This window comes from Aulonocara stuartgranti (genome assembly GCF_965226115.1).
Source record: "Aulonocara stuartgranti genome assembly, chromosome: 5".
NCBI lineage: Eukaryota > Metazoa > Chordata > Actinopteri > Cichliformes > Cichlidae > Aulonocara > Aulonocara stuartgranti.
The window spans coordinates 2,071,314-2,142,754 of record NC_138943.1 but is presented as its reverse complement, the minus strand read 5'-3'; the positions used below and the strand labels follow the sequence as shown (position 1 = coordinate 2,142,754).

The 71,441-nt window shown below is 43.1% G+C and overlaps 3 protein-coding genes and 2 long non-coding RNA genes across 7 annotated transcripts in view; 2 read left to right on the top strand and 3 right to left on the bottom strand.

Moving 5' to 3' along the window:
- Positions 1-4,579, bottom strand: part of gdf5 (growth differentiation factor 5) — an 8,772-nt gene extending 4,193 nt beyond the window's left edge. Inside the window, exon 1 of the mRNA XM_082533896.1 lies at positions 3,455-4,579. Within this exon, the coding sequence (XP_082390022.1) occupies positions 3,455-3,938 (484 nt within the window). The 5' untranslated portion in view covers positions 3,939-4,579. The remainder of the gene's footprint in view (positions 1-3,454) is intronic.
- On the top strand, positions 4,213-6,860 carry LOC309706904. Its single transcript, XR_014276821.1, has 3 exons — positions 4,213-4,282; positions 4,806-4,864; positions 5,054-6,860. It is a non-coding gene; the product is annotated as an uncharacterized lncRNA (long non-coding RNA).
- A 20,155-nt stretch (positions 6,861-27,015) lies between these two features.
- LOC309707608 (uncharacterized protein) lies at positions 27,016-29,615 on the bottom strand. The gene is made up of 4 exons (XM_082535026.1): positions 29,263-29,615; positions 29,013-29,159; positions 28,330-28,431; positions 27,016-28,156 (listed from the first exon to the last, which is right to left on the bottom strand). The coding sequence occupies exons 1-4, from the start codon at positions 29,605-29,607 to the stop codon at positions 27,851-27,853; spliced, it is 900 nt and encodes a 299-aa protein (XP_082391152.1). The 5' UTR covers positions 29,608-29,615; the 3' UTR covers positions 27,016-27,850.
- Positions 29,616-29,633: 18 nt separating this feature from the next.
- Positions 29,634-31,667, bottom strand: LOC309707607. 2 transcript variants are annotated; one of them, XR_014277022.1, is made up of 3 exons: positions 31,626-31,667; positions 30,829-30,888; positions 29,634-30,307 (listed from the first exon to the last, which is right to left on the bottom strand). It is a non-coding gene; the product is annotated as an uncharacterized lncRNA (long non-coding RNA). The 2 variants fall into 2 exon arrangements; XR_014277023.1 differs by lacking the exon at positions 31,626-31,667 and adding an exon at positions 31,110-31,533.
- A 2,673-nt stretch (positions 31,668-34,340) lies between these two features.
- Positions 34,341-49,195, top strand: sdc4 (syndecan 4). 2 transcript variants are annotated; one of them, XM_082532416.1, is made up of 5 exons: positions 34,341-34,647; positions 45,606-45,798; positions 45,890-45,927; positions 46,020-46,212; positions 46,538-49,195. In XM_082532416.1, the coding sequence occupies exons 1-5, from the start codon at positions 34,591-34,593 to the stop codon at positions 46,687-46,689; spliced, it is 633 nt and encodes a 210-aa protein (XP_082388542.1). In that variant the 5' UTR covers positions 34,341-34,590; the 3' UTR covers positions 46,690-49,195. The 2 variants fall into 2 exon arrangements, with proteins under 2 accessions (XP_082388542.1, XP_082388543.1); XM_082532417.1 differs by having other exon boundaries at positions 34,342-34,647; positions 45,609-45,798.
- The last annotated feature ends 22,246 nt before the right edge of the window (positions 49,196-71,441 follow it).

Below are 71,441 nucleotides of genomic sequence, written 5' to 3'. Positions count from 1 at the left end.
TGACAGAAGGGCAGCGAGCAGCAGCAGAGCTCTCAGGTGAGATGTCTGGCTTTGGCCCTTTGTCATCCAGTGAAAACTTATTTATATTACAGGGCTCACTGTGCCAAAACAAGACTATCCAAAATTTACAAGATCAAACCAACCTCCTGAAACCAAACATCTCTGCTTTGCTTCTGAAAGGAGCTTTTTCAAACTCATTTATTTATAACTCAGTAAAATTATAACTGACCAAAATTAAATAAGATTTACATTTCTTTTTGTCACATGAGCAGATATATCGAGGGCATCAAACACGTGGTCCAGGGGCCAAAACTGGTCCAGGAAAGGGTCAGAGTTGGCCGACTGGATGAGTTTATTAAAGCGTGTAAAGTACAGCGTTGTTATGGGTTACTGTTCATGGAGTAGTTTTACTCAGGAGTTAAAAGTTAATGGACAGTTTTATTAAGTGCTGTTATTAAGGGCTTTTAGCCTTTATCTAAGCAGGTGAGTGGAGAGTGGACAGGAACGCAGGGACAGAGCGCAGGGGAAGAGATGCAGCAAATAACCCGGGTGGATTCGACTACTGCAATAGCCTAAAGTATGTGGGTCACCTGCTCAAACAAAGCTCCAAAACACCAAGATTTAGTCAAGAAAGACTCTAAAATTCAAATGTTTTGTGATCTATAAATTGAAAACTCAACATTTCAGGCTGATCACCACTCCTAAAATTATGAAAGTAATATAACTACAAAAAAACCTACTTTTGTCTGGAAAATGGCGCTCACTTGCACACATGGCTTCAGCTTTTTTAACATGCTGGCCCAGGTGAAGAAGATTTCTCACTCTGGGGGAAAATGACCAAATCACTCCTAATCCCAGGCGGGTCACCAGAGCTGAGACAGAGAGATGGACTATTTAACTATTTGCACCAACTAACCTAACCCCACTAACTACACTTTGGGTGGTGGGAGGAAGCCAGAGTGAACTCACAGAGACACAGTGACAACATGCAAACGTCACACAGAAAGGCCCGATGGTGGAGTCGAAACCAGGTGTTCCTACCGAACTTTTAGTCGACTAATCAGGGTTTTAGCTGCTGTGCTTCACACACAGCATCATTGGAGGCCCCAGAGCAACGCCTTGCTCTAGGGCCCCTCAGGAGGTAGGTTCAGCCTTGCATGTGGCAGGAAGAAAGAAAGAAGGAGCGGCAGCAGTAACGGAGGAATAAAGGCAGAAAAAAGGAAGCGAGTAAGAGTGAATGAAAGGATAGAAGGTAAATAACGAGCGTCGGGGTGATCAGTTCCTCGTCTCAGCATGTGGACGAAGTCAGCAGCGAGTCGCTGAACAAATAAAGGCCACATTAAAAGTACATTAAGTGGTGGAAATGTAAACCTTCAGCAGCAGCAGGAACATGAAACTTCGCTCATTTAAAGACGCTTCTAAAACTGTTTTACATCGTAAAGACAACATGACACGGAGGGCTGTGAGCACTGTTTATTTACCTTCACGAGGCCGTATATATCACTGAGAGCCGACCAGATGTTAGAAACACACGGCAGCACACACACACAGACTCACAACTGCAAAGGAATAAATATACATAAATATGTGCATACATGTGCACAGACATGTTCCAGACGTTAAAACTGCTGAAAGTTTGACAGCAAACACAAATTATTCCTCTGCTACACTACCTGCTGTTACCAGACTAATTAGTTATTGGTCATTAGAAAAATGCTTATTAGAATGCATTTCTAATTTCATACATGTAAACTCACTCCCTTGGTCCCCACTGTTTGGTTTTCTCCCACCAAAGTACCAGATATAGACAAACATAGCTGCCATCACAGCTTGTAACCCCCTCCTGGCTGGTTACAATAAAGCCCATAAGCCCCGCCCACCGTACGCTTGCAGAGGTGACCCGAGCCAAACTGAAGCCAATCTGAGAGAGCCATTCCACTTCCTGTCAATCTCAAACTGGCTGAAATTCAAGTGTGCAGCGGAGGGTGCCCGTGAGAAAGTCCTCAATAAACAGGAGTGAAAGGAGCTAAATAATTATTTCCAGCTGTTTGTAGAAAAAAAAGCCCAAGTTTTATTTTAGTTTTCACAAATCCAGCATCGATGATGTATGCGGCCTAAATTAAATCTACACTGGTGTCCTTTAGGGTTTTTTACACTGCAATTTTACAGCTGAAAATGAAACATATCTATTGGCTCAGCCGGTTCTGTCAGAAAAATCCCAGAAGTGCACCCTCCATGAACCTGGAAGTCCAGAGAGTGGGATCTTTTTTTTAAAAAAGGTGTATGTGTAAAGATTAAAAGCTGTAATCTGGTTTGATGAAAGTAGTTGTGATACACCTGCAGGCCTCTGTTTATAACTGAAAATCAAACACTTTCACATTTCTGTGTTCAAATGCAGTTTAAAACCTTCCAAAATTAAATGAAGGCATCATCTCTGTTTCTGCTAGAGATCAACTTCCTTCAAATTCAAGCCAAGCTGTCTTTTTCTTGTAATACCAGTTTGCACCACAAGGTGGTTTAATGAGTCAGTGTCAGCTTTTACATAAACATACATACATAAAGGAAGACTGAAAGAAAAATAGAATAGTGCTTCTGATTGGCTACGCCTCTCAAAAAACAGATTAAACAGCAGGTGGGTGTGGCTTCTGTGATGGGAGGACCATATAAGGATATCTAATCTTACTGACATCACACAGATCCAAATCTAGAAAAAAAAATATCTAAAACTGAGAGTTCAGAGTAGCCTTAGCTTTTGGATGACTGACCTCAGTATTTAAAACATCACATGACTGCGTACTGCTGGAAGAGGAGAAAAACTAAAAGGAGAAAATTACGTCCACTTGAACTTCTCGGCTAAATCACATCCTCTGTTAGCTCTGGATGGAGCTTTTTCTTTAAGCTAAGCTAATTGGCTGTCAGAAAGGGAATCTGACGCCCAGTTTGTTGAACGCTCCTTCTCATCATACTCCACTCACTGCTGACCTCCTGATTTTAACGCCACAATCCTCAGCCTGTGCCCTCAGCACCACCCTCATCTGGTGCCCCCCACACTGGTCTCCAGTCCCTTAAAGCAGCTCTCATTCTGTGGCACCTGAAGTTCCAGTGACATCCTTTTTATACTCCCCATTTTTTAATTGTTAATGAATTGTGGATGTGAGGTCTGGACTTGTTGTGGATTCTAAAGTGAGACTTTAAAAGCAGCTAACAGCCACTCTGCTCATCCTCTGGCTCCTCAGATCTCCTCTAACCTCCTGCTCCAGCTGCTTTTTTAATCCCCCAGAGTACCAGGGGCACAAACGCATCATGAAGTAGCTGTCCTGCTGCCCCCACAGCGTGGACCCCCACCCACCCATCACAGCTCAGCTGGGTGTGTGTCTGCCACCATCCCTGCACTAACAGCGTGTCACTGTGTTTCGTGGGAGCACGCAGAGAGGCTCGTGGGTGATGCGGTTACCTTGCCCTTTATCCACGAAGCTCGTGATGGTGTTGGCCAGGCCGGCCTCGTGCAGCGCGCTGCCGTTGACGTCACCGCTGGAGAGAGACCAGTACAGCGCGAGCATGTAGTCGTGCGGCGTCACGAGCGGCTGTTTGTGGCTCGCGGCCCCCCGCTGCGCCGCCGGAGCCGGCGCACTATGGGCTCTCTGCGGGGACGCGGTGCGCGCGGCCGCAACTTTTCCCAAACTTCTCCCCGATGAACCTCCACCTCCTCCACCCGCTCGTGCATGTGCGTTAATGGCAACGGGAGCGTGCGCCTTATCGTGCGCATCCCCGCCGAGGAGCCGGGAGCGCACGGGATCCGTGCGCCCTGAGCTGGTCGCCCTGGTCGCCTCTCCTCTGATTACCGGCGGACCTGCGCGGACACGCGCCGTGGGGCCGGGATGCAGGTGAACCAGGGTCCAGCAGCTGAGCAGCAGAGACAGACGCGTCACAGCTTTCATCCTAAAGCGCGTTCGCCTCCCGCCAGGCTGTCATCGTAGCGAAGTGCAGTGAGATCACAAGGAAGCTGAAGTGGCAAAGAGCAGTAAATCCGAGTGGGTCATCCTCACGAGAAATGCACAAAAGCTGCTGCCCCCGCCTGAAACTCGCCAGAGACACGTGCCAGGCGGTGAAAGCAGAGACTGTAACGGACGTCTACAAGCAGAAGAAACAAATCCCGCACAGCTTTATTGTCCCACGCGTCATGTGTGAGGAGCATAGTGCTGGAGAGATGTACCCGGCACAGCAGAACGCAAAGCCCGGGCTGAGAGGCGCATAAACACTCCGCGGAACTGTTGGAAGTCTTGTAAGAAACTTCTTTAAATCCCCCTTTTTTTCTCTCAGAGGGAAGAATGGCGTAATGCCGCAGCCCTCCCTCCCTCTCTCTCCCTCTCTCTCTCCAGAGTTTGAACTCCGTCCAGTGAAAATATTTCACTCACACACCAACCTGCAGGTGCTCGAAGAACTCCTCCAGCGAACCTGAGCGCAGGAATTGGAAACGGAATTCCAGAAAACTGGTTTAATTACCGCGTGATGTCATGCTGCCCAAACTCATTTAACAGCGATATTTCTCCTCAAATCTTCCTCCCTCTTTTCCACCAATGACTCACTGAAGCTGCAACACGGAAAGGACCCCCCCCCCCCCCCACGCACACACATACACGCGCACACACACACACAGGAGGGTAATGAAAAAGTTCACATCACTGAAAAGAGCCAGAAAGCGCAGAAATAAAAATCTCCACTCATCGGTTTGATCTGTGTTGTGTTTCTCAGCAGTACAGATTATGACACTTTTCTGTTTTGTGTCTCTTTGTTCTCATTAACAGATATTTTTATCGCTCAGCAGCATCTCTGGATGATTCTTTGCTTCACAGTTTTTATAAAGGTAAAAAAAAATCCAACCTTCTAAACTGAAATCTGTGACATCATTGTTGGTACATCCACCTTTCACGTTTTCAGTCGTCAGCACTGTGAGCTGCCATCCTGTCCCACTGCATACTCAGGTATCGATGCAAAACACGAAACACTTGCTTCTCTTAAACCTGCTTTAAAAAGCCTTTATTCTGTCTTCCAGCAGCCACAGTCACTACTTTCACCTGTCATCTGTCAGCATCTCACACTTGTTTAGAAGACATGAAAGAAGAGTGAGACACGGGATGAAGAACAATGACATCAAATTTATTTAAACTAACATGAACAAAAACCACCACCAGTGAGGCTGTGCGCTGGTGGAGTCATGTGGAAGAAGAGCTTCAGAAGTCTGGTGACTCCACGGTCTGCTCCATCCACCATCACCCACTGCACTGTGGCAATAGACCACACAGACAAGACTATACAGACTATACAAGCAAGCAAACCATCACAAAAGCTTGTGTTGGTGTTACCTATCCCAGCATGCCCTGCACCACCACAGCAACCAGCGGAAGGAGTTTCCAGGTAGAGAAAAGAGACCACATGTTTGTCACCATGTCATCAGCCAGCCTTCATGACTGTACCGGTAATTGTTTTACTGTCATTATCCTCTCCGTGTTTTATCAGAGCTTTCCCCACCAGGAGGCAGCGTTTTCACAGCGTGCTGGAATATCTTCAGACTTCTTCTAACTCAACTTCAGCTGATATCTTCTCACAACATGACATAAACGTTATTTATTCTCCTTCTTTTCATAGCAGACGGTGACTTTGGGAGGTTTAAAGCTATTATAAGTACAGAAATTTAAAACGAGTTCCTTCAACATAACAGATGTCCAGGCTGTGTGGACCACCACTGATGGGACAGTGGAGGGGATTAACCTGTGCCGAGGACATTGCTGAGACACCACTTTGTGCACTATGTCCACTTCCGCTGTGCCGAGCTTTGTGGCTGTCATGTTTACCAGAATGGGCCTTTAGGTCACTGCAGGACTTCCTGGGAATTTTGGCATACTGACTAGTGTGATCCTGGAATAATTAATAGCATACTGGTATCTGAAGTCCCTGCTAATGTCACAAATGCCTTTCTGTTGTGTCCCCTGGTGTGCAGTGCTTTAGCTTATACGTTAAGTATTTTGCATAATTATAACTGTACCTAAATCTTAAGAATTGGCCTCAGGCAAATGCTTTGCCTGAATATTAGTAAATATGTCGTTTTGGGCCACAGTTAGTACCTGTCATGCTTTTAGCTTGACTGGTGTTGTGGGGATTTGTTTTTCTGTTTGCCTCTTGTACACCGTTAAACTCACTTTGTGTATTTTTTCTCCATCTATTTCTGTCAGTAGTCTACACAGCCATCAACGACTGTACTGCATTACAGTTTTAATGTATTACATCTATTTAATTTTACTATATTATCCTGTTTAAATTACAGTTGACACACTTGTGGGTCTCATATTTGACTGTTTACATTATTAAACATTAAAAGATTATAAAACCTGGAGTTTTCACACATCCATGTTGACAGTGTTTTGGTCTGCTTCTCTTCTCGGGGGACGAGGCGGTCGGTTCTGATTCTAACACTGTTTGCCAGTTTAATTTATGATGCCACGAGCAGCTCCAGCTCGGTGCCATAAATTTAGTTTCGACCAAGCTCAGGGAATAATTAGCAGCCAGGGTTCAGACCCGGAGCTCCCGGCAGTGGAGCTGGTCTCTGGTGGTTTGTAACTGGAGCTGGTTCTGGTTCTGGTGCCGTGTTTGTCTTTCCCTCTCTTTATTCTCTCTGACCTCAGCTGCTTTTCTGCCCCCCTCAGTCTCTGTGTGCGCTGATCATTGACCATGACAGATGGACAGGAGTGATCAGATGATGCTGTCGAGGATCGCACATAAACTCAAAGTTGTTGGGATCGGCTCGACTGGATGTGACCGGTAACAGACTGCGCTGTTGCACATTCAGACCTGACTCCAGGTGACAGCGCCTTAAAAACACATCACAACTGAACGTCATTAATTGCTGACCAGTGTGTTTTTACGGCATACGGTGAAGCACATGAGGCGACTGATTTGGTGCTAAGAGAATAAAATTGAACTGAACTGAATGAATGTTACAACAGTGTGTGAAGGAGCTGCAGTAATGGTTTTCTGTGTGACTTTATGGGTCGTTCATGTCGTTGTGGTAATATTTCGACCCACACTTCTTCACAGTTCATTGAGGTTTGTGTGGATTCATTTGTGCACATCTCGCAGCATTTCTGTCTGGTTGAGGTCTGGGCTTTGACTCGACCGTTGCAGCAGCTTAATTCTTTTAATTTCCAGCCTTTCTGTTGGAGATTTGCTTCTGCGCTCAGGATCATCGTCCTGTTGTTGACCCAGTTTGGTCTGAGCTTTAGCTGCCAGACAGACGACTTCACATTTGACTCTAGAATACTTTGGTTTACAGAGGAGTTCACGGTCAACTCGATAACTGCAAGCTGCCCACGTCCTGTGGCTGCAAAATGAGCCCGCATCATCAGCCCTCCGCTGCTGAGCTGACAGTTGGTCTGAGGTATTTGTGCTGACATGCTGCGTTTTGGTTTGTCCAACTGTGCTGCTGTCCACGATGGGCAAAAACCTCCACTTTGTTCTCTCCTGTCCGCAAGACATCGTTCCAGACGTCTTGCGGTTCGTTCGGATGCAGCCAAACTTGTTCTTTACAGACAGAAGAGGCCACGAGGCTTCCAAATAAGCCACACTTACTCAGTCTTTATCTAATTGTGCTCTCAAAAAGTTTAACATGCTAACTGAGGCCTGTAGAGCATTTTTGGTTGTTTGTAGTTTCTTTGAGCGTTGCACAGTCTGGCCGAGACGTGCTGCAGACCAGAAAACTGCCAAAACCTCGGCTTTGATGGAGGTGCTGACACTCAGTGATGATCAGTTAATCAAGTGCATTTGATCAGCAGCGCCTGGCTGTTACTTGAATCCCAGTGGAAGCAGTAAAAGTGGACCTCACTCATGCGTCTGCATTTCTGATATGTAAACCTTAGAAATGAACGGGGTGTACTTTCTTTCTCCAGGACTGTATGTGTGCACGTCTGCAGCTCTCTCACTCTCTGAGAGGAATTCCTGCACCGTGTTTACTCCGGTGCTACATACGCTTTCAGGAAGGCGTTCTGCTGTGATTGAATGTGGTACAGAAATAATCCCGATGGACACCGCGGGGGTGTGAACACTTTTTATAGCCTGTGTATATTTGAGGGCACTTCCTGTATCGGAGGAATCGTGGGTGTGCGTTTGAGCATGAAATGTAAACAGATCCCCCGGACCTCGGATCCCTGCTCTGGACCCACCGGTCTCGCTTCAGAAAACGTTGAGCGCAGCAGATTGGGACACAGTTTGGAGAAAATGTGGTTTTCCTTTGGCAGGTCTGGCTCGTGTGGCATGCAGGACGCGGGGAACATTTCATTCTGAAAGATAAGTTGTTGACATTTCTGAGTCTGAGACATGCAACGAGGATCCCAGGCCAGAGCCAAAACCAAGGACATCAAGTGCACATGGAGTCTGATTCGAGCCAACTGACAAACAACCGTTTCCAGTACGCGGAGCTGCTCCGAGGCGAAGAGCTGCCTCGCTGCTTTTTATTCTGGCGAATGTCAAAGACACAGCGAGGGATTTATCCTGACGCTCATATCAACAGTCTGTCATAAGTTATGATTTTATAACAAACTGCAAGCGTTTGGAGTCGGTGAGCATCACACCCTGGGACTCCATCAGCTCCAGACCAACAGGCCAAAGGACGGGACTGCTCCAACTGTCAGTAAATATATCAGCGTGTTCCCGAAGTCCTCGCTCAGGTCGCCCTCACATCATATCATAGGTCCTGTAATTATCAGTCTAGTTCTTTCTCTGCAGGATCCTTTAGAACATCTACAAAAGTTTACCCCTTCAAAGTCGGATGAAGCTCCAACAGTGGTAAAGGTTTGAATGGTTCCACCCCTTCACGGCCTTTCTGACTCAGCTCGGTCTTTTCCAGTATTCGGCACCGCAGACATCCATGTGAAATTTTCTGGGCTAAAATTCACAGTTTGGATCTGATTAAAAATACAGCCAAAAGAATTTCACACTGCTCCAAGTGTCACAGTCTGAGGCCAAGATCTGCTTTTGTTCAGCACGACTTTCTCCGTAACCAGCTGCATCGCGGGACACGTTTAATGTGACATGAAGGAGCAGAAACAAGCATCGATACTCCGGATGTTTGATCTTTTTTCTGACCATTCGCTGGAAAACACTTCAAAGAGTGCATTCTGGGTAAACTTTCAAGGTTCACATTACCAAAACACGTTACAGCGCACGAAGAGGCTCCTGTTACGTCATACCCAGCAGTTTTAATTAGCTGCACTGCAGCTGCAGTAATATAGCCGATGTGGACAATGATTATTATATTGTTGTCTGGCAAAAAAAATCCTTTTTCACCTTTGATGGTGCGAAAAAAGCTGCCGTGACGTGAAACATGTAAAAGTGTGACTCAGTGTTTCGTTCAAAAGCTTGTGTGTCAGAAAAGTTTCATCACATGAAGACAAATTCTTTTAGGGCTTCATTATATAAGCAAAAGATCAGCTGTTTCCAAGAAGGTCAGGCGGGAACGGATGTGACTGATTTTACATGAAAGGACGCTCAAGCAACAATCGGGAGCTTCTTAACCAGCCAGGGATGCTGTGGGCTAGAGGTCAAAAGGTCACTAAGGTCACTACATCCTCTGCACTTTCCTATATCCAGCGGACAGGTTTCTCAGCCAGTTGGAGCCCCTGACAAGGCGATATCTGACCATTAAAACATTTTGATTTAAGTATTTTTAAGATTTTTTGGATCATTTTCATTCATGGATGCCTCAAAGAATCTCAGGAAGTCATGAGAAGAGCAGAATGATATTGTTCATTCATTTTTTGTTATTACTGTTAACATCTACAAGCATTAACTAAATCAGATAATCTGCAGATAAGGCTTCTTTACCCCGAGCTGCTGGTTCCTCCTGATGTGCAGCTCTTTAAAATCATCAGTAAAACTGAACTTACAGCAAAAACTTCTAATATCTGCTTCGATTAGAAGGAAGCTCGTTAACCAGCGTTTCTATTGGTGTTCTGGGGACTGTAAAAATGCATATCATGTTTTACTCAAGACCTGAAACCAGCGACTGAACCATAAACTCCCCAGGAAAAGGCTTTAGTGAGGTCCAGTGTTGGGACTAACGTGTTATTTAGTAACGTGTTACAGTAACTAGGTTATTATTGTGGTAACGAGCACGGTAACTAGTTATTATGCCAAAATCAGGAACAGGTTTATCGTTACTGGGATTTAGATAGGCTCGTTATTCGTTACTTCGTGCGTTGCATTCGCTTACCTCGGAAATCGGAACACGGACCTGGGAATGATGTCACACTCGAGTAAACGGCATTCTGGTTAGAGAAGTCGGGAATCCAATATGGCATTGCCCACGAAAACAGTTGTTTTGCTAGCCTACAAAAACAAATTACTTCTAAACACATTTGCAGCTCATCTGCAGTCTGGAGTTACGTACATCTTCCTACTCGGAAGGCAGAATTTCCAAGATCCGAGTACAATCGAAAGCACCACGACTGCAGTTTTCGTGTTGGACATAAAAAGTGCACGTGACGTAGGCTAGCATCATGGCGGCAGTCGACGACGGTCCAGGCGTGGGAGTCCTCTCGTGGAAATGTGCACATTCAGTCAGGGAAGCAACACATTAATAAGAGAATTCTGAGTAAAACCAAAGTTACTTTCCCTAGTAACTAGTTACTTTGAAAGCAACGAGTAATTTGAAGTAACTGAGTTACTTTTGATAGAAGTAACTAGTAATGTAACTAAGTTACTAATTTAAAGTAACTTACCCACCACTGGTGAGCTCAAAGGTCAAGTGAGCAGCAGGGTCCTTTTATCATAGACAACTATTTTGCAACCAGATGTGTCGCCCCCTGCTGGGCATTAGAAAGACTGCACGGTTAAAGTTTCACTGGCTTCTTCAGATTGCTTGACTTTTAAGACCTCAAAGATTTATCAAAGATTAAAAAACAAACATTTCAGCAGACGCGCCAACATATTATTCGCCTCCCCTGTCCTGCTCGTGTTACACACGTGTGGTTTTCCACATTAATATGTAAAGACACATGTCCCATATATCATATTCTGTTCTTAGTACGGCTTCAAATGTCAGAGCAGCGTCACACTGACAGAGAAGATCGCGATGAACGGTTAAAGCGCTGCTGTCTTTGCCACGTGCAGGAACAGGACTAACGCTGTAGGGAGGCGGGTGTGTCGGCTGATATTTGGACAGACAGGGGTGAGTGACACTGCTCCACCACGCAGCCAGACAACGTCTGCCGTGAGGTTAGACCAATAAAACAAAGAGTCAATTTGTCAGCCATCATCGTCCTTCATCACGGCGAGCCGGGCTGGGAGACAGGTCCTGCTGTCACTGACGCTCTGTGGAAACCCGCCGCTCTGTTTATAAAACCATAGGACGAAAAGGTTTGTTTGGATGGAGGGAAATATGGAATATTATGGTTGGACACAGGTGTCGGAGGCCCAACACCCAGCTTTTATTTTATAATTGGAAATATTCGTCACACTGTGCTAATGGGGTTCTGAATGTAAAAATAGATTTAGGTTACACGTGTTCCTCGTCTTTGGGGATGTGCAGACCGATTTTCACTGGAAACTGATTCCCGTTTCAGAGTAAGTTTTGGAATAGTGTCTGCTGGGCAGGCGGGAGGATTTGATTGGAATCTGAACAATTACCATTTCCTGTTATTCAGCAAACTGTCTGCTCTTCCTGTGTTTTAACTCCAGGGCCGGGTCTCGGAGCGGGTGGTACCTGATTCTTCTTCTCCTACTTTCAGCTGTGCCTTTTAGAGGTCTCCACAGTGGATCATCTTCCTCCATCTCCTCCTATCCCAGCATCCTCCTCTGTCACACCAACCCTCTCCTTCACGAACCATGAAGCTCCTCTGAGGTCTTCCTTGTTTCCTCCTGCCTGGCAGCAGGTAAAATACCTGTTGGTGATGTAAAGTGGGCAGGTACTAAATAGGGTCACCTAACCAGCCGGGCGACATTGCTAGATGAAATCAAAAAGACCAAATCATCTGCAAAAGCAGGACAAGATGCTGCCGCAGCTGTGAGTCTGTGACCTCATCTCCTCCCGTGGGAGCAGCAGGTCACAAATAATGCAAAGTGAATGTAAGCAGATTGTGAAAGCAGTTTGGGGAGGACTGAGGGGAAATCTGGGCTGGGGAAAGTTTCTCATCTTGAATCTGGAGATAAAAAACATATTTGCCCTGTTTAGAGCTCCTTTACAGGTTGTTTTGGTGAAATGTCCCTTTAGGGTTCCTGTCCCCGTTTTTCCCTGACTTCAGCCGCACATCATCTGCTCAGCGTTAGCTCTGTGTGTACATCCATGTAAGCCTGTGTTCTCCAGGTGTCACTCTGCTAGACCTCACTTTGATCAGACTGAAACGAGACGGGATTGAACGGTCGGTCTGAGAGGCGCTGCGTGACGGCGACAGGTGGTTAACTTCGGCTCATAAACAGGAAACAGCAGGAAAAGGTTAAACTTATCTGCATGTTATGAATGAAGCAGATCAAAGTACTGCTGAGGCTTCACTTTAAGTCCATTTACTGACAGCGGCTTACATTCGGTGTTGTAAAGATCACTCAAAAGCTGCAGTACCCAAACACATTTTGAGGTACTCTGAGTACTTCCATATGATGCTACTTGATGCTGCGTTTTGCTACATGTGAGGGAGAACGCCTTTGAAATGAAGTCTTTACTTTTTTCTGTTTTCTTCCTGTTCTTCTTTCAGGGTACTTCCTGTTTTATTTTGAAGGTTACGTCCTTGGTTTTCCTTATTTTTACTTCCTGCCTTTGTTGTTTTCCTGCCCTTATTACCATCAGGATGAGTTCACCTGTGCCCTTCAGTCCCAGGTGTGTACTTGGCCTCAGACTTGCTCTGGTTGGCTGCTGAGTCTTTGTAGTTTTTTTCCTCTTATTGTACTGCATGATAGGCTTTGTGTATTTGTTTGTTAAAACTAGGGATTGCAGCACTGGGCAGCAGAAGCACTGCCCAGTACACCCCAGTTAGATGGAGGTAGAGAGGGCCAGAGATGGGCAGTAATCCGATTACTTTTTTCAAGTAACGAGTAAAGTAAGGAATTACTATTGCAAAAACGGTAATTAGATTACCGTTACTTTCCCGTAGGAACTCTGCGTTACTGCGTTACTAAAACCGTGATTTTTTGCGAGAATGTCTCATGACAGTGACGTAAGCGAGTGCGCCGTTCGTGACAACAGCTGTGTGCAGATCAACAATGGATCACATATCAATTGTGGGAGAGAGTGTGAGTGTGCAGCGTTTAAAGCGTGGAAGCACTGACCTTACTTTGAGTTTGATTCCATAAAAAGTGACAAAAACATTAGTGTCCGCTGTGCGTGGGAAGAAAACTTCTTTTTACAGCGAAAAAAACCCCTAAACTTCCAACAAGCACCGAGTAGCTACGACGTAATGGGAAACTCACAGAGAAACTCGCGGATTCTTCCACTGACCGCGGCACACCTGCACCAGGGTAAACCTCCGCCTACCCCACTCCTGCTTTACAGGTGAAAATAGAGCAACAGGACCGCTGAGTCTTTGACTTTATTTATTTTCTGCTGTGTTTTACTTGCATCTATTTGAAAGACTGAGTGTAAACACACAAAATATTTTATTTTATGTGCTGGAATGTGCAGAAAATAGGTTTAAATGTTAAACTAATTTCTTCCAGTCAGAGAATGTTGCAGATAATTAAATTTTTGCTTGATACACAAAGTTAAAAGATTAAAACTAATAAAACAAGTTTTAAAAAGAGACTTTTCCATCTGATTACATTTTGTATGATGGATTATGTAGAAAAAGTAGAATTGGGCTGAAAGATCTATCGCTTTATCACCTCTTCAGGTTGTAAATCGTGTTTTTAAAAAGTAGCTAAGTAATTAATTACTTTTGAAAATAAGTAATCAGTAAAGTAACGGGATTACTTTTTGGGGGAAGTAATCAGTAATTAGTTACTGATTACTTTTTTCAAGTAACTTGACCAACACTGGAGAGGGCAAGGACCTTAAAAGTTCTCAGGACACGCATCAGCCCTCACCTGGTCTCGACGTTCACAGGGACGGCTGAGGAAACGTGGACCTCCTACAGATGTACAGCTGAGAGCGTCTCTCATCCAGTCTGAGCGTAGCCTGAAAGCTGGTGTGTTCAGGAAGCATCCACTGAAAAACTGCATGGTTCACCCCAGCAGCAGCCTTCCTGTCACTACAGGACATTTACACCACCCGGGTCATCGGCAGGGCCCACAGCATCACCATTGGCAGCACACACTGCTAGCTCAGCCTGCTCAAAGGAGGCTAACACATAGCACATCAGACTGAGCAGGACAGCTAGCACTGCCCTCCTCCCCCTCCATCACTCCTGTGCATCAGTACTTCAGCATTAGTATAATGTTCTGCTGCTCTGCCTCATCTGTGCAGGTCTGCTTACAGTATTTGCAAGAGGCAGAAGTACTCCAGCTTTAAGACACTTTTATTTTGTATGTTAGTTTTTTTTACTTTGCATGTGACAATAAACTGCATCTTCATTTCATTTAACAAAATCAACCAAAACGACGACACGGAGAACTCGAGCACTTTAAAAGCCTTCCTGGCTCCCTGACACACGCTCTGCTCCCACTCCAGAGGTTTCTGGGACTTAAACCCGAACAGGCCACTCTGCTTTCATGTGTGCTGCTCACGTCGGCAGCTCTTCCAGTGCCCCCTTCAGGGCTCGTCCAGGTTTCTGCGAGGAGCAAATTGAGAACATCCTCTCTGTGGCGAGCGAGCAAGTAGTTTACAGGTTGCAGGTGGGCCAAACAATGTGATACGGATCACTGCGAGAGTCTGTTTATTCCTTTCTTCATCGCTCACAGGAAAAGGGAGGCGGAGGCCCGGCTGAGTCAGTGAAGTCCTCGGATAAAGAAGAAGAAAGAGAGAGCGGTAACATGGAAAGTGTGACAGGTCTGGATATGGTGGGTGAACGGTAAAGCTTTCGTGGTGACCCTCGCAGAGAGCACTGAGCTTTCCTGTGGGAAACAAAAGTCAGAGGTAAAAACAAAACGTACAATCAGACGACCACATTTACGTCAGCCTGCGTTGTTGTTCGGGGGGAACATCTTAGTTATTGAGCGGACATTATGACTGACTTGTTTCCTGGAAAATGTCTGAGGTGGCTGTTGTGTGTCAAAAGGAGTTTGTTTGGTCGTTGCCATCGTCGAGCCGTTCAGCCGTCACATTCAGAAAGGCGCTCTGCAAATTTTACTCGGTCATTTAAAAAGCTATGACGGGCTGAGAGGTCGACTCACGGCAAAGAGACAACGTAGTCCAAGACATCGTCTACAGCAAAGCCGACCACATCTGAGATCGTTTTATCTGTCAAAAAAAGAAGAAGAAGCTGCAACGCAGACTTTTTACAGCAGCACTGACTTTCAACGTGCTTTAGACTGAAAGGTGAAGAACCTGCACCAACAAGAATGGAAAAACAACTCCAACAATAACACGATTTATGACCTGTGAGCATGATTTGGCGATGGCGGGGTGGAAGAAACCTCCAACCGAATCAAGTGCCGGAGCTTTCGAACGGTAGAAGTCACGTCAGCGGTGGTCAGAACGTGGGCTGGTCACATGATTAAGAGCAAGTGGTCGATTGAAATGTGCGACAGAGAGACAGAAGCCGGTTTCTTCATAGTTGGCTGCCAATAAATGCACTGATCAATATTAGTGTTTATATCATAGTAAAGTATGTGCAGTTAAATCTTTGTGTATGTGTGAGTGAAATATTCAAAGATCATTATTAACAGTGACACTTACCTACTACTTTGTCTTAATTGTGATTTCAGTAATCCCACCATAACTCATACTGAAAGTCATCTTTGTTTTAAGACTTTCGGAGGCCTGAAGGAGACACACAGGTGAGTGTCAGTGATGTCACCTGAATGGCAGATCTCACCTGTGTCCATCTCACCTGTGTTCATCTCACCTGTGTGCATCTCACCTGTGTGCATCTCACCTGTGTCCACTGTGTCCATCTCACCTGTGTCCATCTCACCTGTGTCCACTGTGTCCATCTCACCTGTGTCCATCTCACCTGTGTCCACTGTGTTCATCTCACCTGTGTCCATCTCACCTGTATCCATCTCACCTGTGTGCATCTCACCTGTGTCCACTGTGTCCATCTCACCTGTGTCCATCTCACCTGTGTCCATCTCACCTGTGTCCACTGTGTCCATCTCACCTGTGTCCATCTCACCCGTGTCCATCTCACCTGTGTCCATCTCACCTGTGTCCACTGTGTCCATCTCACCTGTGTCCATCTCACCTGTGTCCATCTCATCTGTGTTCATCTCACCTGTGTCCAGCTCACCTGTGTCCATCTCACCTGTGTTCATCTCATCTGTGTCCATCTCACCTGTGTCCATGTGTTCATCTCACGTTACTGAGCTCTGATTAGGGCCTATCCTTGTGTGTGATGCACAGACACGGGTACCTGCATACATACAGCCTAAGTCTAGCTAGCATTAGATGATAACAGAACCAATGGGTGATGCTTCAGTCACTGCAACCAGTTTCTCTGGGCCGAAACACCTGACCTCACTATAGACACATCAGCTCGTTCATCCAGTCGCTGCCAGATGTTGATGCTCACTCCATCTGTCCCCTAAAGCTAGCCCTCTCCTGTCAGAAGCCACCTCTGTTGATCCTCCAGTTTCACTCCGTGTCTTCCTGTTTGCATCTGAGTCCACTTAAACAGTGGAGCAAAGCAAAAATCGACCCAAAGAACACAAAGAGAAACAAAAGGGACCAGAAAGGCGTCTCTGTGACTCAGTCTAAGAAAGGTCAGAGTGGTATCACAGTAGTGTCCAAAGGTCCACTGTATTGTTAATAATTCTCCTCCCTCATCTGCTGCAGTTTGTTTTCAGAGACCGTCCTGGTATTCGTTAAAAGCAGTAATAAACCTTTAAGATTCTGTGTGGTGAGAGGGTCGATCCTCACAGAAAGAGCTCCTTCTCTGAGGCAGAGGCCTTTTTGCTTTTCCACCTGAACCACAGGTGCTTTTCTACAGCGCCGTCATTCACCTTCACTCAGGAAATGTTTGCTCACACCTCTCCTCTTCCCTGAAACCTGCCTGCTCCGGGAAAAAGAAATCCCACTCTACATCCCGATAAACTGTATGTAAACACGTCTCTGATGACGACGGTGGCAATCGCAGTCCCCTTTTCCTTTAAACGCAGCCACGGTAACATAATGATGCTGCATCACAGCGTGCAGGTGTTTCTGTGTTTCCACAGACGGTGACTGTCTTCTAACACCACGAGGACTAAACATATTTCTTCCAAGAGTCATAATTACAGGAATGAACTGACTGAACAGCAGAACTCAAGACCAATGCACATTTGAATTCTCAGGCTAAGAAACAGGTAAGTCTCGTCTCTGGGAGTCACCAGGAACCTGCCAGAGAGGAGAGAGCAGTAACGTCTTGATGCAGCAGAGAATTATGGCCCAGATTGTTTACAAACTTGACTTGAATTCGTACTTGAGTTATCCTTGTGATTTATGGGCGGGGCAGCACCACGGGGGGGGGGACAGCACAGGTTTCAGCCGGAAACAGAGGAAGCAAAAGCAGCATCCCTGCCCAGAGCGCCATAATCAGGACAAAAATCATTTTAACAGAAACAAATCAAAGACTGTTTATACTTTTTACTTTTCTGCAGAATCCAACACTCAGGCTCAGGTTAGCACAGTTTGGGTTTTAACCCTGTAAAGTCTGAGTCATGATATAACTGACAGATTTTTTTATTGAGTCTTCTGAAAATTTTTAAAAGACGTTAAACATCATTTTGCACATAAAATCTTTCATGTTTTATTGTTTTTGCTACATTTGGCTTTTTTTTTGAGCGATTTATTGTCACAGTTTGTTTCTGACTCGAGCAAAAACAAATAAGCGGGTTTAAAAATCAAACTGATGATGCAGAGGTCAAAAACTGTGTATGTGTCAGATACGATGCACTGTGGGCTGTGTGTAAGTCATCTGTTGTGTTAGTGATAGTTAATGATAATTTCTGTGAATCAGCAGGTAACGTCCATTAAAATAAAACAAAAGAAGAAGAATTTGTTTTAGTGGTGGAGACCCAGAGTCCATCAGAGACACGAGGTTAGATTTCCAGCCCAAACTCCGTGTGTGACCCTCTCTCCTCCTCTGCTGTCTGTAGAAACATAAAACATTTATGGATGGATTTGTGGAACTATTTGATGGCTCAACATGTCAGTGAGTTATTAAATGTTTCATGTTAGTTTTGTAGATGTTATTTTTATTATTTACTTTATTTATTTAGAGAGCACCAAATCACAACAACAGTCACCTCAAGGCACTTTATATTGTAAGGTCGACCCTACAATAATACATACAGAGAAAAACCCAACCAGCATATGACCCCCTATGAGCAGCACTTTGGCGACAGTGGGAAGGAAAAACTCCCTTTTAACAGGAAGAAACCTCCAGCAGAACCAGGCTCAGGGAGGGGCGGGGCCATCTGCTGTGATTGGTTGGAGTGAGAGAAGGAAGACAGGATAAAGACATGCTGTGGAAGAGAGACAGAGATTAATAACAGATATGATTCAGTGCAGAGAGGTCTGTTAACACAGTGCATGAAGAAGAAACACCCAGTGCATCATGGGAATCACCCGGCGGCCTATTGCAGCATAACTAAGGGAGGATTCAGGGTCACCTGGTCCAGCCCTAACTATATGCTTTAGCAAAAAGGAAAGTTTGAAGCCTAATCTTGAAAGTAGAGATAGTGTCTGTCTCCTGAATCCAAACTGGAAGCTGGTTCCACAGAAGAGGGGCCTGAAAACTGAAGGCTCTGCCTCCCATTCTACTTTAAATACTCTAGGAACAACAAGTAGGCCTGCAGAGCGAGAGCGAAGTGCTCTAATAGGGTGAGCACTTATAGTTTCTTCTTCTCTTTTTAATATTGTGATTTGGAGCTTGCCTTTCACACTCATGCTGCGTCTTCACTCTGAAGATTTATGAAACCAAACATGTGCAAACAACACCTGTCCTGAACATCCTGCCTGACAGACCTTGAATACAGTTTATGACACCCATTTGCTCTTCACGTCTCTCTGCTCGCTGGCCAGACGATCGACAGTCCAGCTGTTAGTTTCTCAGATATTTCAGTCTGAGTGGGCTGAGTGATTTCAGGGGAGACACGAGAAAACAGGGCCTTCAGTAGCCTTTCCTTCATCCCTGGCTCTTTTCCACCTTTGATTTGGGGACTTTTCACTTTTATTGGACAGTTTAGCGAAGAAGAGAGAGCGGACCCTCAGTTTAGGATTCCTAGGGAGTGTGGATAATTTTGGTTTCTGTTTTTACTTCATATGATAAATTTCTTTTCTGTAAGCTTCGGTTTCCCTGTGTGCTCTTCCTCATCCTCATCTCATTTCTTTGTTAATTACATCTGTTTATCTTCACATCTGTATTGATATCTTGTTACTTTCCTACTTTGAAGGTTAGTTTTCCTTCATGCCGTATGTTAGGTTGGCTGGACTATTTATACACTGGATGCTGATCAGCCAGTTCTGTCTCCTCTCCTCCATCGTACAGTCGTTCCTCTTTTGAAGTTTTTTTCCCCGCTTTTTAAATGAAGTTTGCTCTTTGGTTTGCTCAGAGTTTTCACTCTGAATATGGATCCAGCTTTAAATGGAGCAATCCACGATTGCTTTGGAGATCAGCGATTAACGTCAGACTGTCATCAATAACTCTATTTCCTCAGAAATATTATAACATGAAGCTGATTTTGAAGTTTCTCTCCATAGCTCCTTTCCTTCGACTCACCTGTGTGACCTCCTCCCCTCGGCCCCTCTCCAGCTGCCCCCTCTGTTTTCGGCACATGGCCCTTGTATTACCTGGCATGTGAATGTGGCCGTTTATTTTCACAGGGATATGTTTTCTGGCGATCTCTGCCAGAGACAATATTATGCTGGAAATATACAGGTATTAACTGTTAAGATTTCAGATGGTCAAATAAACCGGGGGCTCTGCGTGGCTCAACAGAGGCCAGATTGTGTGTGAACAGCCTGCTGCTAATGAAACGCACGGGGGAGGGGGGGCTGCTCAATCACTAATAATTACTGCTCCCTCCCTCCTTGCATCCATCCGTCTATCCATCCTTCCATCGCTCAGTCCAGGTGAATTCCACCCGCCCCTCTCATTCATCTTCCCTGCCTTTGATTTCAATGTGACATTCATTTCACGCTCATTTCCTCGCAGACACTCACTCGGCTTTTCAAGGCCCGCCTTTCATTCGCGGCTCGGAGCCACTAAACACTCTCTCGTGCGCTGACCTTTGGCGGTCGAGGAGCTGTGGAGACAAACAGCGCTCAGCACGACGTAAATGATGATGGATCTGTTCTGGCAAGCTTCGGGCTCGAGTTACGCGGCAGTTACCGGCAGCGGTTTTCCTCTGAGGGCGCAGATCTGTTATTACACACAGACACTTAATGACTCTCAGGGGGTCGAGCACAAGGCGAGATCAATTGTTGAGCCGTTAGTTAGGAGTTAATTACTGCCTCGGGCAAAGAATTATTCAAAAGCAGATATCACACAAGTATTAACGCAAATAACAAATATGGTGGCAGGAAGTGATTCACAACGGGGGGGGGGGGGGTTACTTCGTGTTGACCATGCTTGTGCTGTTGGAACACAATTATCTGACCAATAATATGCTGCTGTGTGCGTCAGGCCGGCCAAGGAGTCTGAGCTCCAATGCTGATGAGCGAAATTCTGAGATTCTAATTGGTTGTTCTGAGCGCTAATAAGCAAGTAGCACTAACACGTTTGGTCACTTCTGGTTCCAAGAAACAACTTGTTGGGCTTCAAAGCAGAGCTTCACTAACCACAGTGAGTGGGGCCACAGCAGCTACACCCATCTTTAATGTACAGTCTATGCTTCAGACACATTTTCAGTGTAACTGCTGGAGTGTCCTTGGGCAAGACTCTTTCTCTGAGTGTGGCTGTTAGTAGCTGTGTAAAGCGCTTTGTGTGCTCAAGCAGTCGTGCAGAGCATTAATGAATCTACAACAATATCTGATGACGCACAGGTCTGCCCCAAATTAGATGAAAAAAACCAGTAAAGTGTTTGAACACGTCTTCAAGTTTCCAGCACAGCATGCTTGCACAGCGCTGTCCGACCTCCCAACAACTGATTCACACTCCGTTGTGCTACAAACAAACATCGCTGCCTGCTCCAGTAAGAGAATTAAGAGCTAAGGTCCAGTGACTTCAATTGTTCTCTATTTAACTAAACAGGTTCTTTTGTAAAACTAAGGAGATGGAAACAAGCTGTGGGAGGCCCCTCTGAGGCTGACTGCAGGAGCGCAGCGCCATCTGCAGGCACAGATCTGCAAAATAAAGAGTCAAAGAAGACTGAACCCTCTGTAAACATTTAACTCATTTTAAGTGAGATCTTGTTTGAATTGGAGAACTTAACTGTAAATACAATAATGTCAGAAATATGAACACAAATGCAAAAATATCAAATATTCTAAATGTTAATAAAATATAATTAGGCCCAAAAAAGAATGAGAAATGCAAATAAAACATTTTTAAAGTTCAAAGACTGAAAGGAAAAACTGCAATAAAGGAAAAAAAACTGATCAAACAACCATGCATGTACACAACAATACAGAGGATCCCAGGCATGAACCCAGCGCCCTGTGAGGGTTAAACCTCTGAAAATAAAGAAGGGTTTTTCTTTTTAGTCTTATCAGTATGCAGAACTTCAGGTTTACCCTTTGTTCAGGTGCTAAGAAGCTGATTTTCTCCAGCTGCTTTCACGTGGCAGGTACGTCGTAGAAGACTCAGGTCTGTGGTGCATGATGAGCTGAAAGCTAAACCGCAGCCACAGCTGAAGCATATCAGGGAGGAGTACATCAGAATTTTGTGTACGACCAGGACTGCTGAGAGACTTGATGATGAAGATGCTGCAGGGCTGCATGACGCTTCAGAAATCATGATGACTGTTCTCTTCTGCATGAAGCTGTCTTCTCCCCTCCACACCTGACACTGAGAGCTGACTGGTGCTTTGAACTTCTTTTTTTAAATCATGTTAATGTGAAACTAAGTTGGTGCCTCATCCTGAGCACATTGCTCCAGGTACACTGAGGACATCAGTGCACTTTCACCGGCTGTGGAAGTTACATCATGCAACAGTTGGCGGCCATCAGAGATTTTATTGGTACTTCGGTTTGGTTTTAACTTCGACAGCATGATGCTGCCTATGACATCACGTAAAGACACAAGCTGTTAGCAGCTAAAAACACCACCTTAACTGTTGATGGTGTTTCTTTTATTCGTTGCTTTTCTTCTTTCTTTCTTTTATTTTTGGTTGTAAATCCAGTGTGCGCTCTTTCTGTGTGGAGTTTGGCTCCAAACACATCCATGTTAGGTTAATTGGTCATTTTAAATGGATCGAGGTGTGAAAGTTGGTCTGCCTCATTGTGTTACCTCTGATCCAACCTGTCGACCTGTCCAGGTTGCACCCCGCTTCTCGTCCTATGACAGCTGGGATAGGCTCGATGGTCGAGCAGATCATGGCTCCATCTCCCCTCCAGCCTCCAGGAACCTGAGAAGGCTCGGATATGTTCCATCTGAGGAACTACCTCAGTCCTGAACGTGAAATGTTTTTTCATGCAACTCATGAACTGTTGTATTCAATTGTGACCAGCAGGTGGCGCCGAAGCCTCAGTAAAACATCCGCCCTGCGGCCTTTAACTTTCTCATTACACAATACTGAAAAATCTCCACTGAAGACTCCAGAGTGCACAGCTGCTGAACAGCTGCTCATCATTTGTGGTTTTCACAAGAAGTGAAAGCGCAGATTCTTGAGTTTTCCAAGTCTGAATATACATTTTATGGCCCATAAATTATGTAAAATGACAGAAGTTCCTTTAAAATCTGAGCCACCGCTCAGACTCTTCCCTTCGCCTTTGTGCGGATTTTATCCGCAGTTGACTTTTATGAGAAGTCTTTATTCAGAGAATTTACCCAACCTGCTTTTTTCACTGATGTTTTAAAGCTGTTGACTTGATGAGTCGTATCATCAGCTTTTAGTGTCTTTTAAACATTTTTCTTCCAGTCTGTCAAGCAGACAGATGTCATTTATACCGTGTATATATATTTCGTTTTAGTAAGTTACTAAAAAGTCTGCTGATTATTCAATATTGATTTCTGCCCAGCGGTGTAAAGTTCTCCATCACCTTCTAAGATCACACCAGTAATGCACAAGTCAGCACCAGAGTGCTCCAAAATATTTTTAAATCACTTATTAAAGAGATAATTGTGTTTCTGGTAATTTTCACTACAAATATTAATCTCAGTGAAAATCAGGCAGTAAACTGGCCTCCAAAGCCAAAACACGTAACTAAACATTCTGATCGAAATTGTAATTATATAAATTATATCATTAACTCACACTATAAACAAAATCCATAAAATAAAATGGAAGCTAAAAATAGACGTAAAAGTTAAAATCCAATAAGCCTTTTTGTGCTAGTGGTTAGCGTTAGCTAAGGCTAATTTTAGACATGTCCTTTAATAAAAATGAAATACTTTTGATATCTGGTTATCTTAGTGACTGGAGATGTTAAATATATAATATCAGTCATTGTTATATAATTATGTATAATTAAAACACTAATGGTGTTACTGGAAGGAACGTTTAAACAGAATTTAAACATATTTCCTGTTTCACATTAGCCTATTAGCATGTTAGCATGCTACGTTTAGCATTTAAAAGGATAATAATGAGAATCTGATGTTTTAATGATCTTAATGTGACAATTTTATAGGTTGAATCAAAGAGAAGTTGTGACTTTATGGGGCTGCAGTGAAATTGTTGTTATTTTTTGTGACTGAAGTTTTTAAAGGTTAACGTTTGATCATTAACCTGATAAAGTCTTTGGTTGTTATTATGAGGAACCCCTTACGATTAACTAAGTCTCACTTCTTTGTCGCACGTTCTCTTCATGGGCATATCAGTCCACCCCCCTGCTGAATTAATGTGTTTCACTTCCTTTTTTTAATACCAGGCCTGTAGAACTTGCTTGTGACTTAGTGGTTTTCGGCATGTGACCTTTGGGGCTTCCCCTTATCATGGGATAATTACAGCTGGCTTTGTCTTTCACTTCTCATCTCTCTGATATCATGGAAGCTTTCTAAATGTCAGATGTGCGGGCGCGTGAGGGCAGGTTCACTCGGACTTGCCTTCAGTCCTTTGAACAGTTTCCTCTTTCACGTGCTGGACTTCACTGAAGAATTCGGTTTTTCCATTTTTGTCATTTGGATTTTCAGTTTTGCAAATCATGTATGAAAAAACAATCCATACCTTGGTTACAACTGGTTAGGTTCAGGTGATAAAGGCAGGGTTTTGTTTTGAGTTTTGAATTCCTCTTTGGAATTCATTATTATTCATATTAGGTTTCCTTGTCCTTGTGAGGTGGTGTTTTATTTCTTGAACTTGAGCTCTCACACTGCAGGCCTACTTGTTGTTCCTAGAGTATTTAAAAGTAGAATGGGAGGCAGAGCCTTCAGTTTTCAGGCCCCTCTTCTGTGGAACCAGCTTCCAGTTTGGATTCAGGAGACAGACACTATCTCTACTTTCAAGATTAGGCTTCAAACTTTCCTTTTTTGCTAAAGCATTAAGTGTAGTTTGCTGGGGGATTCCCATGATGCCCTGGTGTTTCTTCTTCGCTCGCCTTTTTCACTCACTATGTGTTTATGCACGATCTGATATCAGATCGTCCATGTGTTTATACACCCGTCCTCCTCCCTTCACCCCAACTGCTCGGGGTGGATGGCCGCCCCTCCCTGAGCCTGGTTCTGCTGGAGGCTTCTTTCCGTTAAAAGGGAGTTTTACAGTATAAATTGCTCTGAGATGACTGTTGTTGTGATTTGGCACTATATAAATAAAACTGAATTGAAGTCCTGAGTTTTGCTTCCTGTTTGGATTCCTTTATTGTAGTGTCAGTGTCAGGCTGTGCTCCTCTGTCTTGCTTGTGGTTTGTCTGCGACTTCTTGTTAATCCTCGATCTGATAATCTTTTGTTCTAATTTTTTTTACGGTTAGTCTCTTTTGATGTCGAGGTCTTGTTTCCTTTTTCTCGTCCTTTGTGTTTGTTCGTTCAGCCCTTATGTGAATGTGTGTGTGAATGGGTGGATGACTGGATGTATAAAGCGCTTTGGGGTCCTTAGGGACTAGTAAAGCGCTATATAAATACAGGCCATTTACCATTTATTGTTGTATTCTTCTGTGGTTCAGCCGAGTTACCGAACTAGACTATGTTCATTGTGCATCTTCTACATGAGCCAACTAAAGGTCTCGCCTTTTCTTTTACGTTTAGGTCGACAGAACTCGGTTAGCTTTAGTGAATAAGATCTGTGCGGTTTGGTTTAGCCTGTATGAGCCAAAAGCCCGGATTTGTGAAGTCATTTCCTGTTTCAGTTTTTTATCTCTATTTCCACTCAGGCTTCGGTTAATTATAATTCCTACTTTTGTTTCCTTTCCTGCCCTGTTGGTGCCACATCTGTGTTCAGTTAGTGCTCGAAAACACTGGCTGAAAGCTTGACATCATCTTCCTCAAAAAGCTGGGTGTGACCAAAGAAAAACTGAAGCGTAGCTGGACAGATGTTTTCCACGTAGATCAGAGGCCTGATCAGATCATCGCCTGTCGGAACGTCTAACACGGACTTCCAGACAGCGTCTTGATGTCGTCTCAACATTACTTTACATTAGAGTTATTTTTCACCAGCTGATGGCGATTCAGCTTCTAAATGTTTGTCTTGTATAGTATACGAGATACATATACATATATAGTATAGATACATCCTGCTCCTTACCCATTTTGGCAACTTGAAACATTCCAGCCATATTTTTGTTTTTGGGGTATTTTTTCTTGCGTTGCTGTTCTTGGTTGTCACATTTTCATGTCTTTTCTAAAGGCGCTAACAACTTATGTGCTGCAGACACAAACTGTACCTCCTATGGTGCATTATCTGTCACAAAACAGCAACAATGTGCATCATTGAAGAAGACTATTTCACAGTTTGCCTTGAGACGAGGCTGATCACACACGCACCTCGGGTTGCCATTAATTTCCCCAAATTGCCTTCTTCTGATGATGTCAGCACAGAACAACTAGAAGTCCAGTTGTAAAACTGACAGATTTTAGGACTGTGCAGTCAGCTAATCTAATATCTGATAACTGATAAAGGAAAAATAATCTCTAGTCTGTGTCCCACATGAGCCCTAACCCAAAAAAGAAATGCTAAAACTCCAAGAAGGATGCTTTGGGGTCTTTTACACGGAGACCTATATCATTGTGTGTGGCTGTGTTAACAGAAGCTTGTTGTGTATTCTCAGCTGCTTGTGGTCCTGCTGAGCAGGACTTTACCTGCTTTATCTTGTTTATGCAGCTGCTGATCTGATCTGACTGTGAGGTGAGTAAAACCCCAAACCGACAGTTTACCCACAGTCTTACACTGTAAAAACTGTGACTAGAGGTTACTTAAAAAAGTTATGGCAACAAAGTGACACTTGAAATAATTAAGTAGATTTTAATTTCAAAAGATTTATGTAAAATGTAGAGAAAATGTTAATTAAATTCAAATAGAAAACAAAAGTAGATATTAATAGAATTAAACTGTAAATATGTGTTGGATTTAGGGTCAAAATCTCAAACTGAAGGTTGAAATTGCCCAACTTTACCAAAAAAAATAATTGATATGAAATAAGTCTCTGAGAAAAATTACTTTGAATTTACTAACTATCTGGCAAATGTTTAGTAAAAACTTCCTAAAATATCCATTACAAAGAAATGAAATCTTCTTGTTTTTTCAGTAAAACTCAAATTGGATTCAATAATTTTCCAAATAAACCTTAAAAATAATGACTGAATAATAAGAGAAAATGAAATGAATTTAACTTATTTTCTGAGTAAAATGAATCAATTTCACAAAGAAAACATCAACACAGTAATTTGTTTTATTGTGGAAAATAAAACACAGTAATTTATAATATAACATTTTTCTGCTCGTATACACTGAATTCTCATCAACAATCTCCTGATCTCCTAAATACATTCCTCTGCTGTAAATTTGTTTTAGTGTCATAAACAGTTTATCACACAGCTTTGTGTACAGAGCAACAGCAACATAAACTGCATGAATGTAAACCAGTTTTGTAAAAAAGAAATTAATCTTTAGATTAGACTGTAATATCAACATGAACCTGAAATTTGAATATCCTTTACCGTTTCCTTTATCTCTGTTACTTATTTATGATTGACTAACAAAAACTTTAGTTAGTCAATCTTTTGTTAAATTGAATCACTCAATATAACTGTAGAACAAAGGTTTTTTAACTCATGTACATGGAATATCAATAATGTAAATCAACTTTTTATCCCAATTTGGATGTTTAACCTGAGAAAATCTAAGACACATGTAAGAGGAAGTAACATTTCTACAGCTACAGGACTGCACTTCTGTTAAATTTTAAAGTTGTTTTAAACTAATGTTTTATAGTAACATACACTATAAACAAAGAAAAGCTTCACTAGTGATTCCTCCAATTTGTTGCCTTTCAAACAGAATATTCCTAAGAAACTTGTAGGTAATAAAAAACAAACATTAAAATGAAGAGCACAAATACAGCCTGACACATTGCAGGTCATTTGGGTAAGACATGAATAAGTTGAAATTATTTTGAAAACTGAAAAGATAGCTGCATCTAACAAAGACAAACCAAAGGTTTTCAGTGAGCTTATTTCCCTTTCATTCTTTCAGAGTCCTCACTTAAGCCAATAACTTGTTCTTGAGGCTGTTCACTTTTGGTGAGAGCTTAGCACAATCCAGTTCAAGGAAAGTTTTCTGGAATACTTCCAAGGTGTATTTTAGCTCTTTGGGATAGGCAAGATCGACTGCATATGTCAATCCAACCAGCATTGCGCATGCTCTTGGAAAATTGCCCAGAGCAGGCATAACTCTCACACCCTCCAGCACAATGCCAATGTCATCCTCCTCAGATCCAACAGCCTTGATTTTGTAGATTTTCATCCTCTGTTCAGAAAGATCTTGTGACACACCATCCTCATCAGCATCCTGAAACAACAAACACGTGAGTTTTCTGACTGTAGTTGCACACATGAAATATTTCCTGGACACATCCTGTAGCTGAATGACAAATAGAACATGATAATGCCTCAAATTATTTGAAACTTGACAAACACATATGAATAACAAAAACAGAATAATGTTTCTACTTCAACACTTACACTGTACTCTTTGATCAGTTGATCAATGGACTCCCCAAGGTACACCATCAAGCACCGAATAACCAGATTTCTGGTTATGTCATTGCTAGGATTGCTTGGTGACTGAAAATGAGCAAGAATTCCAAAAATTACCATCAGATAAGTGACCATTTATTAAGACAAAACTGTGAGAATTGGCAGTATTAAAAAAAAAACTGTTAAATATCAAATTATCATCACATGGAACATTATGTGCGATAATTAGCTGATGTTAATGCACATGCCTGGGTGCTGACAGTCAACACAAAGGTATTGTCAACATGCTTGTAAGCTTCAATCTTTAAATGTGTCGTTTTAGTAAATTACATTAATTTATTCTTTTAGTTTTTTATCTAATTTAGTTTACGTTCGTCAGAAAGGGTTTTTCCTTCTTGGGACAAAACAAAAACCCAGCAATACCTGTACTTGTGTTTTTTTGTTTGTTTTTTGTTTGTTTGTTTTTACTAAGAATAGACATGTATTTAAAATACAATTAAAACATGAAACCCATAATTGTGTTGTTAATTATATCAGTGACGTCCTGGCGTCCTCTTGCACTGACAAAAACATGCAAACAAATTAGTGGAGCTGTGCACCATGCAAATGAAATTTGACAAAAAAATTCTTTAAATAAAATTCCAAGCTGAAATGTCTGTGGAAAATACCTTGGCTATGATAGCCTGCAACTTCAATCCCATGGCTCCCCCCTTGGAATGGAAAAGGGCCAACAGTTTGGGAGTGTACTCATCCAGCATGGACATGAATTTGGGTTCAAGGTGTACCAGGGTGATCCTGTAGAACTCATCCTGCAGCTGAACGACAAAAAAAAACATGATGCGGCCTCAAATTATTTGAAGTTTGAAAGATTACATTAAAAAAAACCAAAAGCCTACCCAAAATGAATTTGGAACTCACATGAGATGCCTCAAACAAAGCTGGCCATCTGGCTTTGATGTCTTCAATGCTGGGGGACAGGTTGACAATTTCATGTCGTCTATGTGCAAATGTTTTAGCCATTTTTTCTTTTATCACTTTGTTGTTGTCTCTTTTCTTGACTTCAGTAAGCAACTGAATTCTCTCTTCTTCTTGACTGTCCTCATCTTCACCTGCTGGATATGGCGGAAGGTAATTTACCTCTGCTTTCCGAGGCTTTTTCACTTTATTTGCAGACTTCTGGTCACCTGGACTCTTGTGTTTCATGGCATTGCATGTCAACTCAGGAACACCAAACCCTCTAAGTTTTGTACGATAATTGGCCATCTTGTATTTGATGCTTTGTAGCCAACCATAATAACCTGAGAAAGAGCCAGGTTCCTTGAGACAAGGGTATTTTGTCACAAGTGCCTCAGCAACATAACTAACCTGTGCACTTGAAGGATAGGCCGTAAATGTAAATATAGTTTCAGCCAACTTCTCAAGAATATCAGTCTTTACTTTGGAGGTGGGCAGAAGATTTCCATTCTTTTTATACTCCTCAGTGGCTCTTTCCAGGTACATCTCAGTTTCATATGCAAACTGTGGAATGGGAAACTGTTTCGGCCAGGGCTCACAACGTTCTGTGGTCTTCTGCCTTTTGAGAATAATGGTGTCCTGAGAAGAAGTAGTTGCAGCAGAGTCTGCATTGGATACAACTGACTCAGCATATGAGGAGTCATAGTCAGACAGTTGGCCAGAGGGGCCGCCAAAACTGTCATCAACCGGAGTCAAGCTTAGCATGACTGGGGTGATGCCAACAACCTTCACAGTGTCTTTGTCTTTTATCTGGTCAGCTCTGTGAAGAGTGAAGTAGTCCTGGAATTCTGGGTCAAAATACTGAAGACTGAAGTCATTTGAAATCCCAAAAGTATCCTTCACAACACTCTGCAGCTCCTCCAATGTTGGTGGGATCCCTGATGGAAGAACCAACTTCTCGATTTGGTCATCAATAATTACACGAAGCTTTGCCTCCATCTTGTTCAACCTAGAATAAAATGTAAATGGGCAGAGTTAAATTTCCCTTCAATTAAATAAAATTAGTTATTACTTTTCATTTATACAATAGTTGAGATATAAAACTATAAAACAAAAAGCACACTTCAACACACCAAATGTTGCAAATAACAAATACTTGGGAGATGTACATGTTATCAAGTTTTTGTTGTTGTCGTTTTGTTTTTTGTTGTTTGTTTGTTTGTTGAAAAAGATTTGCATATCTTACACTGCCATCCCATTTGCCAGGTCCTAAAGTGATGGAAAAATATATATCTAAGAATCTAAATAGTTTTTCATGACAAATGTAAGAGCATGGGTATCTATACACATTTGATGTTGAGATTATAGAGAAGAAGAAAAAAATCCTACAAATAATAAGCAATTATTTTCTACTTATTGTTTTTACAAAAACAAATAAGTTAGATTAAGTGGGGTCAACTTGGTAATTTTATGCCGCTTCAATTTCAAAACCATTAGTTTAATTTAATATAACATGTTATCACAACTTACTTTATAATGCACAGTCTACATGCTGATCAGGTGAATTTAAGTTGAGGGATCTTCCATTACCTGAAAGGAAAGCAACATTATCATTAATAGCAGTCTCCAAAATAAAAAATTTACACAAACACACGCAGTCATTCCAATAGATTAACACATTTCAAAACATATAAGGACGTTTACTGTTATTTTCTAATAATGATTCTACAAATTTTCTGGTGAGATATTTACTCTTAACAGTAAATATAAACTCACTGACACTGACTTAACGCCTCTAAACGAACACAAACCTTTAGAGCACTTTTGCAAATATGCGATGTCTTGATAAACCGAGCAGGTATTTGAAGTTTACACAGCACCTCGCATGAAAATATCTTAAAAGTTTGTCCAAATTCATGGGCTGCATCCTCCTGAGGACCCGGCCTTCGCGGTCTACGTGGGCCGGGTCCCCAGAAGGTCGGGTAGGCTGGAAGTAAACGGCTGGGGAAATTGGACGGTCTAGCCTTCTGATTAGCGTCACCGCTGTCTCGGTGGAGTTTAATAAACTCAGCCGTCTGCTCCTTGCTATCTAAAATATAACAGGACGCTGGAGTAAATTCTCGACCGTCTCACACTTTTGTTTAATCAGTTTTCTGTTTGACGTTTATTCAGCTGTGTGAAAATCCCGGAGGATTAATAAAGTTTTGTTTTATCTAATCTAATCTAATAACTTTAATCTCAGCCAAACCGATTTACTCACGAACAAATAAAACACCGAAAAAACCAAACAATAACATTTTAGGTTGTCTAAGTGACTTATACATTACGTTTAAACTGAGTAGCGAAACCCCGCGGTGATCTGAAAATGATGTGCCGGGAATTGTGCCGTTCTCAGCGGCTTCAGTGACCCTCAAGCTCCCGGCTTGCTATCGAGCTGGTGGGTAGCAGATGCTCCGAAAACGTCGAAGCACTTTTGCAAACATGCGATATCTTGATGAACCGAGCAGATATTTGATGTTTACACAGCTACTTTCTCGCCTGAAAATATGTTAAAAGTTTATTTTGTGACCCAGAAAGATTACTAAGAGTAATTTTAAAACTTAGTAGCGGCCGCCATTATTGGAAACTGGAGTTCGAAAAACTGACTGTGGCTGACAAAATCACTCACAACTGAGCGCAAAACATTTTCATGAACTTTTAAACGTGGATGAAAGACGTTAAAACTCATCGGAATATGTCGTTGATGTTTTTTAATACGGTAAAACATGTGGTTAGTTAAAGCTGTTCAGTAACACAGTCGTGAAGGCTTGGAAAGTGACCTTGTGCTAGCAGTCCACTAACTGCCATTTGTGTAAAAATACGATACTATCATTACAGTGATGATTATTAATAAAATTTCGACGTATCATACTGTTTAAAACCTTTACTCAAAACCGATATACGTTATTGTTTAAACCGTGTCTTATATTTGAACAAAGTGTGTGTGTGTGTGTGTGTGTGTTTGTTATCTTTTCTAATCTGGAAATGTGTCTTTCTTTTGTTTCGTCTTTAATTTTGTTCAGTGGGTTAGAACATTTCAAAAACACAAGGAAATCCCCACAACTGATTTCAAACATAAACAACATCAGGGTAATTTCCAAGAATGAGACTCACACACTCTGATAATCTTGATGTTTTTATTAATATGAAACCTGTTTTATGTCTCATTAACATTCACATCATTTTTTTTTAGCATTTTTAGCTCTATGTGTGCTTCACTTATTGACATGTGGCAAGTTTTTCCATTTCACTGCAGTCTGCAACAGAGAAGCCTTTAAAACAGTTACGCAAGATATAAAATAAAAATAAAATAGAAAATAAATGTTCACTTCACGACACGCAAACACACATGAAGCTCAGGCTCTGTTACACACAAAGCTCGTCCCCGACACTGCAAACCGGAAGAAAAGTGAAAACGTGTAACGCAACAGGTCATAAAACAACCTCGACACGAAAGGACAACAAGAAAACGGTTAGAAATCCCGGAACCGGTTTCCAAGGATGAAATAGTGAACTCATCTATGCTTTAAGCCTCGAGAGACCCGTGGAAAGAAAGTGAAAGGGGAGGGAGGAAGTTTAGCGGAAGATGTCGTCACTCAGAGATTTCCATGAAGCAGCAGAAAGCCCCTGCTGGCAGCGACGCCCCCTTACTGGAAACAAGCAAAGCTCAACGCTGAATGAATGCGTCTGAATTTCTTTCAAATATGGTTTTGAAAAAGTTTGGAGCACCGGGAAGTGTAAAACACAAATCAGACCTATTGAGTCCCTCAGACCTCAGCACACTGTGTCAGATAAGATGACTCCCTGTGGGTCTCTGTGGTTATACAATGGCTCATTATCAGCTTCTTATCTTGGAATTAATGACGATGAACGACAGCAGCTGTTGATTGAAACCCTCTTTTTGATTGATTCGGCGCACAAGGATTAATCTAGATTGTCTAAATCTCTCGGTGATACCACAGAGATGATAATTACCCCAAATGTTTTGCAGATTTACATTAGGAAGCCATTTTAAATCTCTCAGGGCGGCAACCCTCCGCATCTTTCTTGCAGAGACACTTAGCAGATGTAGCAGATAAATGGAACAAAAGTGGATAAAAACAACAGGATGTGTGTATTTGTCCCCGCGGAGAAACTAAAAACCCCATTTGCTTCTTGAATTTTGAAAATGGACACCATTCAGCTGTGTCCTCTTCAGCGTCTTTGCTCCAGAGTTTCAACCATTTGGTCACTTTTGTGATTTCTGTCTTTGTGACTTTGGGGACGTCAACTTGTGTCATTGTTAACCACAACATAAAACATAAAACACTATAACTGCAATGACGCCGTTATACACTAGTTATCACTAGCTCCATGATTTATAGATGCCCAGCTGATAAATATGAGCCTTTGTCAGCATTCATTGTACCACATGCAGATAGAGTAATCAAACCACCGATTTATCTACGACCCACTTTAGCCACAGACACCCTTTACACAGCTATCTTCAGTAAGGAAAGATCAAACACGAATATGAATACACTTTTTCAGTATTTAAACATGAAAGACAAAAGCTGCGCTTACAAATCCTTTAGAATTATTCATTAAAAAAATAAGTAATATTCATTCATTCAGCGCTTATTTTATTTTCCAGTCCCTGTTGTGTTTCTTTAAAAAATGAATATTTATAAATATGTGTAAAAGTAATACACAAAAAAGAACTAAAAGAAAGAAAACAAAGTGAATATTATGTTTTTTACTTATTTATAATTATTTGATTCATTACGTTTTATTATCACTGTTAATATATTTTTGTTTTTCTCGTTTTAAATATATTTGTACTGAGTTTTACATTCATGCATTCACTTAAAAATGGCGTTTTAAAAAAAATAACTGAGGTAAACAATAAAAGAAAAGGTGAAATGGGCGGAGCCAGCGGACAAGCCTAGCCTGTGGAATGTGCTGATTTCCACACGTCATACGTACGCTGGCCGATGATTGGTTTACAGACTCAAGTAAAAAAGACCAGACAAGCCGGCGGCTATTCAGTAAGCGCAGCAGCAGCGAACGAAAGAAACTTTACGGGAGAAACGGTGACGGTACCGAGAGGCGGACGGCTGTACTGTGTGTTATTTGCTGGACTATACTGGAACACAGCGGCGGGACACTGAAGACGCTCAGCTCGCTGTTTTTTTTAAAGCTACAAATCCCCGTTAAGCTAACGTTTAGGGCGACATTCCCGCTTGTTTTTGTGAACTACCTGGAAGAACAGCCATGCTCACCCTGTGCCTCGTGTTGATGTTATCCACTGCCTCCGTCTTCTCAGAGTCGGTAAGTAGTTTCTCCAGCGAGCAGCTCAAATTCAAACACTCGTGTATCTCTGTTTCGGGAGCGCTACCTTGCTGAGGTTAGCCCTGTGTTTGTGTGCTGTTAGCGGGAGCCGGAAGGCTGTGATTTACCTGTCCTATCCCTCTGTTTAAGTACGGAAATGAGAGTTGTTAGCCACTTAGCTTCTCCTGGGATATGGCAGCTATTATCCCGAATGGGGGGGGGGGGGGGGGGGGTCGTCACTTTTCCAGGATGAATCCCAGAGACACTTCCCAAAGAGGATCAATCCTGTTTGATCAAAGAGACAGTTTCCCGCCCCCGATAATAATACAGATGCACGCCAGACTCTCTTGTGTCTTTGAACACTTCTCCAGGTTGTTGCCAGTGTGAGCTAATGGGGAAATCTGAGTGCAGACTCCTTTTGGAGCCACTGAGACTTAAATGGTGAATCCATGTGTTGTTGTTAGAACAGAATTTGACTTTAATTAGTAGGATTTGTGTGTTATGAGGAGGCTCGCTGAGCTGGAAGGCACCAAATCCCAGTTTAAGTGAGATCCATGTTACGCCCCTTCCATTCTGATGCTTTCCCATTAACTGTCTATGAATTAGCTGACCAGGGGAGCTGGATGTGTTGCAAGCATGATTAGGTAAGCCCTGCAGCGTAGGTAGATCCATATTTGCTGATGATTCATGTCTACACGTGTTGCAAACGGGATGTATTTGGATTTAGTTGGGCGATAAAATAAAGTTCCAGAGACACTGTATTGAAGGTTTTCCTTTCTTGATAGTTAGATTGTTCTAGGCATAAATGTGAGGAGACATTATGCAAAAAAGACAAGTCTTTAATTGTTTTGCCCAAACATGCGTTACATTGCTTCTGTTTTGTTGCTCTGATTAATCATTTTTAGTGTGATTAACATCAACATTGAATGCTTGATGCCACCCACATACAAAAACATGCACCCTGCCCCCCTCCACTCAGGCCAGTTGGTCCATACGAATGGTGAGAATGAGCAAAAAGCAGTAAGAGCTGGTTTAACTGCATGTCTGACATACGGCAGGATTTGTTAAAGGATGCTAATCTCAGAGCAGATTGTTGTCTGTACAATCACGCTTTAGTTTGTGCAACACGTCACAACCATTTGTAGACACATTTGTAGGCTGGAGCGGTTCTCTGTTTAAGCAGCATAACGGTTATATTCGGGGTTCTGGCTATTCCACCGTTCCACATTTTGGTGTGAGAAGGGGTTGGAACAAAACATGGCGGCCTGATTGGGCCTTACAGTCTGTTACATTCCTCAAAGTATCTCCTCCTCTTCTTTCTTTTGGTCCCCCCTCTGGTATGTGACCTTTGGTGACCTTGACCGGCCCTCTCTGGGATTTTGCACACTTGATGGGGTCTCAATGGGGCCTCGGGGTGACACTCCACTTCTTTAACACAGCTAGCCTAGTGTGGTTACACCTACAGCTTTCCCACCAAAACATTCCCCCTTTCCTTCCTTAAACGAGCTCCAGATATTGACCCCTTTCTCTCCCGCGTGTCCTTTCCTTTAATGCATACTTGGCCTCTGAGCTATCACAATACTTGCCTCCTTGTGGCCTTTCCTCTCTGCCCACGAGGTCATTATTGGTATGTGGGTTTGGCATTCCCTGCTAATCGATAACAATGTTCTTTTACCTGACAATAGAACATGCTCTGAATGCAGAAAAAGGGTTTTTTGAGAGCCACAAGCACGATCGGAATGTTTTTATCACGGGATTGAGTCGGATTTCATATCAACTTGGATGCCAGCAGGAACTTGGTGCCATTTCGCTTTGGTCAGCTTGTCTGTTTTTATCAGTTTGTTCAAGATAGCGTGGCATGCCAAACAAACCCTGTTCTCTGTTCTTTTTATTTTCCATTGACCTCAGCGTTTTCTGCCCATGTATGGTCCTTCGCTGCCCAGCCAAGGGTGAAGGTGAAAAAGATAGGAAAGACCAGCCCAGTGTAATGTTTGTGCTAATGTGCAGGGCGTTTTTCTGAAATGTCAAAAATGTTGAGAGAACTCCAAACACATGCCTTCAATTATGATATAAGACAGAATAAAACAACATCTTGTTTAACAGGCTGAAAGATGAGCTTGTTTGGCCTTTAATAAGGGTATCGTTCATCTTTATGGAAATAGAAGTCCAGTTTTTATGATTTAATTTAACACATTGAAATTGTGGTGGTTAATCGGGGTAAGAAAAGTCTTCTTTGCCCCAGAGTTAATCCATGTTGCCCCATCAAACCCTTAGCTTGTTGCCTCTGGAGCCCATTTGTTAGAACTTGTTGGAATGTGACTGGTTTTGCAGCCCCCCCCCCCCCCCGATCATTTGCACCAGAATGAAGCAGGTTTTTAAGGCTAGTTTTTTGTCTCCTTTGCATGATGGGGTGCAGGGTGGTGCTTGATAAATACTATGACTAGGATGTAATAATGGTTCCTGCTTTGCTGCCCGCTGGTCTATAAAATCCCTTTGGGCCCAGGAATGTTGGCACACAGAGAGAGGAGGTTTTTGTCCTTCCTGCCCACGACGGAGTGCCGTCGAATCCGATCCCCCGGACTCCCTCCACCCTTTTCCAACCACTGCATACTCTGGCAGCTGTAACGGGAACTATATGAATGCATTCAGGGCAGAAGTCGACCATAAAAACCCTCCAATTCTGGTTATATCACTTTCAGCTGACTTTTTTTTTTTTTTTTTTTTTAAGACAGGCAGTTTAAAGATGCTGAGCAGTCTCTGATTATAAGCCTCTGCTGTGTGCTGTTACTCTCAACAGGGGCTCTTGCAGATTTTAAGCACAAAAAAAAGTTATATTTTATATACATAGTTAAGTAAAGCGAAAAGCTGGTTATGCTCCAGAAACACTTGTTGCACATATAAAATCTGCTTGACCAAGCTATTTCAGCTTATGGCTTTCACCAGTGTCATCATAAAACATGTTGCAGACAACATTTTAACTGCTCCAGACTTTATGCAACCTCCAAAGTATTTAAAGTTGTGCAGGAAAACAGTTTATCTGCCTTTAAACTCATGCATCTGGTCAGCGTTACAGTAAAATCCATTAATTTGTGTTTAATACTTCAAAAATCTTACATTGTAACTTGTAACGACTGGAGAAGTTTAGACATTGCTTTCGGGCCTGGAAGTTGTGTTTTTATTATTTTTAATTAAATGACAGCAAACCCCTGCTGCTCCTTCATCGTCTATGACTAAAATTGGCAGGGCTTGTTTTATTCTGGGGATTTTCTTGCAAACTGGATGGGGAAGGACTCTTATTACCAGCTGTAGTCCATGATGGTGGAGCTGGGAGACCTTTAGCGCTACATGAGCACCAGCAAACGAAACGTCACTCGCGAGGTCCTACTGGAACGAGAGCGGGGAAAGGCTGGAGCTAGCTGGTTGTATGCTGATCATGTTGTTGTCCTGAGGGAGTTTATGCGGTGCATGCGTGGACAGCGCTCCAGTTTGGGGTTTTTTGTTATTTTTATATATATATTTTTTTTATGTCAGGGGAATGTGAGCCTCGCTGTGATTCCTCTGGGAACGGCGAGCCTCGGAGGGAGGCCTTTTAATGTCAGCCTGTGCCGTCTCAGTCTCCTCGTTCTTTTGCACGTTTGTTTCAGGATTGAAGCCAGACTCTTTCCAGCTATCAGCTCCCGTCCACAGCACATGTATTGGGCATGAGAAATGATAATCAAAGCACACCATCTGCAGGCAGGCAGGCAGGCAGGCAGGCAGGCAGGCAGACATCCAAATGATATCGACCCAATATTTCTAATGTATCTGCAATGGGTTTTTTGTTTTTTGTTTTTTTTTTTGGTGATTATTAATGTGCGGCTGCTTCTGCCCGTTGTTTTCACTATTGATCAGCCTGTTAGTTGTTAGAAGATGGTCAGATGGCTGAAGTCTGAGGTGACGCCATCAAAATCAAACATAGTGGGCTAGAAATGGCGTGCGATGATAATGTCAAACAACAAAGATTTCTTGAACTGTGTGCATAACCATTACCCTGAAGTGTAGCAACCATCATCCTTTCACCAAACTTTGAATTGGCCCTTTATTCACAGACGTGAGGATTATGGGGATTTTTGCTGATTCTCTTTTGATAAATAATTTCCCCCAGGGATCAATAAAGTATTCTGATTCTGATAACGGCTCATTGTGTTTGTCGGCTTCTGGAAATTTACTTCTTACAAACGAAACCCAGTTGATACTCCACAAACGGCACCCACCCACTGAGCAGAGCTCGCAGGCTGCTTTTGGGTGGCGTGAGGGTTTTCCCTTATTCGAATGCATTTCAGCAGTACAGCACCTTTTTGATGTGGTGTGTGTGAGGTCTACCTCGCGACTGTAGACCGCAACCGTCACATTAACCTTTAACTACCTGCACAGGATGCTACATTCATTTCTAATCCACTGAGTTAATCAATGATTAACTTTGGAAGTTTTGGATGTTTGAATGAGTCTCTGGACTTCTAGTGAACCCACAGACCACAAAAGACCTTTGACTGTGGGTTTTAGGAAAGAAACTCAACTTCACATGCTGTGAACTGAAAACACTACAACTCTCTTGTAGAAATGAAGAGTAAAATTAAACTCCCACTGTGTACGCTTCCTCTTTCAGTCACCCTCAAGCATTATAACCAACTGCCTTCATACACACCTGCATGTTTCTGCTTTGATTAAACTGTGCTTCTGACATCTGCTCGATTTAATGTTTGGAAATGGACGAGTTGGCACGATCTCTGTAAAAGAAAAGGTGTTACCCTCCGCATAATTAAAAACGTCTTTGTGAAACCTAAAATGTTGCCTCTTTTGTCAAGAAGCAAGCGTAAAGTAAACTCCTGAAATCACCAGAGCACTAAGCTTCACTTTGACTCAGTTACTATTGTCCTTCAATGAATAAAGACAAATATTAGTGAAATGAGTCAAATCTTAAAATCCAGTGTGATAAAGAGCCTGTTTTCTGTGAGACTTCTTAGATAAGACGGTGGCTGTACAATCAGCCAGCTGTGCAGCAGACTGGGACGATTTATTCTCTGCTGACGGGGCTAATTGAGCTTTAATGAGCCCCTCCTGAGAGTTTGATCTTATCTGTGCAGCTTTTGTTGGTCCCTTCCTGCTGCTGCCGAGCTCACCCTGTCGCATCTCTGACCGAATCCTCGACTAATGGTGAAAAAGGCCGGATGCCTGCATCGTCTCGAGCTCTTACTGAAGCTTGCGTCCTCCATCTTCCAGCGCTTTAATGCCACTCCCCCAGGCAGCATATCGCCGCCTTGAATCAAACATTACAGGCCGATAGACTACAGGGAAGACACCAAGGGGTCTTATCTGCTTAAAGATCAGCCTGCGAGCAGGAAAACAGGAAATGTCCATCAGAAACAAATCAGCATATTTGTTCTTTGTGCATTTAAGTAAACATCTGAGATATTTTTACTTGAATTTGTAGGAAACTTTTGGCTATATTTGGACATAAGCAGATCTGAGGTCAGCTTTATCAGACCGCTCAGTCAAATTAAACCTCCGTCCCTCACTGATTAGCACACTGTCAACATACAGACACAGCTGATTAACAGATCAGTCTCAATGCCCAGCTTCATCCGGCTCTGAGTCGCAGCATGAATAACTAACTCGCACCGAGAACACGATCTGTAATCAAAGAGTGAGTTTCACTCTGGAAACCATGCTGCTTATGTGAGACCAGAAATGAGCCCAAGTAAGTATTTTGAGAGCCCATAACTTTGCAAATATTTGAAGTATGAAGGTAAAATTTTACTCCAGTTATTTTCAGGGTCAGCTGTTTCTGAGGAGAGTCAGGAGGGAGGCACTGATTGTTTTTGAACATCAGGGAAACGAGGTAAATGGTGACGGACTCTTACACACCTCCGAGCCGTGTGTGTGTTGCGTTGTGTCGGACTGAGGAATGTGTTCCTCCACATAGGTCAGCTCGGCAAAAAGCCAAAACCTCGTCGATGCAGCCGCCACATTCCTGCCTCATCCGCAGCGAAGCCAAAGCACTCTAAGCACACGCAGACGCTCTACTCGGAGCTCGGGCCAAACCAGCGAGGCTGCTGTCAGGTCTCTTCTGGCCTCACAGGCTGAAGGGGCCTGATACGGATGATAACGGGTGTCTTTGTTTTTAGGAGCTTCACCCATGACATGCAGACAGGGTTAGAGGTGCTGATGAAAAGTCTGAAATACTTGCACAAAAGGCTTCTTCCAGTTCCTTGGAATAGATGGAGACCCACTTCCAGGGAGTTTAGTGTGGCTGGTCTGGTGCTGGGAACTCCGCTATAGATAGATCCGGCGTAGGTAGGAGGAATCTGGAGCTCTGCTGTCAGTACGGAGAGGAAAATGTAGGTTAGTGTTTGAGGATGACCACATTCAGGCCTCCTGAAGGAACAGCTGAGCTGATATGGGTCAGCTTTATGATTTTAACGAAGCAATGATTTTCACTCCTCCCGTGGCCTTTGGATTTCTTTGGCGGTTACGTCAGAGGTCAGGAGTACATCTTACCAGCAGATGAAGTGACACAATGCTGGTGCAAATCCTGCTGGCTCAAGTATCAACGGGGGGGGGCTGAAGAAATGGGAGACACTGAGGAAGACGAGCACTGCTTTGGCCTCTGAAAACTGACTTTTCTGGACAAAGCTCGTGAGATGCCGGACACGGCAAAGAATAAGGAAGCACATTCCTGTCTTTTCACGTGTTGAACCTCCTCCAGTCGGCCGTGTGAAAGGACCAGATGCCCCTCTCCGTGCTGGCAGATGGAGGGATTGTTTCCAGAGTTTAATGAAGGGAGGCTGCTGGAGGCTTAGCCCAGTTACCTTGGTCATTGATATGCTCTCGGGGCGTCCACTGGCATTGTTTGGTGTCAGTAGAAGGGACGGGCCCTAAAGCTGGTTGGTAGGACTCCTGGCAGACTGCTTTTTTTTTTTTTTTTTTAGCGAAGCTGAGCAGTTGGAGGGTTTTGGGTTTTAGGACCTCCGTGCTGTAATGGGCAGGATAAAGAAGGGTGTGATGGGATGGAGGTGTGACGTGTCTGATGGGGCAGGAATGGAGTCTACAGGGAGGGGGCGATGGCGTCTCTTTTCAAAGGCTAATCAAAGAAAGCCGATGGCTTTTGTTGTGCTTACAGTAACAGAAAAGGTCACATGACAACAAAGCACAGCAGTTAATCAGCTGGCTGATGGACGTGGTCGTTTCACAGATGTCAGCATCACTAATGTGACTTTTCTGTCACGCGTGATGATTTTGTTGCATGCGAGGACTGTCTGGGTCACATGGTTGGTAACCTCAGACTGTAACCACGTGGCACAAGGAGCTCTGCAGTTTGGGCCTTTTTATAAGACAAAGGGCAGCTGTGTTCAGCTGCTGGATTGACTCTGACCTTTGACCTCTGTGTTGGCTTTATCTGAGTGAGTGCTGTGATGAGTCAGGCTTTTATAGAACGAGTTATAAAACGTTAAAGCGGAGAGAGGAGGCTTTTTGTTGTTTTCTTCTTAAACGAGTCCATGTTTGGTTCTGTGGGAATGAGAAGCGGAGCCTTGAACAGAAATCTTATCCCATATTTCTTTCAACTGAATCCATTTGGTTGGTTGGTTTGGCTGCCATCCATATCCGGCTGCTTATCAGCTGTTGCACATTAGGCCCAAAACATACCAGGCTGTGAATCACTGATGGAGGACAAAATGGGGATCTGTTAACAGGCTGTAAAATGGCTGGTTGTGATTCTTCTGTCTGTAAACTCTCGGGACTTCCACTCTTCAGCTTTCACCGAGTTTTCCAGGCCGTTTGCAGGCGTTTGCGGCCTCCCCCCAAACCGCAGCGAGCTCTGCTGTAAAGCACGTAGCCGGACTTTGTGTCGCTGAAGCTCATTCAGGCTGTTTGTAATGAACACATTCGGCTTGATGTGAAGGAACAATGATAATCTGTCCACTCAGGCTGTTTGTGGCAGTGTTTCCAAGCAGATAAAGGCTGCTTTCAATTAAGTTTTAACGCGAGCTGAAGTGGAGAAACGGAAAGTTTGTTTGAAGAGAAAAAAATCACAAAGGTATCGCAGGACCTTTAAAACTGTAAATCCTTGAAACAGACACTGGCAGAGTAATGCAGTTCAAATGAAAATAACAAGCAAAAAGGAAAAAGTTCAAATAAATAAAACAAACCTTAAAATGGCTACAATAACCGAAAATTAGTAAGAACAGGAAATAAACTTTGTTCTGATATAGATTCAAATATAACTAATAGACTGTGACTATTCTTATAGACTAAGTTACAGGTATATAAAGTGCTTCAGGTGTGTTATGTACCCTCTGGAGGACAGACGGGGTCTTTCTTATTACTCACACAGTAAATGAGTGCGTGCCTGCTAACAGTGTAACATGTGCTGTGTGGCTGTGACTGAGTGGACCGCTCAGTAAAATGAGTGAGCGCTGATTTTCATGTCGATCTGTTACGTAACCTCAGCTCGGGCGCTCCTCTGTCCTCTGTTTGCCAGTCCGTGCTGGTTTAGAAGATGTTTTTATACACACACACACACACACACACACACACACACACACACACACACACACACACACACACGCTGTGTTCCCTACCGATCTGTTTTCAGGCTGACGTTGGACAGTTTTTACAGAAACTGAGGCTTCCGGCGCTCATCCTTGGCTCTGTTTGTTTTTCCTGGATTTGGAACACCGTTGTTGTTTTTGTTGGGACTTGGCCTGAACCCCGTCCCAGCTCCGGGAAATTATAGTAAAAGTAGAATATGTCGCACATGTGACGGTAACATCGGAGGCCTTATGTAACGCAAGCCTCGAGCTTTTGATCTTTTCTGTTCTCCCGAATACGCCGGGCCTGCCGGGACAGGCCTCAGTCAGCCTGAGAGGCGTACGCTTCTTTTCTTTTAGCCCTCCGGGACGCAAGCGTCCAAGTTACACCACGCAGGGGTTAAAGGTCAGAGGAACCGGGAAGGGGAGCGTTTTCAACACCCCAGGACACAGAAGGACAAAACGTACTCTTACTTTTTTGTTTGTGTGGAACTTGAAAAATGCAAAGTGTTCCTGTTTTTAGAAAAAGGCCCACACCCACTCCACAGACTAAGGTTCGGGTCATTAACGTTCCTTAAGTTTGACAGGAGACGGTGACTAAACGCATAAAACCCGCCAATAAATCACTGAAATCCCTCGAGTGAGGCAAGAAAACGTGTTTTTGTAGCAAGAAGCAGAGAAATCAGGTTTTCTGGGCTTTTAAAACCATCTGTAACCGCAAATCGAAGTAAAACGAGCCTCGGGGGGGGGAATGATGTCAAATATAACAAAATGAAGGGCTGTGAGTCCTGCTGGTTTACCTGATTGAATCAGCCTGACTCATACGGGTCCACACGGAGGCTTGAATGAGCGTAATTCCTCTAATGTGACTCAGAGGACGTGTTGCAGCAGGACTGTGAATGGTTGCGAGGAAATGAAGAGCCAGCAGTCACCACTTTTCGGCTCGGGATTACTGACAAAGACAGGCAGGCAGGCATGAATGCACACATACAGGATCACGGCTCCCTGCTGCACATGTAAGGGCTTTAAATGAGGACATAATAGAGCAGCGATCCTCAGCCGGGCTACTACCGCCACAGCTTTCAGGACGGACATGAAAAGACATGAAGAGAGAAGAAAAGATCAAATTTGTGTGGAAATGGATGCAGTACAAACCTTTAGCTGCAGCTGTTTCCAGCTGTTATCGGTTTGGATGTTTCTGCTTCAAGGACACAGACTGTGAATGTTTTCAAGCACTTTTAAATGATTTAAGTGTCCTGTTTAGTTCAGCTGCCCTCAAACCCAAAGATTGTTGTCACGAAGCATAAAAACATAAACAACAACAAGTTGTTCACCTTTAAGGAGCCGCAAACTCTTTCAAATTTGATGTTTGCTCCTGGATTTTTAAATACAGCTCTGTAAGGAAAGCCAGGAAAGAGGGACTCAGACGGGAAGAAATGGAGTAAAGTGCAAGGGAACGCACACAAAGGAGGCCTGAAAGTGTAGGAAACCAAACAAATTGGAGCAGGAGCGGCGAGTCCTCGCGAGCCCACCTTGTTGCTAAGGAGTCGCGGTAAAATGGCCGCCTTTGTTTGGAAGCTCTGTGCAGGCACAATGGGGCATCCCCTCCCCTCTTTCTTCTCTGCTTTTTAAAGGCAGCGGCTGAGAGGATTACCTTCAAACACGTCGTTACCACGCCGAGCGGCCGAGAACACACAAACAGGGAGGCCCCGGACGGGCTGGGTTAACCCTTAAATGAAGACTGGGATGGAAGTAATTAAGAGCCTCGTGACGTACACGACTCGATCTGTGAGAGAGTGGACGAGGATGTTTGTGGGACATCCGGGAAGCTTTCCAGTGTGATTTGTGGTCTGCTTTTGTTCTCGCTAAATGGAAAGCTCAGAAAAATAAAAGCTTGTTCCAGTTTTCCCGACAACATAATCACCACTCTTCTTTTCCTGGAAACTCGATTGGCTGCTTCCTGTCGGACACAAACATCACATGGGCTCCTCCTCGGCTGCATCGCGTTCGGTGCTGTAAAACACATCAGGCTCATGTCCCGTGTGTGTGTGTGTGTGTGTGTGTGTGTGTGTGTGTGTGTGTGTGTGTGTGTATGTGTATGTTAATGATTAGGTGATGGATTTGGGGAGGGGGTGTTAATCCCATTCCTGCAGCTTAGCGGGCAAATGGTCACTGAAATAAACTCTTGTAATGTGATTAAATGTGGCTGATGTGCCCTCACCATGTTAAGCTTTGATAGGGATGGTAACCATGGCGACTGGGCTGATTGAAGGGGCCTGATTGGGCAGGCTTGACCAAAAAGTTACAGAGAAACTGGAAGCATGTCGGCCTATCAGACCGAAGGAGTGTTAGTGAGATAAAGTCCCTCTGAGCCTCCGTCTGATGTCCCAGCAGGTGAGGGAGACGGAGACATGGATGCCCATGAAGAGCTCGCAGACGGCCGGCGTGTCGACACGTGGCGGCGATCTGGAGGCGTCTGGAGACGCCCCGATTGGCTCAGACTTCGGCTTCACAGACGACGACGCTGACAATTACACGTACGACGATGAAGACTACAACGACTTCTCTGGATCTGGTGACGCAGGTCGGTCCTGACGAGAAACACTCAGCGCAGCGATTTCTGACGTTTGCGTAGAATCTGTAAGATTAAATGAAGAATCTGCTTCTTTCCACAGACACGCCCATGTCACCTGACGAGACGACAACAGTGAAGGTGAGAAGCGTCTGCACGTGGAGTCTCCTTAAATACTTAAACCCTCAACCATGCAGCAGAGGCTTCACCAACTCTTTTCTCTTCATTTACAGCTCGACATTATTGACAATAAGATCCCCGAGCCAGAGCGCCCGGTGCGACCAACCGTCAACGAGAGAGATATCGTTGAGAAGAACGAGATCCCTGTGCTGGGCAACGACGATCGCAGAGAAGACAACCTGTCCAATGTCCTCATGTCCCACACCGGCAACGAGAGCATCACGAGCAAGACGGAGTTCCTTGCAGGTCAGTCGTGCTCTTACAAACATCTTTGAAGCAGCCAAAACGTAACTTTGAGTTTTTAAATGTCCAAAGATGGAAATGCCGCCTGAGTTTTAACATCAGACGCAGGAAAATTTCCCTAAGCTGTGATAAACTTAAACTAAGAACAAGAGCACGGTAGCGCTCGTACACGATGTCAGATGACGTGATTTCTAAAGTGTAGGGCTGACGAGGAGCTTCAGAGCTCCCTCCCCAGAGGAGCAGGAGGAGGCTCCTGTCTGGGTGGAAGGAGTAGGAATCACTGTCACAGCTTAAAAAGTCTCATCTGTCGCTTTACTTTCTCTTCCAGCTCTGACCGCGACCCTCGCCGTCAGCCTGGTGCTCGCCGTCCTCCTCATCCTCTTCCTCATCTATCGCATGAAGAAAAAGGACGAGGGCAGCTACGATCTGTCGAAGAAGCCCATCTACAAGAAGGCCCCCACCACAGAGATCTACGCATAGACCCCGACCTCCTCCTGCTCCTCCTCCTTTCACAACCACACACAATCACACACCTCACTCCCTTAAAAACCCAATCAGGGCCGGCGTCTGGCCTTGCCATGCCTCATCATCATCATCATACCTCCTCCTCCTCCTCACTTTCCTCCAGCGGAGCGATGCTGGGTAAATCAGAAGAGAAGCCCCGACAACACAATCGACAGACTGGCTCCTCCCTGATGTGCGCTTTATTACCGACGCTCTCTGAACCAATCAGAGGCTTCGCTTTCTCAGAAAAGGAAAATGAGCGACAGGAGTGGACTGTCTCAGCTGCCATGACCTCACTTCCTCTCAAACAGGACAAGACTCCTCCCTTCTTTCCTTTAAAAACACTAAAACGGTACTTTTATCGGTCCAGTTATTTATTCTCTCCTCTGAACCTGCAACTTCTAAAGACTAACGAGGTTTTCATGAGATTTTTTTTTTTTTAATGCCATAATGAGAAAAACAAAGTTGGTTTTAATCTGAAAGTTGTGCAGCGGTTTCATGCTCCGTTAGAAGTGACCCTGTATAGAAGTGTTGTTTCTGCACTGTAAAACGATCACTTCCTGTTCTGTAAACCTTCAGATGCAGCAGAGTTCATTAAAATGACCTTAAAAGGCTTTTTATTTCCCTTCAAAGCTCCTGGTATGTTTGGTTTCTCCTCAGCACATAGCACCAGACGAGTCGTACCAATCCCTGAAAGGAATTTGCAAACGTTGGAGGACCCCGGGTTATTCACCAGCACGTCATAGCGGCGAGGCGTTGCTGCACTCCTCAGCATCGCGCCAGGCGTCGACACTTTCGGATGTAGACTCGCTCACTTTCCTGCAGAGAGTTCGAGGATACGAAGCTATATCCGAATAGCTGGTTAGCTTAGCTTACAAAGTGAAAAGCATTAGCCAAAGCTAATACAGCTAAAGGCTATTATGTGTGAAGTAGCTGTAAACTCATCAAATTAATGTTCTCGACATATAATGTGCAGATTTGGGTTTAACCACCTTTTTAAGCATAACGTCAGTCTGATGGCAGCATTTAAAGTCGGGTTTCCTCAGCTAATGCTATGCTACAGTAGCGTAGCAACGCTAATGTAACATTTGGGGCTTTTTTTTTCCCCAGTTTTTCATAAATTAAGATGAAAGAAATGAAGCGTAAATGTGGTCTTCGGTAATTCCGTTAGCTGCTTTTTTTTTTTCTTTTTTTTAATTAATCTAGCTAGCTGATTTATTTGTGCTAAGCTAACTCTAATGTAATTTTGACCAAACGTGAGTGGCTTATATCTTTTCTAAAACTTGCCAAATTAAAATTGTAATTCCTTCAGTTCTTTCAGCACTGAGGTGCTAATCCGTGTAAAAGTTGAGCTCTGTGATTGCAGAAACAGTACTTTTTTCTTTCTTTGATATATTTTTTTCTCAATCATGGGGTTGATGCTTCTCTCGATAAGCTACACGACTGTTTGCTGTTTAGTTTTTATATTTTCAGTCACAGTTCTCAGAGCAATCGCCGACGCCGTCGTAAGCCGGTCCAATGCATCCAGACTGCTCTACCAAGGATTTGTACATAGTCATTAAATATCAATTTTTAAAAAAAGCTTAAATATATTAACTTGGTACTCAGCCGTGTTCTGGCAACAGAAATATCTACCAAATATTTAAATGCCAAATTGTTTTGTTTTTGCTCTTTGGTGTCCTGCAGTAACCTTCATGTGATTTACTGTAAATGTAAGTTTTGATACTACCGATGCTAATACTAACGCCTCTAATGTCCTCCAGTGTTTTATTTTCCCTCCTGTAGATCAACTAGTTCCCCTCCGTTATTATTTTTAATTAATTTAACTGTCAAATTATTTTATTGCCTTCCTTCAGGTTCGGGTGTTCACCCTTAAGCTGTTGTATATGTGATTTTTAAAAGTTTTATATACACTAGTTTCAGATTTTCAGCAAATAGTTTTGAAACTTTTTATTTGGTAAGAGTGTCTATTATCTTTTAGACTTTTTGCTTTTGTATTTATGGTTTTGTTTTTTGTAGAAGGATTGATTATGTGGTTGCTGTACGTCTCTTCGTTCGAGGGATGTTGTGTTGATGAGCCACGTTGCCGTCAGCAGACCTCGGGTCGATTCTTGGCTACTCACTTTTGTAAATCTGAACACGACCGGCGACGCGAGCAGCCGCACAGTTACGAAAACACTCGAGGCCTGATAACTGACACAATGCTGCTGCCCGTGTCCTCTGGTGTGCCGGGAGGAACGAGCTGACCTCTGACTCGGGCAGAGGAGTAAATCTGATCAGATTACACGAGTTTAAAAAAGAATATTTCAAAAAGCAGTCTGTCGTCGGCCCCAGGTCTGAGTCGGTAAACATGGGAGGGTATGTTCTGCTGCTTAATGTCACAAATACCACACGTGAATCATTGGAGTGGAGCCAATGAATCATTGGTTTCTCAATGCTGGTTCCGATTTATTGAAAATAAAGTTATTTTTATGCACATTAACATTTTAACTGTGTGTTTTGTTTCATTTCCTGAGGGAAAGATGACTTAAAGAGACACTTGTCACTTCACCTGATCACAGGGGGTAAATTCCCCCTCAGCGGTTTTCTTTCTAGTTGTTACTCTGACAGCGTAGGACTCCTGCTATCTTTGCTTTCTTAGTATTTTGTGTTGCACAAACAGTGCAGGCGTTGTTGCCAAGGAGACGAGCACAGTTTAAATGCACAAAACCTTTTTAGCACGATTTATTTTGTGTTCGGCATGAAGGAAAGGCAGATGATAACAAATGTACTTCGAGTAACTGAGGAGCTGCTTTCACAGTCAAAGAGAGTCCAGGTGTGTGTGTGTGTGTGTGTGTGTGTGTGTGTGTGTGTCGGATCGAACTGACAAGCCGTTGCCTGCCAGCTTCAGCGCAGCCGGGAAAAACACACTCCACTAAACGCCAAAACACTGACGAATGCAGCTCTGCTGGGAGGGGCGCACACATTCCAGCACACACATATTCAAACATTATCCTTCACACACGCTTTCATAACCAAGCACACGGCCGCGCGGGTGGGGGTGCTGGCGGGGGCACTTTGCACTGGACCTATTTGTTCAAAAACAAGAACAGGCGAAGGTTAAAGTGCCACTTTTTTTTAAATCCTCTTTGATCCAGCTCCACCTGTCTGCTCCTGCTGGATGCTGAGCAGGTGAAGTGTGCGTGCTTTGCATCAGGTCTGAATGGGGACTTTCCTTTCACAAATTTGGTCCTGATAAAGTTCCCCCGGTTATTTTTATTTGGTTTAAATACAGATGTGCCTGCATAAAAACAGAAGGGGGCAACTGCCAACATGCTCCAACGTACAGCTCCAGAAGCACGGCCGTTTCTACGACTTTTTTCTTACTGGGTGGGAGAGTGAGATGTGACTACATGGAGGCACAGACAGCCTGCCTGGAGTTTGCCAAAAGGCACATGAAAGACTCTCAGACCACGAGAAATAAAACTCTCTGGTCTGATTGAACAAATATCCCCTACGGGGAAGCATGGTGGTGCTAACATCTTGCTGTGGGAATGTTGTGCAGCTGCAGGAACTGGAAGACTAGTCGAGGTCAAAGGGAAGGGAGAGGTCACGGGAATGCCGATATGTGCGCAGACATCACTGGTGATGCTCTGGAGCGATCGGGATTCATCTGCCAACCGGACAGCAGCCCTCATTAATTAGCACAATTTTGATGTAACATTATATGTGATCAGTTTTGGAATAAGGCTGTAACAGGACAAAATGTAGAACAAGTGAAGCTCTGTGAAAACTTTCTGGATGCTCTGTATATAAAGCATGTAGAAGCATCACAATACCTTTGCTAAACTGAATCATACTTGCAAGATTAGGAGGCAGCTTCTCGCAGTTAATTGTCACACTGCCACTAAAAAGGGCTGCAGGAATAAATGCTCATAGTAATAATAATCATCTAAGGAGCTCGGGAAGAAATGCAACCTTCAAGAAACTTAAACAAGTCTTTTCTTTAGATTACTATGACCTGGATATCATAGGAGTGATCGTTCCTCTGTTTGAATGCAAACAGTCAGTAGACATTCATAACTAAAGATCTACAGGTCACAGGATGAGGTTTTGCTAACGAGAACTGCAAAGGCAGAAAATGATCAAGCACAGGATGTCAGATGGAGTCAGATAAAACCAGAAACCAGACTGTGTAACGTCACTGTGAGGTTTCTAAGTTTCAGCTGGTAATCTGTAACAACGGCTGGTTTTCACAGGCAGTAGTTTCAGTGCAAAGACCAAGTTTCCAGATTTTAAGCTGTAATTTAAAGGGGGCTGGTCACTCAGTTCCTTTTTTTAATGCTCAAAAATGTTAAAAATAACTCAAAATAGCAATATCTTCAAGGACCTGGTGGTCCATCATATTACAGCAAGCGTGTTTGGGAATCCAGAGATCAGGGACTCCAGCCACCTGATAATTCAAACTTAATACAGTTTAAACAGGTCATTTATTATTCAAATAAAAATGTTGTGAGGGTAAACTGGCCCCTGATAGGGTCCCCCGTAACAAACTGGTCCTCGGTGTGGGGCCACACAGAGCAAATCTAAAAATAAAATAAATCAAGGTTCCAGTTTACCTGGAACAGGGTCCATCCTGCCCGGAACAGGATCTCAGACCAGACCCAGGATAAGGGCAAGCGTCAGGTGGCCGTGCCTATGGAGCCCAGCCGGGCGCCGCGGTCCTGGTGCTCTGATCCCCAGCTTCCTTAGGCCCCGGGGCAGACCCAGGACTCCCTGGGGAAATTATATCTCTTGGCTGGGATGGGAACAACTTGGATGAGCTAGAAAAGGAGGCTGGGCTGAGGGAAGTCTGGGCTTATAAACCAGATAAACGGCTGAAAATGGATGAAAGGATGAGATGTTGTTTTTGTTGTTGTTTTTGTTGTTGTTTGTTTGTGCCCGATGCCCTCCTGATGTGTGTCTCCTCCACGATGAAACTTGAATATGTGAAACACAAATGAAGCCAAAAACATGTAAACGTGTTTATTTCTACTGTAAAGTTTTAACCTGGGAGTCTACGGGGACCGACTCATGCTGGAGCCTCATGTGGACACTGCAGGAACTACAGCCTTTCGCGCTTCTGGGTTAGCTTAATTTTTCTGTTGCAGAGGACGACGTGATGTGTTCAGGTTATTTTAGGAGAGTGTGATTTAAACACAGATATGGCACTAACATGACTGTTGAGTTTTAGTAGCTTTGTGGGGACCCACAAAGTTGAGGAAGTCATTTTAGTATCATTAAAATATCAGTAGGTCTAACTGGTTAATGAGTGATTACAGTGTAGGGGCCTGGGTTTATAGTGTCATTCAGGTTTTCTGTGTTATTTTAGGAAATGTTTTCCGTGGAACTGAATGAAGTAAACATGGTTTTTCCTCGGTACTGAGTCATTAACCTAATCAGGTAAGCACAGATATAAACTTCCTTGAGCCCAAATATAGAGCACAGAGTCTGCAGATGTATCCTGAACTGCTTTGTGCTGCACAGAAAACACATTCTTTTCTTATCTGTTGTTCTGGCAGTCCTTTTCATGTCCACACACCTTCACACACAACCTTCGCTGTGTCTTTAGGAACATTTACGGGAACTTCCAAGACGTGTTGCACCAGGCAGGGTGTTACTGGCTCTTTTGTCTTTTATCCTCTGAGACTCAAATCAATGAACCAACGGTTGCAAAAGAAGATTTCAACATCTCTCTGCACACTTATCGCTCTGCATCTCTGCTATGGTTTCTTTGCTTATATAAAGAAAGAGATAACATCTGACACTGAGTTGTGGATTCAAATGAAACAAAATGAAAAATTATCATCCGCAAGATCTTGATTTCTGTTTTTTGGAGCAGTTCAGAGCCTGTTAGCGGTGTGGTCAAACATTTAAAGCTATTAAAATGTTAAAGTTCCCTTTAGAGGAATCAGAGGGATTAATTATTGGATCAGCTCTGAAACCTTTTGTGTCAGATGCAGTTTGAGCTTTAATCTGCACCTCTCAATGGCAGCTCATTAAGCCATTGAGAAGTTACTGTCACAAGCATCAAAGATGAGCTCTTTGTAGTCCATCTTTGGACATTGCAGACAGACGTCAACAACATCCGCTACATACGGAGCCTGCTGTAGGTGCTGTCAGTGTTTGCACCTCCACCTTTTGCTTTTTAGCCTCTTGGATGAGAGTAGTGGAGTAGTTGTTCCCAACTACTCTACACAAATTCCTATGCTTTAGGAATTTGTGACAGCTATACAATACAGCCATGCAGAAAAGGTTATTCCATTATTGCATCAGAGCTCTTTAAAGGAAAACAGGGGAACCACATGACCTCTGGTCTGGTTCTGGAGTTTTTGAACCAGAGGAAGTTAAAGGTCAACAACAGCGTTATTCAGCCAGGCCTGACTGGTTTGGCATAAAATGGAAACTCTGCTGATGTTCCAGTGTAGCTGTTATCACATTCCACTAATGTGTGGTCATATTTGCATCTGCCTGTTTGCTGCATTGATGGAATTAAAGCATCAACACTTCCTCCTCCTCACGTCGGTGCCAAAGTGACGTCATTGCGTCTGATATTGAGGGTTCTTGTTTATCATCAGATATGCACTGATTGTCATTCTTTTAAAAGTGAGTCCTGCCAATAACGATTTTTATCAATTTCAGATTTCTTTCAATGAATTATAACAGACAGCATATCAAAAAATAAATCAATTAAAAATGGAATTATAATCATAAAAAGCATTTAAACTTTACATTACCCCCCAAACTGCAGTAAGTTACAGGATATTTTTCCCACTAAAACAACATGAAACAGTAAGACTCTGCTACTGGAATGAAATGATACAAATACACCTTACAATATAAAGCACCTCAATGCGCTTTATATTGTAAGGTACAGAGAAAAACCCAACAATCATATGACCCCCTATGAGCAACCACTCTGGCGACAGTGGGAAGGAAAAACTCCCTTTTAACAGGAAGAAACCTCCAGCAGAACCAGGCTCAGGGACAAAACATGTTCCAGTATGTTTGTAACTTCACCAGATAAAAGGACGTCGACTCTTTTTCATTTGTCTCTGTAATTTCCCTCATAACTGTTTTGATCCTTTGCTCATACTGAGGCTGCTAGCTTTAGCTTTAGCCTGTGTTAGCTTCTTTGAAATGGATGATTTAAGTCTGATTAGGTTTGTTGAACGTTTTTGTGACAGTTCTTTGCACTTTACAATAAACTTTGCTTCTTTAGCTTCACTTTCACGCTAATGACATGTTAGCATGTGACTGCACCACTGTGCACAGATCATACATGGATGTCAGTTTTAATATAGGCACATTTCAAACCAGCAATCTTGTCTTTAAATTACTGAATGCTGTTTGGTGTTAATAAGACAAAACAATTAAAATTGTTTAAATAATGTAAATTTAGTCGGATTCATATATGTGTAATATGTGTTATTGTTTTTTTGAGGTTGTATTTAAACAGATATAGAACCTGCTGAGGACCAGATGATTTTTGCATTTAAACTCACTTATCTGTTGTATTCATGTTCTATTTTGCATATGAAACTGTGGGCAAGTTCGTTCATGCCAGATGTTCAACTTGAAAACCTTGACCTGGACGTCATCTGAAAGCAGCCGACATGTTTCCACTGTTTCCTTCTCCCGACCTCATCTGCATAAACGTCTTCCTTCTTCCGTTTACTCCATTTGAATGTTGGGAGGAAGTTAAACTGACAGCATTGTTCAGCCAGCTCTGACCTGACGCCAACGTTGTTCCAGTTGCAATCGATCGATTCATTGCATCGATGGGATTAAGCATTAACACTTCCTGATCCTCTGCCTGTGCTCTTTATGCTTTTTGTTGTTTTTATTTCCTTTATCTTATGAATATGTTAAAAGTTTTTGTCGTCACAGGGACTTTTTGTTCCATAAGTGGGTCAGAGTAAGCTTTAGAAAAGCAGCAGCATGTGAGGGCTGCTTTAGGTTCAACGATAACATTATATATATATAGCTGGGTTATATATGAGGTTCAGCCTCATCACGCAGGTGAGTCCTTCATCTCTCAATGTGTTGTAGCTCAGGACGCTCTCAAGCTATCAGCTATTTTCTTCTGGATGAGCACAAATCACAGTAATATGTCTGAATAAGTCAAAATAATATGGACACCCACGTGTGTGTGTGTGTGTGTGTGTGTGTGTGTGTGTGTGTGTGTGTGTGGTCTCTATCTTTTATTCTCTTCTTTTGTTTTGCAGACACACACAGGTGTTTGAAATCTGACATTTTTACAGTTTATAGATCGGCATGTCTGGATTGTTTTACCTTTATCTGGCACACACACTCTCAACACTTTGTAGAAGCTTTCAGGTAAATAAAATGATCCAGTGTAAGCAGCCTGTGTCACTTGTCTGCAGTGCACATACCAAGCAGCCATGCAGGTGAAGCAGGTCAGGTTACACTTTAATTTTAAAACAGGAAGTAGCCGAGTTAACGCAGGTAAATAAGTAACTTTAAAAAACCCAAATATCTGGGCTAAAATCCACCTTTAAATGTTGGAGAATGATCACACAAACTCGTTTAACATTGGAAGATTCACAAACCATCCACCTCCTCAGGCTCTGTGGGAGGCTGTGAAACTCACTTTAGGGTCTTTTCACTCCATAAAGTTGATGTCTTGTGCGTTTTGTGCTGTTAAAATCTGTCTGGATGTTCTAAGTTTTGTCTTTTTGGCCACAGAACGACCTCCCCTAGAAATCTGTGACATTTTTACTTTTGATGTAATCGTTTAAAATCTCCTGCTAGGCTCTCGAGTGGGCGAGACCCCCTCCACAAAGCAGATCACACAAACTGAGAGGAAGCCGGGGCTCTTAAATCTGTCAGCACACTCACAAAGGGTCAGAGGTCAGGTGACGACAGATTACAGGAACCAAGGTCCTCAGAAAGTGTGTGCGTGCGGCCTGATGGATCAGTGTGTGTGTTTTGTGACTTGATTACAGCCCCTTAACATAAAGTCGCTCAGTTTCCATGTTTATATAAATTTTCTGCCCGTTATTCCCCCTCAGGTCAAGGTCTAAACTGTTTTTTCCCCACAAAATGAATAAAATACTAAAATAAAGAGTTAAATGTTTGAAAATCTGTTTGGATGCAAGAAAAAATGGTCTTGTAATTCACAGAGAAATGAAAATGTCCAGTGTGTTACTCAGAAGTGCAGAATTAGTCTCCGTGCTCAGCCTCTTGTGTATAACAATTAATGGCTTGACTGGGATTTGTTTGCATATAAAGTGCTGTTAACACCCTTCGCAGATGCTCGGCAAACTCTGTATTTAAACGGCTTTAGCAGCTGCAGTCATTTTTTGCAGGAAGTCTCATAAACATGTCTACTTAAAAAATGGTGCCGTGATTTATTGAAACATGTGCAAACATATGCAGATACAGGATATAAGGCAAAGAGGAGTTTGTACAATTGCAAAGTTTGTTAACAGTCAATATTTGGTACGAGCGCCTTTATTCTTCAGCAGAGTGGATCATCTCTCAGGTCCTGTGTCACATCTTATTTCTGAAGCACATGACGTTCAGATACTGTTTATCTGCACTGACCTGCCTTCTTTTGTCCTCTCGTCTAGTTTCCAGCAATGAGCCAAGTTTCATTTAATCACAAGGAAATCACCTTATTGCTGCAAAAATATAGTTTTATGTCTTTTAAATTGTGTTATTTTGACATTTTTCAAATAAAGATACTGCAGGACACGACAGGCTGCTGGTAACAAAGAGCCTAAACATACAGCTTAAAGTTGGTTAAATTCACTTCAGTGTTATTTATGCCAACAGTCACCTCAAGGCACCTAAATAAGTCTGTGTAAACACGACAACTGGGACACCCATTGAGCTTTACATGGTTTAGCAAACAAACAAACAAACACGCCTCTGACAGTCGTCAGGTACGAGGACGGGACTGATAAAGAGGGAAAAACAGCCAATGGGCAAAGAAAACATTTGAAGCACTTCCAGAAGCCTGGAAACTATTGAACAAGACCAGTTTCAGATTTAACAGCTCTATATTTTATATATGTTGTGGCATTAAATATAAAAATAAACAAACAAATAAATAGTTTTCAAAAATCTGCTTTTCTGTTTTCTTTTGTTTGATCTAAAACGTAATTAAGAACATGTTTGCAGAAATGTCCAAATTCAAAAATAGAAGAAGAACTAAAGTCGAAAGAATAAAGCTGCTGACAGTCAGCTTCTCCCAGTGATTAGCCTGCAGCTAATGTCACCACCATCTCACCAGTGTCCCACTGTGGTCTCTGAAATGGGAAAATTATTATTATTAGTCAGCAACACTGTCATTGCTGTCATCCGTCTGCTGTCCTGGTGCTTTTCCATTCTCTCTGAGTCTAGGCCACGTTGGGGAGGTCAAGATATGCCCGTGGGTGGAGCCCCAGAGTCCCGCTCGTCAGCCGCCACACCTGTTCCTCATCAAACTCATCATCTGTCAGTATTTATTTATTTTATTTTTTTTCGCCTGTCCCATTTGGTTCTTTAGCCATCAGAATTGTTGTCTGAAGACCAACAAGGATACCCAATGGATTTACTTTGCCAAATGGATCATCGTGGCATTGCCGTATTGGTCCATTTGGTCGATCTTTGTTTTTATTATTTATTATATTTTATTTTCAGATGTTACAGACGGGACAGACATGAGTGAGAGATAGGAAAGGGAGAAAGAAAGAGGAAGGAAAGGAAAAACAGAAGGGGAGAGGGACAGTGAGAAAGGGGGGGAGAAAAAAAAAAAAAATCTCCTGGATCACCTGTTGAGAGAAGAATAGAAAACAAGCAAAAAAAGACAAAAAAAAACAAAAAACAAAGCAACATACTAAACACAACACCATCGCATTAATCTAGCTAAGTGTAAACAGCAGTAAATACTAAATATTCAATGTTGTTGTGCAGCACGCAGGACAGATGTGCTTCGAAGTAGCAGCCAAGAAAGGTGTAATTTGGGTCTACGAGCAGTGAACACCCGTGTGCATACCTGTGTGGATCCGCGCGCTTGTATTCCAAAGGTTTCTCCATGTAACGATCTGCTAGGGAGTGTGGGGGGGCCACAGCCCCGTCCTCCAGGGTGTGAAGCAGGTATGGAGGAGATCAAAACTCCAGACATCCAGAGGCCCCCAGAACACAAGAGACCAAGGAAGACCAACAGAGGGGCAGCCGCGCCACTGTTCCAGTAAGAGCTGAGGAGAGTCCCAGATGAGGGTTCACTCAGCAGCCGCGGAGCAGAAGTCAGGGGGAGTTGCAGTGACGCGCCCGTGAGCTCCGCCGGCCCCCAGCTGCGCCTGAGTGACCGAGCCCCAGGCCGAGAGGCCGGGGGCACCCCACCCCCGAAGGGGCCCGAGCGAGCCCCAGGCTCCAGGCCCTGATAAGCGGCCGCCAAGGAGTGAGCCGGTGTGTACCTGGACGCCCACCCCCGGACACAAAGAACCACCAACGCACCGACACCTGAGGGAGTCCGCCACCGGCAGGGGAAGTGGTGGTAGGTGGAGATAGGCCTCCAAACCTTGGAGGGCCTGAGGTGTCCCCAGAGAGGTGGTGTCTGATACCCAACCTGACATATAGACACAGACATACAGGCACACACAGACACAAACATCCATTCCCACCCTCATGCTCTCATATGCACTTACTCCACACTCAACCAACGTGGAGACAGACATAAAGAGACGCTGTACACACGATCACACTCCCCAAGCGTACTCTACAAACCGGGTCTAGGTGCCCCCACCCCTGGAGGGGGGAACTGCACCCAGACCCAGGTGGTGTTACCCTTTTCCCTGCGGTGGGGAGAGGCAGACCGCCCCGACTCCGTAGCAGCAGGGAGGCCCCACACTCCAGACCGCAGTCGGACGGCCAACGATAGGTGTACGTTTGCATGGGATTAATGAAGACTCCGTTATTTTTAGAAACTCCCACCATGCTGTCAGAGAAAAGCTGATGTTGATACTTTTAAAGCATTCATGTCTTTTGATGTTTGAGCTAATAAATGGTAGGTCTGAAATCTCTAGATCCTTGCATAGTGCCTGTTCAACATCTAGCCAGGGCTCAACTAAGAAGGTATGTTTTGACCATTCTGAGATGAACTGAAGCCTGTTGGCTAAGAAGTATTGGTGAAAATTAGGCAGATCTAATCCTCCTCTATCCTTGGTTCTTTGTAGCGTTTTTAAGCTGATATGCGGGGTTTATCTTTCCAAAGGAATTTGGAAATATATGAATCCAGAGATCTGAACCAATCTTGTGATGGTTTGTTAGGGATCATCAAAAATAAGTAATTTATTTTTGGCGAGATCATCATTTTTATAGTGGCGACCCTTCTGTCAGTATTTAAGGACCAGCTTCAGCTCTCAGTTGTCATCAGGCCGTCTGCATCGTGATTGGGAACCTCGTTGCTCTGTGTTTCTGCAAGTTCCTGAGTTTAAAGCCATCGTTTGCTTGTTGCCACGTACCTGTCCTCCATCAAACAATCAGTTTCATTCTGGATTGTGTCATTTTTGGCTCTTTTTAGGGGCTTGTTCAGATTAAATAGAACAAGATCCAAAGCTTTAAAACATGTTAAAAACACAACAGCCTTAATAAACACAGAAGCAGGTTTCATACTTCATCACTTACAGAGGAGCAATCTTTATTAACATTAGTAAAAAAATATTAAACATGTAGCTCATTCTAAGCAAAGCAAAACACAACTTTGAGATTAACTCGTCGCCTTTCTTTGCAAACGCTAACACAAGTGTAAGCTAACGTATTAGCATAGAAATGAGAGCAGCTCCTGCCTTCTGTCTGTTTCTTCCTCTGTTTCCCTCTCTGTGCCTCTTCCTCGCTGCCTCTCTCCCAGTCATAGGCCACCTTTTGTCTCCATGCAAAAACTCACATTCCTCATGGCCTCTGCCCACAGACACACACACACACACACACACACACACACACACTTGTAGGCATTCCTTTGCGCAGCAACAATGAGGTCTTTGTGTTGCACACCGCCCGTGTTTTCATTTCATTTTTTATTGCTTTTGAACTCCTTGCATGGAGAATTTAATCATCTCTCCGTCGGTTCCTGAGGCTGGTTTTGAAAAGATTTTTTTTGTTTGACGGCTGGTAGTCAAGGAGGCCGGCAGCTGCACTGTGTGTGTGTGTGTGATCTCCCACAATGCACACGCATGCAGAAACACACCACCACATGATCCAAGGACAAAGGGCTGCATGTCTTCAGAGGAACCTGACTTGAGTTTTGTTTTTGTTTCAGCTGCTTAAAGCCAAAAGGTTGAAGGCTGTGAAAACTGAAGAGGCAGAGAAGAGCAGGAAGTGAGCGGAGATAAAAGATTTGATGAATTACAGCAGATTTTCTGCAGATTTACACCAGATTAACGTTAAGACATTTAAGATCTCTTTAATAGCGCACACTGTTCAAATAAAAAAGAAAAAAAAACCCGTAATGGCCTTACCAGAAAACACACAATGAGCCAATCATGATGTCATATTTTTTTGCTCCTCCCAGTTTTATATTTAGTTACATCATCAGTCTGTTAGGGTGACCTGGACCAAAGTGAGGCCTTGGATCATCTGTGTAAAGTGCTACACAAAAGGCACACAAAAGAACGATAAATCCTAAAGAATAAAAAAATACAGAGACAAAAGAAAAGAAGCACGTTAGCGTGCAGTAACATAACATCGAGCTTTAAATTCAGTGCAATTTAAGTTCTTCTAGAAGGAAGTCCATGAAAACGTTTGTAGATTTTACCCAAAATAAAGTTTTTCCTCTCCCACCACACACAGCCGGCCAGTTCATACAACCACACAGTGGAGGAAAGCATTTGATCCCCGTCTGAAGTTTACTCACAAAGAAATGAGCTTCTCTATTTCTATAGTAGCTTTATCTTAACGCAGCGAGGCAGAATACCAGCCAGCGCTCCACAGTAACACCACATAAAAGTTACAAACTGATTTGCATTTCACTGACTGAAATAAGTATTTGATCCACTACAACCCGGACAGAACTTTGCACATTAAGACTGTTATTATAAAAGTAACATTGAATTTAAAAAGACCAGCACAAAGAGCCTAAAAGAGCCATTTCCTGTTTTATTTTGTAATCCTTTCTTCCCATGAATCCATTTTTTTCCTTCTACAATCAATTTTCAACACTTATTACTTCCACTAATATAAACACACGTCTCAGCTGGATTCAGTCGAGGTCAGGTCCTCGTGCTTCCTGTTTTCTAACTTTTAATAGTTTATTCAGTAGAATCTTTTGCCAGGATCATCTCAGTTATATTTAACAACAAAGTTTAGCAAAGGTCAAACTACACAAACGCAGTGTCTCACACAGGGCCGTGTGTCTGTGTTTCTGCCTGCTTACATAAGACAGCGGCTGTAAAATTTATATCAGCAGTCAAACATTTAGTTTTTACAGCCGCGCAGAACAATGGCGGGTATTTTGGTGACGGGACACCTGCAAAGCGTTTGAAATTTTAGCGTCGACTCAGGCACAAAGCTCCCTCAGAGACAGCGCACAGTCAGGTAACCCAGTTTCTGCAGAGCTGCATGCCTGTGTGCGTACCTGCTCGGCTTCGCCTCAAGCTGCTTCCCGCTCAGTGACAGGCCTTTATGTTTGCAGAGCCTTTGAACTTTTTGCTGCAGAACTCAATGTGTGAAAGCAGGAACATCCTCTGAGGCCATCACGTCCAACCACAGACAGTTGATAAAATATGGATGTGGCCACGATGACGTCGCCTACTGGTTTTATACTCCAGTGTCACAGGTTTAGTCAGTGTTGTTCTATGGGGCCAATCTAAGTCTTTACTTTAAACTGCATCCACAGACTGTATGGGAGCATCACAGACACAGAGCCTGGCTAGTTAGTGCTCAGTTACATCCAAATCAATATCACTCCCCAAACTGGAGCTCAGACTTTTTGGACAGTCTGTTAATACAATTATCCACACAGCAGGCATGTTAGTGGTCAAATGTACTGCAAAGTGTGGTTTTTGTTCCTGTAAGTGTATTTCAATGCTAAACTTTTTTACTATTATCAAAGAAGAACTGCAATTTTTACTTGACTTACTTTTAGGGCAGCAATAAGAGCCCAGTGCAGTACTCCAGAGATGGAATATAAACTCAAAGGGTGGATTTATTAATATTTGTTAAATCAAACACAGCTGAGATGGAGCTACACAACTAAAAACTGAGAATCAGAAGAGGAGGGAAGCACACTACTTAGTGGGGAGGACATGGGGAACATATAGACTCCGGGTAATTAGGGAGATGGGAAACACCAGGAAACACATCGGCAACAAATCAGGGTTAATGAGACAGGAGACGTAGAACTCAACACGACGCACACAAGACCGTCATAGGATGGACAAGCGTGGAAAGCAGACCTGTGCAGTCCTCCTGTATACCATTTCATCTTATTTACATCATGAAGCACTTTGTGACTTGTTCTTGAAAAGTGCTGAATTCATTAACTTTAGTTACTTAACATGTTTAATTACCTACCAAAAAAGTTACCACTGAGGACACAGGGATGAAATATTCTGATTCTGGGCTGAGTTAATATTGAAATTTTATCTGCAAACATAATTAATCTTGTGAAATACTGAATTTCAGTGACTCACAAACTTGCCGTAACTTCTTTTTAATAGAAAGTGCAGAAAAGTTGAATTAGGTTTAAGGGGCCAGAATGTGTGTGACGTGTGAGCGAGAGTTCTCACACATATACAAACACCAACGTGTGTGTGTGTGTGTGTGTGTGTGTGTACCCAAATCTAATAAACTGACCGTAGCATCGTTACGCATCATTACTTCTCCACTAACAGTGGACGGCTGAGCAAACACGGAACATTTTTCATGCTAAAATCATGTCTTAAACTCTGGGGAGTTATTTTATTCAGTGTGTGTGAGGGTGTGAATGCGATGGTTGTTGCCTCGTTGCACAGCGGGTTTCTTTGCAGTCTAATTTCATGATGGTGGAAAGAGTGACGAGGCGTCTGCAATAACACCATTATCCAGTCTGAAATAACAGGAGCTGCTGTTACACCTGAGTGAGTCACACCTGCTCGCCTTCACAGGCACAGACTTTTCCACCCTGGTTTCTGTCTGTAGGGTCAGTCACTATGAGACATCAGCTTTAATCTAATAATCCTCCTTTTCTTTCTAATGAAGTGTGCTGAGGCCTCGCTCCATCCTGCAGTTTCATCACAGAACTGTTTTTTCTTTCAGTCATCTGTAAACTCTGGATGACGGTGGTTTTTCTGCTCCTGTGCTTCATTTCTGTGGTTGTTTCAAACCTCAGCCTGACTATCTCTTCGCACCAGCAGAGTCTCATGACTTGCCCCTCCTCACTACTCAGCTGGTTCCACTCCACTAAGCATCCTTTCAGTCACCCACCAATCCCAGGCTGATGTGGAGTTTCTGTCATTTCCTGTTTTATTTTGAAATGCTGCCACACACTTCAGCTGGATCTACCTCCAGACTTTATTCTGTTTCACACCTTGTTTCTACCACACCTTTGTTCAATCAGTTAGTCAGGTATTTCAGTACCTACTACACTCTCCCACCTATCATTTTGTCTCCTCTCACTTCACAGTAAATCCTATTATTGATCATTTCCTTCTACTTTTGGCTGCTCTCTTATTTCCCAAGGATTTGTATTTAATTAAAAATGCTACAAAAGGCTCCAACAATACAGTGATGGAGAGGTGAAGTCTACTTTAAGCCTTAATCTGAAGCTGTTATGCAGTCCAAACAGGTGAATGATAAAAATGTACAGTTATCATGAAGAGGAAAATATCCACAGAGGCCTGAACAGTTTTTGTATCAGACTGTAAAAGTGTTTTTTTCTGCTGTAAAATTGGATGTTTTAACATGGGAGTCAATGGGGAATGCCTGACTGCTGGAGCCTCTGGTGGACATTAGAGTAACTGCAGGTTGTGGCACTCTAGCTTCACTTTTTCGGCTTTGATTTTGTCACTTTATTTGGGACCTCTTAAGAGAACAATCACTGTCACTGGCTGGTGCAAAGCTCCGCCCTCTGAAATTCCACCTAAAGATTCAGACGGTTACAGCTCAGCACTAATATCAGGACTGTACACGCTCACATCAATCTGGGAAATAGACACAGCTTCTAATGTGTTCATTTATTACTTAATGTGTCCGGTCGCGGCAGATAGCCCCCCCCCCCCCCCCCCCCCCCCCCGCCTGGTTCTGCCGGAGGCTTCTTCCTGTTAAAAGTAGTAATAATAATTAAAATTGCATAAAGCAACTTTAAAAATTCAATTAGGCTGTTATTAAAGTGCTTTTCAAGGCCTGTTGAAGACTTGGATGATGTGAATGATGTTTCTGTTTTCGGCCTCTTTTATTATCTGTATACTGCATCATGTGTAGAGATCTATTTTCTATTTTTCTACTTTCATCTTCTCCAGTGCAGCAGTCAGATTAGCCATCAGAGCAAGCTTCATTTCCTCTGTTTTCATTATTGTACTTTTAGTTTGCTGACATGTTTTCTCTCAAATGCTCAAAGCTACATCTCTGAATATCTGATCAATAAGTTCATATTTGACCCTTTCGTGCACTGTAAGTTGTCTTTCATTGCCTCTTTTTTCTTTTCCCATCCATCATCTCTTTGTTCACTCATACAGCCTTCCTGTAAGTGCGTCTCTCTTTCTGCTTTAGCCCTTTGTGTTGTATTTTTGTAGTGGCTCGCTGACTAATGGGAGGTGAAAGGGGGAGGGAAGCGAACATCACACCCACCTGAACTTTGGACTCGCTCGTTCCACTCTCTGTTTCCCTCTCCGCCCTCCTTCTCTAACCTTTCTAAACACACACAGAACATTGTGTTCTTCAATAATGTGCAACGTTTGCCCCACTTCTTTGCTGATGACATTTTCTTTCTCATCAACCTGAATGTTTTTCTGCACAGCACCCAGATGAGCTGCACATATTTACTCTTCCTGCAGCGAATTCAAAGCAGAACTATTGCGTTTTATGTCACCCGTATTAAATTCATTATTCATTATTTTTGATCTCACATCTTACTTAATTATTACAGACAGTGTCATCACTTTTACTAACAGCATTTGCAGGAGTTACGTAACCTTACGGACCGATTTAATCCTATGTCTCTCATCAGCAGAGATGGGCAGTAACGCGTTACTGTAATCCAATTACTTTTTTCAAGTAATGAGTAAAGTAAGGGATTACTATTGCAAAAACGGTAATTAGATTACCGTTACTTTCCCGTAGGAACGCTGCGTTACTGTGTTACTAAAACCGTGATTTTTTTTGTGAAAATGTCTGATGACAGTGACGTAAGCGAGTGCGCCGTTAGTGACAACAGCTGTGTGCAGATCAACAATGGATCATATATCGAGTGCAGAGAGAGTGTGAGCGTGCAGCGTTTAAAGCGTGGAAGTACTGACCTTACTTTGAGTTTGATTCCATAAAAAGTGACAAAAACATTAGTGTCCGCTGTGCGTGGGAAGAAAACTTCTTTTTACAGCGAAAAACCCCTAAACGTCCGAGCAAGCACCGACAGTACGCTGCCACGAGAATGTGAAACTCCCAGATCCTTCCACTGACCGCTGCGGCTCACCTGCACCAGGGTAAACCTCCGCCTGCCCCACTCCTGCTTTACAGGTGAAAATAGAGCAACAGGACCGCTGAGTCTGTGACTTTATTTATTTTCTGCTGTGTTTTACTTGCATCTATTTGAAAGACTGAGTGTAAACACAAAAAATATTTTATTTTATGAGCTGGAATGTGCAGAAAATAGGTTTAAATGTTAAACTAATTTCTTCCAGTCAGAGAATGTTGCAGATAATTAAATCTTTGCTTGATGCATAAAGTTAAAAGATTAAAACTAATAAAACAAGTTTTAAAAAGAGACTTTTCCATTTGATTACATTTTGTATGATGATTATGTAGAAAAAGTAGAATTGGGCTGAAAGATCTATCACTTTATCACCTCTTCAGGTTGTAAATCGTGTTTTTAAAAAGTAACTAAGTAACTAAGTAATTAATTACTTTTGAAAATAAGTAATCAGTAAAGTAATGGGATTACTTTTTGGGGGGAAGTAATCAGTAATTAGTTACTGATTACTTTTTTCAAGTAACTTGACCAACACTGCTCATCAGTACAAATATGTCCATTAATTTGCTTTAGAAGCTTGCGCCACCTGATGCTGCAGGTTGATGTTCAACCTTTGGTGCTCATTTCAATCTCCAGCTTTTTATTCTTGTACTCCAAGACATGAGTAGCTTTGCATGATTCCCCGTTCAAAATAATCAGCCTTTATCGTATTCTGCTCATCGTCTGAAGGGATATCCCCTCTCTTTGACATCATGCAGATCCAAGAGTAAAAAAAGACTGTTTTGGCTCACAGGAATGACCCATACATACACTGACTTTATTATTTGAAACTTTACTCATGTTTCACATGAATCCACTATTGAAACAGGAGATGTGTCACGGACCGGCTCTGGAGGACTCAGGGGTCCGTGAGCAGTTTTGACTGTTGTTGTTATTATTATCGTTATTATTTGGTGATGTGTGTGTTAATCTGTGTTCCACTCATTATATGTATAGGCAGGGTGTGGGTGTGTACGTGTGTGTGTCTGCGGGTGTGGCTGGAGGATGGAGCACAGCCACCTGCAGGCCTGATGGTTGTGGCCCTGCGGGAGGACTGGCCACACCTGAAGTTCCTGCCACACCTGTTGGTGATCAGGGCTCGTCGGGGGAGCTACTTTGGAGAGTGTTGGAGATCCCACCGGCGCGGGATCATTGCGTTGTCATCCAAAGTTAGTGTGTGGCAGTGTATAAGAGTGCAGTTCGTGTATGCCCGCGGGGGTCAGTGTTGACGGCTGTTTCTGTGGTTTTCCTGCAGGTGGAGGAGTGGACCAGAAAGGCAGCACGCACGGGGTGTGCGGAAACACGACAGCGGGGAGCACGAGCACAGACGTCGGAGGGGAGCACACACATGGGAGTCAAGGGAGAAACGGGGAGTTATTGTGTTTACAGCTTTCACTGTAAATAAAGTGCAGTTTCCATCGCAGAAACCTGCGTTTTGGCTCCTCATTCCCCATATCCCCACGGTCTGCCAGCCAGACCTTGACAAGATGTTTAATGAGAAAATAAATAAAATATAGTTACCTGCATCATCATTTTCATTTTCAAATAAGAATGATATGATTGTCTGCTAGTAAATCGATCGAATCGTTGCCTTAGATGCACAAAACCAAAATAAGTCACCACATATACCTGGACAGCCCACAAAAAATCAGTACACACGTAAACAAATGTGTTTGGAATAACTGTTGAACAATATTAAAGACCAGTGTCTGCACTGGGATTGTATTAAAGGATATGGCTTTGTTCAATAAAGTGGATTACAGCACATCTGTAAAGTTAATATTACTGTTTGTTTCCTCTACTTGGTGCTTCATGTGTGTTTCAGTCTGACCCTAACTCTGCTTTAACATCCATCAGGTCATATTTAGGGTTCAGCCACACATAAAGCAGAAAATTTTTCAAAAACTTTTGACATTTAAAGTCTCTTATTTTTATGGATCTTCTGTAAAAGGTTTTCCTTTTGGGTGATCCAAACAAGTGAAAATGAAAAAGGCCTGGACATCAAGCCGAACTCTCCTCCTGACCCATGATGCACTGGTGTTGATCTGGTGGATGTTGCGAGGTCAGTGACTTTGCATATAAGGATGCTCACATCACCTGATTGCTCACCTGACAACCTTCAAAACATCCAGCTGATCAGCTCTGCAAGCTGCTTTACAACCCACCTCTACCTCAGACGTTGTTATATCCAGTTAGTCGATGTCATATGTTGTTAGCATGCGATTTTGGTGCTGAAAGAAAATGTTCACATAGGTTTAAATGGCCGTTATTGACCTTTCTCACTGAATTTAAATGGATCATTGGCAGATGTGTCATGCTACAACTACAGTGATACAACTCTGCCACAGACCTCCACCTGCAGCTATGACACAGTGTTTTATAAGAACAGAAGAAATGTCGGATTTCAGATTTATAAGCTCCATTTATCGCTTATGGATAATCAATAATCAGTTAATATTAATTTTGAAAACTGCTGTTTGATACAGAGTGGATATCCAGGAGGAGGTGGCTGTGGTGACAGGCTGCTGCATGCAGTCCATGTGAATCTAATGGTAGTTATATTATATATGAATATAATATAAATTAATACTGTTGCAAACTGAAGTATACGATGTTTCTATGGAAAGTTTTAAATAAAGTTTTGTTAAATTCTGAAGGAAATGGGATGAAAACACTGACTGCAGAAAGAAAAATCCTCCTCCGAGAGCTTTTTAAGATCCGTATCTTTGGCTGCACTCGCCCCAGTTTTCTTCCTGGCACAGCAGGGACTCGATCACTTCCTGTTATTAAGTCTGGCTGAGTGTCGGAGGTGAAGGGTGAGAGGTGGAGGACAGACGTAGTGTTGACAGGGAGGAGGGGAGGAAGAGCGAGAGAGAGGCTCTGCCTTATGTGTGTGAGACGGAGGCAGTGATAGCAGGAATTACAGAGGAATGACTGGAATTTCCTGAGCTGGTGATGAAGGCTCGCTGATTCAGAATGAGTGTTACAGGATTTCATATCTGGCCTCTCTGATTATCTGATCGTTTTGCACATAATGAGCATCTGAATCACTTACATGAGCAAAACTAAACCTCTGAAAATAGAATCCACGTGTTGTGTGATGAAAGTTTTGTGCACTCTGGAGTCACAGGGGGTTGTGAAATCTGGATTTGGGACCACTACAGCCTTCTTCTGCCAGGACTTCTGCACAGCAGCCATATTATTGGTCAGATAACATATTGTCGCTTATATTGGAGCTTTATATTGTCTACCTTACAACACAGAGAGCCTTGAGGTGACTGTGAATAATTGCAGTAAAAATGCTCCAAAGGCTTCAGCAGCTACAGCCGCCTGTGTCACCATCAGTGTTGGTCAAGTTACTTGAAAAAAGTAATCAGTAACTAATTACTGATTATTTCCCCCCAAAAGTAATCCCATTACTTTACTGATTACTTATTTTCGAAAGTAATTAATTACTTAGTTACTTAGTTACTTTTTAAAAACACGATTTACAACCTGAAGAGGTGATAAAGCGATAGATCTTTCAGCCCAATTCTACTTTTTCTGCATAATCATCATACAAAATGTAATCAAATTTTAAACTTGTTTTATTAGTTTTAATCTTTTAACTTTATGCATCAAGCAAAAATGTAATTATATGCAACATTCTGACTTGAATAAATTAGTTTAACATTGAAACCTGTTTTCTGCACATTCCAGCACATAAAATAAAATATTTTTTGTGTTTACACTCAGTCTTTCAAATAGATGCAAGTAAAACACAGCAGAAAATAAATAAAGTCAAAGACTCAGCGGTCCTTTTGCTCTATTTTCACCTGTAAAGCAGGCGGAGGTTTACCCTGGTGCAGGTGTGCCGCGGTCAGTGGAAGAATCCGCGAGTTTCTCTGTGAGTTTCCCATTACGTCATAGCTACTCGGTGCTTGTTGGAAGTTTAGGGGTTTTTTTCACTGTAAAAAGAAGTTTTCTTCCCACGCACAGCGGACACTAATGTTTTTGTCACTTTTTATGGAATCAAACTCAAAGTAAGGTCAGTACTTCCACGCTTTAAACGCTGCACGCTCATACTCTCTCCCGCACTCGATATGTGATCCATTGTTGATCTGCACACAGCTGTTGTCACAAACGTCGCACTCGCTTACGTCACTGTCATGAGACATTCTCGCAAAAAATCACGGTTTTAGTAACGCAGCAACGCAGCGTTCCTACGGGAAAGTAACGGTAATCTAATTACCGTTTTTGCAATAGTAATCCCTTACTTTACTCGTTACCTGAAAAAGTAATCGGATTACAGTAACGCATTACTACCCATCTCTGGTCACCATCCACCTAACAACGCAAACTTTAAGCCTTAAAACCATTTAAACAGGTGAGTTATAAAAACATTTTCACCCCTTACAGTTTTTTGAAGGACAAACTTATGTATAGAGACAATAACAGTGTTGGTATCAGGCTGTGAACATGCTAATCTTTGCTGTAAAGCTTTAACATTTTAACATGGAACTGACTCACTGCTAGAGCCTCTGGTGGACATTGGAGGAACTGCAGCTTTTGGGTGTATTTTTAAGCTGTGGAGGTTCGCCTTTGAGGAGCTTGGCTGCCCTGATGGTTGCAGACATCTCTTTGCTCAGAATATCTGGTGGAATCAAAAGGATTGGCTGGAGAGATCAGGAGGAGTTCCCAGGTGGGACTCGGATGTTACCTGAGCAAACTTCTGATAAGTCACCTGAACGCTGCTTCAGTGGAGGCTGGTCTTTCATAAAAAGCTGCTAACACGGTCGGGAGCACAAAGCTGCTTCCCCTGGATCTGGATGTAAGCAGCATCTGAAATCTTTTTTTTCTGAGTCCTCAAACTTTGCGATTGTTTCCAGATTTATATGAAAACACAGCAGGTTTTTGTTTTTATTCATGTGGACTTTTGTGACATTGAATGTCGTATAAAACAAGCAGCCAAACCATCAGAGTCAATGAACACTGACAGAATGATCACAAACTCATGTTTAGTCTTGGTCCCGCTCTTTTAATGACTCCTCTGTGTTTGGCCTGGACCTGAGTCCATGTGAGCTGTTGGCAGTAATGAGGATCACGTTCTCAGGCTCTCCAGCGGCTCGTTCGAGCCGTCAGAAACAACGCGGACGTGTTCCGCCTCCTGCATTGTTCCCCAAATCAGCCTGAGCTCCGTGAGGATCAGCTTACATGGCGGTGTGACCTGCCAAGCAATGCACAAAGAGCAAGCGCACAGAAACACACAGTCATACGCTCACCTACACTGCTCCCAACACAACAACATTAAAACGACATATTTGTTCTGCTGAAGTCGTTGTGAACCTCTCAAGTGTGTAACAACATGATTGGCTGGTGTGTCTCACGGTCAGTCGCCAGCTTCCCTGTTCCTGTTCGGGATTCTTTGATGGTCCTGCTTCTCATTCACTTCCGACGTGTTGGCGTCACGTGATGCTGAACTGTGAGGCTTGATATTTCGCCTACCATCAAAGACTTAACACATAAGAAGATGCTTGGGGTCAACTAGAAATGGTTTGATCACACATGCTGGCTGGGGTTGCGTCAGCCAGTGAAGTCGCCTTTATTCCAATACTCCTGCTGCTAACCAATCAAATCACAGTGTGGAAAAGTCCTGAGAGGGTGAGGTGTTTGAGCAAACCTGCATCAAAATGAAGAAGAAGGTGATCCCTGTGCCGAAATGCTCGCCTACAGCAGCTGCGACGTGCATACTCACGGTTTTTCTCTATTTCAGAGACTGCTGATGTTATAGAAAGATCCGGCCTGACAGCGAGCTCTCCTGCAGACGGGAGGCTCTGATGTGTTTGACAGGCCGGAGGAGGAATGAGACGTTTGGGACTTTTCCATGCGGCTCGAGCTAAATCAGCTCCATGTGTGTTTGAAGGTACAGTAAATCCAGCGCGCTGCCCCCGGCTTCATTTTAGGGAGGGGGGGATAAATGTTAAGCTGGCTAAAAGCCCTTCAAGAGTCCCCGCCCTCGGGGGGGGGGGGGGGGGACTTTATGTATGGAGTCAAAGTAATACGATTCCCTTTCTTTCTGTCC

Coding starts and splice junctions, on each gene's coding strand:
- sdc4 (XM_082532416.1), top strand. CDS start 34,591: ATGCTCACCCTGTGCCTCGTGTTGATGTTATCCACTGCCTCCGTCTTC. Junction 45,799..45,889: donor CTCTGGATCTGGTGACGCAG/GTCGGTCCTGAC, acceptor TTCTTTCCACAG/ACACGCCCATGTCACCTGAC. Junction 45,928..46,019: donor ACGAGACGACAACAGTGAAG/GTGAGAAGCGTC, acceptor CTTCATTTACAG/CTCGACATTATTGACAATAA.
- LOC309707608 (XM_082535026.1), bottom strand. CDS start 29,607: ATGGCCAATTATCGTACAAAACTTAGAGGGTTTGGTGTTCCTGAGTTG. Junction 28,432..29,012: donor TGCAGGCTATCATAGCCAAG/GTATTTTCCACA, acceptor GCTCATTTTCAG/TCACCAAGCAATCCTAGCAA. Junction 28,157..28,329: donor AACTGATCAAAGAGTACAGT/GTAAGTGTTGAA, acceptor TTGTTGTTTCAG/GATGCTGATGAGGATGGTGT.